This window comes from Ostrea edulis, chromosome 7 (genome assembly GCF_947568905.1).
Source record: "Ostrea edulis chromosome 7, xbOstEdul1.1, whole genome shotgun sequence".
Lineage (NCBI taxonomy): Eukaryota > Metazoa > Mollusca > Bivalvia > Ostreida > Ostreidae > Ostrea > Ostrea edulis.
This window is the reverse complement of record NC_079170.1, coordinates 71,266,495-71,318,994: the sequence shown is the minus strand read 5'-3', so window position 1 is coordinate 71,318,994 and position 52,500 is coordinate 71,266,495. Positions and strand designations below refer to the sequence as shown.

Here is a 52,500-nt window from a genome sequence, read left to right as displayed (position 1 = left end):
CCGATAGGAGCTTGTCTATAAAATTTGGGAAAGAAATACGTATCGCGGCACATTTTTGCAGAGTTTTATGAATGAAATATGTACCACGGTACATTTAGGAGAGTTTTACGAAAGAAGGGGGCATTGCATGGATTTGAAAGGAAATTACATAGCTCAATGGTGGCATCAATGGTCACATATTATAAAACTATTAGATATAATTATAAAACCGCAAAAACCACCATGCATGTATTCCATGCGTATTCAAACACACCATATCTGTAGATAACACAAGAGAAACATGTGTATTGTGTAATATATAATGACGTGTATCACGCACGGTTACTATACGTTGTACTAAGAGCACATTGTTTGTATGTGACACATGCACGGTACACATAAGGGTGTTGTGTATAATACTATTTGCACTAGATTATTCTAGAGAGTCTTGTTTACACCTGTGACCGAGATTGTTGTAGACTTACGCTATTTTCAGTAGAAAGATTAGGTAATGGTTGCATCATTGTCTTTCATGATTGTACTAGAATATTCATTCCTATTATATACACACTGAACTTCTTTTGATACACAAATCTCTGTTTAAACATTTTCTATGCATTTTGATTTTTATAGTGGGAACTACGATTTTGGAATTATTGTTTGTGTGTTTGTGTGTAGATTCTGTTTCGATTTATTGTTCAACTACTGAAGTTAGTATTTTGTATTGTTACAATTTTCTATTAATTATTAAGTGTAAATAAATATCATCAATTGATTAATTGTCTCTTGTTAGTAAATTCTGCTGCGCTATATTCTTGGTACACTGATTTTGACTACGGATAACTCCGTTTACCTGATCAGGATACAGGGCTCACAACGGGTGTGACCGGTCGACAGGGGATGCTTACTCCTCCTAGACACCTGATCCCACCTCTGTTGTGTCCAGGGGTCGTGTTTGCCCAACTATCTATTTTGTATTGCTTATAGGAGTTATGAGATTGATCACGTTTCGTTATCTTCACCTTTCATTAAGGGTTTGTTTTGACCCATAACAGGTGTAACATAGCTATATCATATGTTATCTGAAGGAAAATAAACATAGTATGCCGTGCATATCAATCATCAATCATCTTATGATAATGCATGTCATTTCAATTTTTGCTGATGGATGTTTCTACAAATATCAAAACATAATTTAACCAAAGGTGAGGAGAACGCCTTAAAAGCATTAACAACGATTGAACCTAGTATCATCAACGAAACAGAAAAAGACGGAACCATTGTGAATATGAACAAAGATTACTATGATGAAAATATAATGAATATGCTATCAAGCAGTGAATATTATTCGAAATTGACATAAAATCATAATAAAAAGATCATGCAAGCCGTGAATGATCTGTTAGTTAAATACTCCTAGGTTTTAACTACGAAAGAGGAAGATTATGAGATAAGGTTTGACTATTTAGAAAGTTGTGTTTATAAGTTACCTAAAATTCACAAATCTAACATAATCAAGGAAGCAATACAAAAGCTGAATTCTGAATATATCGTTTCTGAAAACCCCGCCAGATCTTACGCTTCGATTCTTGTAGGAGGGTCAGCAGCACTAAAACAACGTCTATGCAATATACTGGACATCATACCTAAATCTCTCTGCCAAAATGTTAAAAATTTCGTCCGCGACGACTTGAATTTTAGACTCAAACACTAAACTAGTCACCTTAGATATCGCAAACGTATATACAAATATAATAAAAAATCTAGGAAGCGATGCATTAGATTTTTTTTCTTGCAAATTGCAGAAATAAAATAGCATAAAGCTTTATTGAGGTTGCTTTGGTTGTATGTTGTTTAACGTCACTCTTGGGAATTTTTTCACTCATGTGGAGACGTCACCATTGCCGATAAATGGCTGCAAAATTTAAGCCTATGCGCGGCACTCACTCCTCTTAGGTACTTAATCCCACCTCTGGTATACTCAGGGGTTCGTGTTTGCCAAACTCTTAATTTTGTATTCTTTATAGGAGTTATGAGATTTATCACTGTTCGTTATCTTCACCTTTTTATGACGAAACGTCTCGAGTTCTTTCCAAATTAAAATTCATGAACCAAACATCATCCAAAGAACCTACATCCAATTTCAGAAAATCTAAAACATACGCAAGAAAATTTAAAGACCCGAGAAACATGTCCGTCTTTACATCAAGGGCTCTTTAATTTCAGCAGTAAGAGTAGAGATGGCTTATTATCTTGACATTGGTATAATGAATGATTACTGAAAAGGTTTTCATTAATGTGTTAAACTTCTAATGACATAGAAGGAAATGAGAAAACTGGATAAGACAATAATTATTCATGGGCAAAATCATACTGCATTCAAGCTTTAATGATTACTAGTACATAGTCGTGTGTCCAGGCGTGCGTATTTGTTATAGTCTTAAATGTGAGATTGATCGATATTCGTTATTTCCACGTTTTTATTCAGTTGCATCTTCTATCGTTTTGGTTTATGCACTGTGCATTGAGTGAAAGTGACACATAATACGTGTTATGCACACTACAAACAGGGGGCGTGGCTTTTCTTTCTCGCCCTTTTTTTCTGTATTGTTTTTATTTGTTTCTATTCTGTAAACCAAATGAATGTACATACATTTCTAATAAGTATCGGTCCGTGGGGATTAGGGTTAGAATAGGTCCTCAGTACCCCTTGCTTGTCGTAGAAGGCGACTAAATGGGGCGGTCCTTCGGATGAGACCGCAAAACCGAGGTCCCGTGTCACAGTAGGTGTGGCACGATAAAGATCGTTCCCAGCTCAAAGGTCATAAGAGCCGAGCATAGGCCGAAATTTTGCAGCCCTTCACAGGCAGGGGTGTTGCTAAAACGCGGAACAGAAGATGGAACGGAATTTAAGAATTAGAATGATTAATATAGATAAGATAACGCCAAAAATCGGTGGGATATTATTCATTTTGATTAAAATCAACAAATTTGGATATTGATTACAAGCGATAAAACAACTCTTAAAATTTTGCATCATAAATTAATTAAGCGAAACGTTTGTATAAAAATGTACAAAGGGTTTTATAAGAATTTTTAAATTTCGGCATTAACAGAGGTGTTAGCGAGCAGTGACACCTGTGGGTAGAGAATGAAAAGAACACACGTGGTTTATATGCCCCCCCCCCACCACCACCCCCACTCCCCCACCCCCACCACCACCCCCATCCCTCCGTGGCAAAACGTCATTAACGTAAATTTACATGTCTTCACACATAATACCGTGTATGTGTCTGTACAGAATGTGTGATATGCATAAAACAAAGAGATAATTCATGATCTTATTAAGTCAACAAGTTAAACATCTTGTGTTTGATTTATTATTTGTTGACTACCAGACAATGATTAATAATGAGATGACTTTTAATTCCATCCAAGCATAAATTCTGTGTTAGCTGTTTAGCTATTTCATATATTATGAAATAAATCTGTTAATATTCCTCTTACTATGGGTCGTAAACTTCACCCTAGTTTACATTGGGTCTGTTTAAATCTGTCTTTTTTGCTGTACATGTATCTCTTCAGTTTCAACACTTTCCCGCAGGATATCGGTAACTGTGCGAACTTTCACATACAATCATCCCAAATGAGGCAAACCTTTTTTCCACACCGGACTCGTTCGCTTTCAAATTTGATGTGATACATAAATGTATATTGTACCAGGTGTAGAACTAACTTCAAGTTCAGTTATCTTAAACATATGTAGTTCGATTAAAAGCATGTTTGATTTATAGAGACGATGTTTGGGAATTGTTCAAAACATTATTTTATCTTTTACAATGTTGTTTTCGGGGGTGGGGGTAACTTTTATTCATTGGATAGGCTCATAAAATCAGCCAGAATAAAGTAATAGACTTTTAAAGGGGTTCAATTAAAATTCAAGTCTTTTCAGTATGTTTATCTTATTTTTCTTTTTCATTTGTGAAACAACATACTGTCACAATCTGGGGGGGGGGGGGTATGTCAAAGTCAGGAAAAAGGATGGTAAAACAGGCGATTGCTTTATATTTTTATTAAAACTTACTGTGCAAAATATTAAGCAAACACCTGTTGGTACATTCATCCACAAAATACACCGTTTTGAAATACATAATAATGCATTAGTATGAGGTACATGTATTAATATGAAATGGTGGATTCTGAGGATGACTTCCTGTTCTCTCTGTAATTTCTGCTTCCCTTATTCATAATAAGCCTTTTGATTTTACAAAATGCTGACCTCCTCATAACATTATTGCATAAAATATTTTCCGTTTTCCGTTCCGTTCCGTTTTCCGTTCCGCGTTTTAGCGACACCCCACAGTCAGTGGTGACGTCTCCATATTCTCAAGAGGGACATTAAACAATGATCAATCAATCAATTTAATAAGTATCGCGCGCTCTATCAAAAGAGTTGTTACACACATTAATGAGGGGTGTTGCATAAACTATTAGATTGTTGAGTGTTTTACAATTTTGTTTTAATAGAAACATCAATTATAGTATAATTAAATCTAATCAATAACAGCAATTGGACTGAAAATAGTCATGAATAATTTGGTAGACGACAAAGTCATTGTGCTTCCATGATTCAAAAGTAATGCATTTTTCAGTGTTACGTGATGCATTAGATAAAGGCTGTCCTTATTGTCCCTGAACCACCTTTTCAATTTTCTAAAACTAGAAAAAAGACAAGCATTATCACAACTCTTACTACTCATAGACCTCTGCATCTCCGCAAACGAACTCTATCGGAAGTTTGTATCACGACCGATTAAAGTATATCTATCCTCGACCTACGGCACACTGAAATGCACGCTTTCGTTTTCCGAAATGTGATATTCTAACGAAATCGGTTTGATGTTTACATGGTGAAATGAATATCCGATATCTATTCTTATCAGGTGCGGTCAAACTGAACATAAGAAATCATAATACCATAGGGCTTCAAATGAAAATAATCTAATTTTACTTGTACAACGCAATTTGATTGGCTGAGCACACTGAAAAGAATCCATTTATAATGTATAATGTAACTTGGTGTGTGGACACGCCCCTTTGACAACCCAAACAACACTACTTTTCTAAATCTTATATCGTAGCACGTTAAGTTGTAAGCCTTCTATGAAATGGAAAATCAACGGAACAAAACGTGCACAATAAAATACCTTTCTTTGACTTTTTCTCGATGTTAAACAAGGCATATTTGTTTTTTAATAAGTATTGTAAGTACATAAAACATTATCGTTAAAAACGAACTTAAGCAAATCTTAACTTAAGTCTAAGTCTAGAATCTTAAATTGCTATAGCAACAAGGAACTCTTTTGCGTTGAGATAACAAAAAGATATAAAAAATGAATGACTTAAACAACATAGTCAGTGTCTAAAACGTCTAGTTTTTATCACTAATGCTGACGCAGGCACATACATGTACCACCCACCCCCCACCCCCCACTCCAACCCCCTTTATTAAAAAGAAACTTATTTTCATTTTTACATACATGTGCATACAAATTTTGATGTATTGACACTGTCGCCTCCCTCTTTCTAAAAGTAGTAATGAATGAAAGTGGAAATGTAAGAGCGATTGAAGCGATAATTTTATTAAATTCAATGCCTTTATTTATTCTGTCGACTGTGTGAGTACATGTAGCAAAGAAGCATAACTCTAATTAATTTCAAATTCGGGCTCGGACTGCACATTATTCGTGTGCAAATGCAGACTGTAAGTAATGATTGTTTTCTTCTTCCACATTGTCAACAAACTCAGTCAGGTATATACATGTACTTTTGCAGTCGTAACATTTTAGTGAAACGGTCGTATGTGTACGTGCTACTTTCACATTTACATCTACTTTACAAACTACGATCAGCCAGTGAAACGAACAATCGGGCGATCAATCCTGCGATATTTTGATCACATAAGAAGTAATATTTATGCTTATACATTTGAAAACGCCCGCTCTCAATTTTTCTGGGCTAGTGGTGTTACTTTTCGATTACATGGATTTGACTTCTTTTCCTGTAATGGCAATAATCTGCTTAAAGAAAAACATTTTTTTTTTTCATTATATGATTTTCAACGTCAAGATCCTGTTTTCGATCTACCGACAGTCTATTGTTTCTTAAATAAATGATTTGTCCGCTTCATGGTAGGGACAGATATCTTCAACGACAGACATCACGTTAATTTTCTCTTACTCGCCTCAAAAATGCAACCAGCGCGGCCATTTTGAACGAACTTAGCGATAATCTTAGAAAGTTAAGACAGCTCCAAGGCAGTCTTAAAATTTAAGACAAAATACCAATCTTAAGCCTAAGTGATTTTTTTGTGATCCACTTTAAGACCAGTCTTAAGATTTAAGTGCAACTTTATTGATTTAAGACAATCTTAAAGTTTAAGACAATTTCATGATCCCGGAGCCTGGTGACGTATTTTGTGTGATGTCAGGTGACGTATTTTGTGTGATGTCAAGTGACGTATTTTGTGTGATGTTAGATGACGTATTTTGTGTAATGTCAGGTGACGTATTTTGTGTGATGTCAGGTGACGTATTTTGTGTGATGTCAAGTGACGTATTTTGTGTGATGTCAGGTGAAGTGTTTTGTGTGATGTCAAGTGACGTATTTTGTGTGATGTTAGATGACGAATTTTGTGTAATGTCAGGTGACGTATTTTGTGTGATGTCAGGTGACGTATTTTGTGTGATGTCAAGTGACGTATTTTGTGTGATGTCAGGTGACGTGTTTTGTGTGATGTCAAGTGACGTATTTTGTATGATGTCAAGTGACGTATTTTGTATGATGTCAGGTGACGTGTTTTGTGTGATGTCAAGTGACGTATTTTGTGTGATGTTAGATGACGTATTTTTTGTTATGTCAAGTGACGTATTTGGTGTGATGTCAGGTGACGAATTTTGTGTGATGTCAGGTGACGAATTTTGTGTGATGTCGGGTAACATATTTTGTGTGATGTCAGGTTTAGATTTACAAAACATAAGCAACTTCCCGGTACTTTCTGTCGGAGCGACTCAAAAGTCGATTTTGCGCTGTGCAGTAAACATCAGACCTGCATGTGTAGTCTACACATATCGTCTGTTATCAAGATTCGCTGTGTCGTCTACACATATCGTCTGTTATCAAGATTCGCTGTGTAGTCTACACATATCGTCTATTATCAAGATTCGCTGTGTAGTCTACACATATCGTCTGTTATCAAGATTCGCTGTAAACTCCACTCTGCGTTTTTAAATCTGATTAAAAGTACATGTTCCAGTTATGCAAAGAACCTAGCAGGTTGTAAAACGTAAATAAACTGCACCAAATTACATTATATCGTATAACATAGGTTAAAATTAAGCTTCATTCCTTAACTAATAACAATCTGTATCATGTCTATGTTATTGGTAAACCTATGAAAGCGTTGTTGCAGATATCTTGAATGGGTTGTTTGGTTTTTTTTGGAAATCTTAACCTTTTCCTTCGGCGTATATAACACTCCATGGTGTTGCGATAGCTTGAAATTTGGGAGGGCGTTACGTTTTGTGTAGTAAGTCTATTTTGACCACAAGGAAGCGGCAAGAATTGATTTGTTTTGGACAGTTGCTGATTATCAAGGAAGGGGTTCTCTCATCAAACATTTTATGTTGAGTTTCTATATGCCACACAGACATTAGACTAATGAGAAATTACCCCCAGCTGGCTATTTACCTACGCTAACATGAAAGTTACCTAACATATACCACGTGTCATGTTCACGTCACAGGAAACCCAGACCGGCCGTTCTCATGCCCCTTCATTGTTCACGTCACAGGAAACCCAGACCGGCCGTTCTCATGCACCTACATCGATCACGTCACAGGAAAGACAGACCACGTCACAGGAAACACAGACCACGTCACAGGAAACACAGACCGACCGTTCCCATGCACCTACATCGTTCGAAATCAGGCAGTAATGTTTCACATATAGTTGGTATGATTCGTTTTGAAATTATAGTACAAGTGCATATACACTGTACTTCAGAAATGTCCATTAGTCCATTTAAGATATTTTGTTTCTCTCTAGAATATGACATATTTTGGGGAAATGCCATTATTGGACGTGAAAAAAAGATCACCAATAGTATATAAATGTATATATGAATTATTTAAAACATTTTAGTGCAAAAAGAAAATAATTCACCCATTTACGAGGTCCCAATATTCTGGACTTGGATGATCGGATATTAAAGCAAAAAACAAATTCTGATGATGTTGAACATCAGAGCAAATTTAGTAAAATCATAATTTTGATTTTGAAAATGTTTTTCCTGAAACAGGGATTAAAATCCAATCGTAGCAGTGATAATTTTACATAAGATTTCAACAGGCAGAACTCTTCGTTTGTGTTATTCAATCTACATTTTAAAATCTAAAAGTTTACATTTTCAAAGCGAAATATGATACGTTATTAAGATAATTATATCAGCTTATTTTATATAAAATATGAAAATGACACTTCTGGTGTATACTGAACTGTAAAACTCTACTTATAATAGACAAGGGTTGTTTTTACCTTAGCGCAATCACATAGTAAGTTAACGTATATACGAAGACTGTGTTTTGCATTTTCCTTGTTTATTTTTTAATGATAAACACACCACAATTAAGAAATATATGATTCAATAGCTTATGATGTAAATTCACCAACTGTTCTATGGACACTGATTTTGACTACGGATAACTCCGTTTAATGATCAAGATATAGGACTTACGACGAGTGTGACCGGTCGACAGGGGATGCTTACTCCTTTTAGGCATTTATTTGATGACTGGCTTTTTTTTTTAAGGTCGAGACCGGCTACTAGAGCATGTTGAATTTACAAAATGATACCCGATCAGCCATTTTTATATTGGGTTCGATGTTACAGGAATCCATTCAATGTTACCGAAATCCAACGTTCCTCTCTTCACGATTATGTTGCAAGAAAGACGAGCGTGAGTAGAGGTGATCAAAACTTACAATTAGTCCTGCCGTCAATCCTATGTTACAAAAATTAGTCCAAATCACAATCGTTTAGTGTGATGTTATTGTGTAGACAATAGGATTGAATTGATAATTCACATTCGATAAATCCTCCCAATGGTTATAGGTATCTGAAGTTTAAATTTTTGTTTCACATGTATAATAAAGGCAATTTTGAAAATAAGCGTGTTATCTGTAGGGTGTAATTACCCAAGCTGTGACATATTACAAACTCATTGCGATTTTTGTAGCTTTTATTAATATTCAATCCAACTTTTAAGAAAATTAACTAAAACATTGGATCCCAGGCTTGAAACAACATAAATATTCATGTACTGAAAAGATAAACAGATAAAATCCCTCACACCGTCAAATCATAAGGACAACTGATGAATCTAAGAAGGTGTATTGTATTATATCTTATATTTACTCACTCATAGTACACTGATTATGTGTACTCATAAAATAAAACTGGAGTGGACAATCAAACACTTGTATCTATAAATAGCAAACAACGAATGCTAAAGTAATGAAATACTCACTTTACTTATCACGTAGTAATCTCACTTTAACATACTACTCTCAATTACACACTAATCATTACAACAATTAAGTCCTGTAATGTGTTAATTGAAATAGGTTTTCTGCTCTGATCATTCTAATCACACTTTACTACTTTATTTTCTATCTTTGTAAAAAGAACGTCACAAAGCAAGCGCTGAATTGGGATGTTCTGCACATTTATATCCTAACATCTTGTAGAAATTTGCAAAAACCAAAACAATCACTTCTTTCGGCTAGCATTAAAATACACACATTCACAGCAACGGTTAAAATAACTCTTTCCTGCATATATAAAAACTTATTATATCTTGCAGTCCTATATATTTAGATAAACACAAACAAATGGAATGATATGTCTGGAGTAAGTAATTCAAATATGAAGTTTTTGCAATAAAAGGAATTAACTCAATACTACGTAAAAACGAAAGGTTTACTACCAACACAAATCAAATCATCACTCACTTTGTACCACGTGATTCCCATGCAATATCTTCCATGATACATTCTTGCCAAGAATTTTTAAGTTAACTACCTATGCAGGGATATATTGGTTTTCAAAGTTTTTACATGACACACACATTACACAAAACACTTATCTATAGCCCTTATCATGAACTATTACACTTCACGAAAATGTCTGGGTTTACCAACACAGTGTATTGAAATCTTTCTCTGTCGGTATGATGATAAAGCAAAGCAAAGTCTAAGTACCACGTAGATGAATGGCGATCAACGGAATGCAATTGTGCATTTCCCAGGCGTGGAAGACTCTTTGGTACACCAGTTTTCCCTTACTTGTCCTCGGCCAATTCTTCTTCTGTCAACTCGTAATGTTCGCCTGCAATGTTACCCAAATCAAGAATATATGAATTAGCAAGATACTGTCACGAAATATCATGCTAGAATTTGTACAAATATTTTCTAAAGTTATAATCTGATCTTTAAATATTTGTCGATTTGACCTGATTTTGCAAGAAACTGGAATAGAAAGATTCAACTTCTATATATATATATATATAAAAAAAAAAAAAAAAAAAAAACATTGACAGGATTCCTAACATAATACACGCCTGAAAAGTACGACAACTTAAATATCACAACATACAAAACTAAACAAGACAAATTCCTCTTATGAGTTACAATACAAAGCTGATTTTAGAGAGCTATTTCTGCAACAAAGTATTGTCTACCATCATCTAGTACAAGTAATTTGAATAACTACTTTCTTACTTCTGATAAATTATCAATTTAGTGAATTCAGTTTTACATTCATTGTTCTCAATAGGTCAATATAAATTTGAATATCATATTGAATCACCTGTCATCGATTATGTCTGATTAATTCTGCATACACAATCACATCGCCTTATAACAGTGGAAAATTATAGCCTAACATGCTTTACAAATCTCTTTTCAAGCATCAGATGGCTGTAGACCCGGTTATACAGACGACAAAACATGCCAAACACTTACATTACTGTTTACAAATCTCTTTATCTTACTTAAATACAAAATATATTCAACGCACTTTTTGGGCGCCTGTGTTGAGTACTAAATATGCACAAGTCCAGCACACAAAACGTTCTCCACCTACATTTTTCTTGCAAATGAAATACAGAGTCCCCGAACGGTAAGCGAATATATTACCAGCTTCACACCCACGTCAAAGTTATAGAGGTTCATCCCATGCATTCCACAATTCTAGCGATGTATGCTTTGAAACTATACAATTCGTCACAGCATGTATCCCTTTTCAGATTTTATACATTCTTGATGTTGATTTTGTTTGAAAATTGGCATAAAAAGTTTTTTTATGTCCTATTTTCTTCACACACCATGAATTCAAAGATCAACAAGAATTCTTATACGAACTACAGTGTATTACAGTATTTGAAAATGAACACGACTGATCAAAATAATAGTTTATAAACAAAATAAGAAAAAAGAAAGAAATTGACAAGCATACGATTTACATTCAAATATGGAATGAGTCTTCCTGCATAGAAATGGCACACAAACTGACACACATGCTCTGTCAGATATAAGGCATTTTCAGGCTTAAGGAGGTATGCTACACCAGAGATATTTGATGTGGATGAAAAGTGGAGGATATGTACAACAATATTTTGAAGTTGAAAATTTTCAAATTTACTTCATTTTGTCAAAAAATACAGTTTTAATAGAGGGTAATCTGGAAAAAAATTAAAACCCCTGCTGGACTCGAACCTGCGACCTACAGTTCAGCAGTCGGCATTCTAACCTACTGAGCTACTCAGCTAGGTACTTGAATGGAAAAGGAAAAGTCAAATATCGTTGTTATCGATTTTTTTCATCCATATTCATCCATATTCAATTGCTGTGACAAAATTTAGAAATTCATTTCAAAATTAAGGATTATGACGATGTAGAGTACTACCTTAAGACAAAATGTTACACATGTGACAACATTGTTGGTGGTGAAATGAAACTGCAAAACTAATGATCGCTAGAATCAAAATGCTACCACTTAAGCAGTTGCATCGCAAACATTTCCAACCGTAAAAAAACCGTTATGTTGTGATACAATCATATTGATTCTTATTTTACTTATTTTCAACATAATTTCATTTAATGGGAAACATGCCAAAGAGAATACCAATGAACTCCGTCAATCGCCTGAACCACCTTGCACACACAACATTATGCTGCAACACTAATAGTTCGTAAACAATAAGCTAAGACAAGCTTTCGAATCATTAGATATAGGTTGTTTGCATATTATATCATACGTCTTTCTAATTGAGAGATTCTAAAACATTCCCATATACAATATGCAGAGTTATGTATAGAGCATTATGATTAAGTTTGAGAAAATTCTTTTCATTATATTTTTTCTTTTACATTATGACCCCTGGGTCGAGGCCTCTGCTGGTGGACTGTTAGTCCCCGAGGGTCTCTACAGCCCAGTAGCTAAGTACTTCGCTACTACCTTGAAAATACGAATGTATATTTAATTGCTGTGACAAAATTTAGAAATTCATTTCAAAATTAAGGATTATCTCCCCCATGCATAGCTCTTATCCTTAGACGAATTTGACTCCACTTTTTGGCACTCTGATTTCCCTTAAAATAGCTCTAGGAAGTTTATTGTTATTTCGGATTTCACACATTTCGGTTGAGCATCACTGAAGAGACATTATTTGTCGAAATGCGCATCTGGTGTATCAAAATTGGTACCGTATAAGTTTTACAGTATGGCCCCTGGGTCGAGGCCGCTGCTGGTGGACTGTTATTCCCCGAGGGTCTCTACAGCCCAGTAGCTAACCTTGAAAATACTATTTAATTGCAGTGATAAGATTTAGAAATTCATTTCAAAATTAAGGATTATCTCCCTCGTGCATAGCTCCTATCCTTAGACGAATTTGACTCCACTTTTTGGCACTCTGTTTTCCCCAAAAATAGCTCTAGCAAGTTTATTGGTATTTCGGATTTCAAGCATTTCGATTGAGTATCACTGAAGAGACATTATTTGTCGAAATGCGCATCTTGTGCATCAAAATTGGTACCGTATAAGTTTTACATAAATGAACATAAAAAAATGTAAATCTACAGTAAATGTACAAAACCCCTAATTTGGACCTAATGTGGCCCATGGATCATAGCTTGAAAAATAAATGCAAACTAAAACTCTACGCTATATGAAGATAGTTGAATATTCGTTTGACTGTGTCACTATAAATTCCTCCTTTTTCCTCTTTATATATGAAAAATATCAAACTCCCCTTCTGGTTTTCCCCCAGGACCCAATTCCCATGGTTTGAACGAACTTTAATATACACTAGTATTTGAAGTTGAAAAATTGCACTATCATTTTCCTGAGAATTATATTCAAAATTCGTATCTCATTGCTTAAGTCTTTAAACAGTTTTGTTTTGTGAAAACGTGAAGATAATGAAATATTGATCATTCTCATAATTACCATAACGAATACAAAATTCAGAGTTGGGCAAACACGGACCCCTGGAAACACCAGATGTGGGATCATGTGCCTTGGAAGGGTAAGCACCACCTGTTAGCTGGTCACACCCGCCGTGAGCTGTATGTCTTGGTCAGGTAAACGGAGTAATCCTTAGTCAAAATCAATGTATAAAGAACGGCCTTACAATTGGTATGAAAATGTCAGATAACATTCGACATAATGACACATTGTTTATGCCTTGCCGCACCAGGCAACAAGTTTATGGCTTGAAAAGAGCCCAGGAGGGCAAATTCAATTAACTTAACATGAATAAGCCTGGTAAATTGTTCCCTTATGATTACTCTGAAGATTTTACAAATTTTTCTATGTAAAATAATAAATTCCTGTTAAAACCCCGCTATGATCTCGGGTGTATCATGGTCAGAAGAAATTCTAATCTTCAATATATAGAGAAGCTTTTGTGAAAATTGGTTCCTGGGAAGAAGAATACTTCAATACGTCATCCCTTTTTGACTTTATTCTGAATCTCCTCTCTTTGGAATGAAACAAGACTTTTCATTTGAATCAACTTGAGACATCCTTTATCCGAGGATGACTTGTAGTAAGGGTGATTGAAAATAACAATGTGGTTCTAGGGAAAACACTGAAAATGTGAAACATTTACGACTCCAACCATGTTGACGGCAACAAGGACAGGTAACAGACTACTTTTTATCAAATAATTCACTTGAGCCCTATTGCACTCCGTTTAGCTAAACCAAACGACACAGCGAAAACCTTCAACATAGCGAATAAGCAATGCAGCAACGTAAAATGTATATTTACCATAAATGCCCTTTAAACTATTTTCTGAATACAATAAGAGTGATATGCATTAATAACTACGAATGTGTTAAGAGAAATGTACATAAAAGGAATGCTTTACCCATGCAGGAATTCATGTACACTAAATGTATTGCTTATAGCAGTAGCTTGAAATACTTTACATGATGAATAACAAATACTATGCTTTCAGATTTTGTTTTCTAAATTACGACTTTTGACACTATAGTGATCATTCAAATGAAGTGACACGAGATAGGACTACACGGGGAGGTTGACAGAAATGCCAGAAACTTTTGATTTTTTATCCGGAGTCAAATAAATGAAATAGGAAACAGCATTTACCAGTAACTTCAACTTGTCTTCCATCGTGATACCAACTGATTTTGGCGCCATGTGCTGCACGGACTTTAACAGTGAGTTCAATCTCACTATGGAGGTTGACAAATTGGTTCTCAGGAGGAACAATGATTTCCGGAGGGTGGTGAACATGTGGATGGTGGATTGACACAGCAGCTTGTTCCTCCACAGACAGTTGTTTCGACACGCGCCTGGCACTTACTTCCAAGACCTGTGTTCGTCCGCTAGGTGTCTTCTGTTCCACAATTGCTTCTCTAAGAGAAGGACATGTAATCATGGTGTAAATGAACTATAGGTGGGCCTAATGCATAGAGAGATTTAATTTTTTCATCATCAGATAGAAAATTCCATTCTTTTATCACATAATTCGGGAATATATTGATAAACATCCTAAATCATCTTCGTACCTTGTTTCATTCATTTTCAGGGTATCCACATCTAGAATTTCCTTTACATCATCCATTGACATCAGTCTGTCCACTGTAAATCCAGCATATGATACATGTACGATTAATGCATATCATATAAAAAAGAGAATAAATATGGCCTTAAGAGGGTAGATGCAGTTTACAAAGTAAAATATTAAATCATAATTGCATTCCCATCCTGGTGACCTGAAGCACAATACTAAAATACGTGAATCTGCTGATACAGCACATAAGGATGCACACATATTATTTGACGAATTGCAGTCACCAGAAGAATGACTTCTTCCTATGAAATACACCTAAAGGTCACAGCGTGCATTAATTAATTCAATACGCAAGAGCTTGTTCTGTGTATCAGTTTTTAAAACGAGGCAGGCTACTGACAGACAAGTTAAAGGACACATCTCATGTTTTCAAAGTATACAAAATTATATGCATTTTGTCTTCTTTATGATTATAATTAATTCTAATAGTTCGTTGGCCGAAATTTTGCGATAATTAACCACAATACAGATTTAAATACATGTATAAGCCCCGATTTTATTTTTTTTTAAAAGTCTAGTTGATTATGTAGGTAGTCATGTGGTACAGTGACGTCACATGCGCCCTTCGAATTGTGAAAGTACTGCGAGATATTATTAAAAACTCAGCTTTTAGGGGCCTAATTTATTCACCATGGGCAACATTTGAATCGATGTTGACAAATTTCCCGAGATGTTTTCGCCACCAGTGCATACAAATAGCGATATCAATACCTAAATATAGCGAGGATTGATTGATTGATTATTGATTGTTTGATTCATTGATTGATTATTGATTGTTTGTTTGATTCATTGATGTTTTCCGCCACACTCAACAATTTTTCAGTTATCTGGTGGCGCCCTGATTTTATTAGTTTTTTATTGGTGGAAGAGAGAACCCAGATACAATGTACCTGGGAAGAGACCACCGACCTTCCGAAAGTAAATTGGGAAACTTTCTCACTTGCCGGCGCGAGCAGGATTCGAACAGAGGTGAGAGGCCGTGTGATTTTGAGAGCGATGCTTTAACCACTCGGCCACGGAGGCACTCAATATAGCGAGGAAAGCGAGAATGAAATCGGCAATATTGCGAGTAAATAATGTTTATATGGGTCGCTGTCTATAAACTGTTTGATAATATTATTCCTTTATAAATCTGTAATTGGCACTGTTTTTCTAAAATAAGCAGTGCAATCATTATTTTTGGATTAGACAAATTATAATACGTTACATTGTTGACAACTAGGCCCTAAGCCAAGCTACATGTACTGTCACGGGTGCATACCGGAAAGAAAGAAAAAGAAAAAACACACAAATCGATAAAAATTATCAAATTTAAAGTGAAAATCACATTATTTTATTTTGATAAAGCAATCATTATTTTTTTTAATTGTGATCAGCACGTAGTTAGGAAGTGGGAGCGCGGCGTTATACTGACGCACTCTTGAAAGATTCTACGAGTTCAATGAAGAAATGATTTTATAATTCAATTTAAAGTTAGGAAATACAACATTCTATTACTTAAATAATTAAACGTTCAATTATTTTGTATCATTAATTGTTTTGGTAAATCTACCAGTTGGTAGAAACTGAGAGCACGGATTACGTTACATATATGCTGTTACAAGGTGAAGGTCAGTCGATCCGAGTGTATATTGAATTTGAAGACCAAAACAGAATGTATGATGTAGGCCTACCAGTGCCTATAGCTTCGATATATTCATTTTCTCGCAGTTTATCAGGGTCTCTGTCCAAGCGGTTTTTGAAAAGGTGACTGTGTGTTTGTTTTTAAGGTAAAGTTCTTGTTCCAACAAAAAATTATCCACGTCTTTCTTCTCGTACCTTCCCTCGAAAAATTGAAAAATACTAAGTCATAATCCTTACTACCGACAACTAGTGCACCCGAGCACGGCACAAAACATCTTAATATAATATTATTTACAAGCCGTTAACGTGATGATTGGGGTTTTCTTTTGTCGATTAAATCTAATTTGTTTATGAAATCGCTAATAGATGTTTCAAACCCGAGGGTGTATATGACGTCACACATAATGGCGCGTAAAATAGCGAAAGTAAATATGCGTATCGCAAGATTTGAATTTCATCGCTTTCAAACTAAAAAAAAACTGCGCAAAATATTTCATTTAAAACACATTTAAAGTACTTTTCGGCATGAAAAGAATTAATTTTGCTGAAAAAATGAAAAGGTTTATAAACATGTGTTGTGTCCTTTAATAGTTTCAACAGTCTCGTTTAAAGTCAGCATTTCCAATACAACCTATTATTGGGTCAAATGCTGTATGTGGCACTGGGAGCCAAGTTTCTTCCGGGTTCTATCACTCTTTGTCTGAATGATTATGATCTCAAACGACACCCTATCTATTTTCTCTATTTCTGGATTATCATGTTGGGAGGTGATATATGTCTTTGTTCTAATATGAGATTGATAACTGTTCGCTATATTCACCTTTCACTGAAAAACCTTTTTCAGATTATATTTGCACCACTTCGGTTTAATCCGGGGTAGTGGGTTTTGCAAGAAAGCTGATATAGTGAAAAGTGGGCACATACTAAGATGAAGGACTGACTTCCGTCGGAAAGCCCAGTTGCGTTTTCATTTCATATTCACTGTTTGTTATCTTCACCTTGCATTTACTAACATTTAAAAACCCGCTCAATTAGCATTGGTGTATTCTTCACAGCATGAATATATTCAGTTGTAAGCATTGTTATCAAGAAAATAATTATAGTCTGCTGCACCATCTTTTACATGTTTTGTCTTGTTGATGTTTCGGGGCATTACACAATTGTTGATTTACTTGATGCCTGATCCTTTTACATGGGAGTGTACCTTCGTTCACCTCATTCATAACAAATGTCAATTTTATCCCAGAAAATGCTTAGTTTTATCATCATCTACGTCAAGAGAAGTTTGCGAGCCATTTTGTGAAATAAATAATTATTTTGCGAATTCTTATGAAATATTACGTTATAGATTTTTTTCAAATATCGAGTTAACATGACATCCGAAAAGACATGGGTATAGACCTGGACGATATAACAACGTGGGTCGATGAAAAGAACTGTGGTGGATGAAAGAGAAAGTGTTGAACATCTGTTCATCGAAAATCGAATACTGCTAAATTACATATTCATATCTAATTTGTGTGGATATTTCTTACGTGTTCTGCTTTCTAGTTTAGTTGTAGATGCAGAATTATCAGCCTTCACCGCTGTCGTGGACTCCGAAGCACTCTCTTTTCTTTCTACTTTTATTTCCTTTAGTGACTTTTCTTCAATGTTTTCAGACATATCTGTGGCATGACTCTCCACCGTTGTCGATTTGGTTCTAGATGTTGTGACCTTAGACGTTGAAACTGAAATAGTTTTGCTGTCAACTGCATCAGAACCTGACACTTCTACAACTTCTTCAAAAGAAACACTCTTAGTTTTCGCTGAAGATACAGTTTTGTTCTTGTTCTGGCTGGATGATTCTGCATCAGTGACAGTTCTTACGATCGTTGTCTCGGACTCCACCTCTGTGTTTTTGACAGCTGTTTCTTCTTCTAAGTCCTTCACACTGGAGGTGTCTTCCATTTCCAAGCTTTGTGAGCGACGTTTTGATTTCGAGAGCTTACGTTTTTTATTTTTGTTGATTTTTTCCATTTCACTTGCTGCCTCAACAACCGATTCTTCAAGGACGGATTTCGCCAAAACCTCTTCGAAAGATAAATCTTGCTCTTCAGTTTTCATTGAAACAGTTTCCCCTAAGATTGTCTCGGCTTGCTGAACTAAGTGATCAATATCGAATTCGCCATCATCAGTTGTTTTTGACATAGTCTCTGAACTTCGGATTGTTTCAACTGTTCTTTGAGCAGTCCCTTCATTTGTTTCAATGGAAAAGGATTCAGTTTTCGTCTGTTTTTCAGTTTTTTTATCTGAAACTTCTGTCTCTTTCAATACTGTTTCTTTTACGTCTAAAATTGTTTCTTTAATAGATTCCGTTTTTTCTCCATCTGTTTCATTAACCAATGTAGATTTCTTTTGAAGACTTTGATCATCAAGGGTTACCTTCTCCTTCATAATAACGGAGACATTCTCCACTTTGGCAAAATCAACATTTTCTGTTAAGGAAGCTTCTTCCTCAGATTGTACAGATTTTAGAGCAGACATCATTTTCTCCTCGGGTACCTGGACTGGAGATTCATCTACTACATCTGGTTGCTTTTGAATAGATACATCATCGGCTTTAATCTGTTTCTCTTGCACCGATACTTCCTCTATCTTTGCTTGTTTTTCGTGTCCAGGTGTCTCGGAAATCAACTCTGGTGTCTCCTGAACTTGTGTGTCGTTAACTACCGTTGATGTCTCCTGAGTAATCCTTTCTTCGCCTGACGTTGCTTTCTCCTGAACTACTGCTGGTTTTTCTTCTACTGAGGCCTTTTCAGTTGCTGCGTGATTTCCTTGCTCTATTGTCATTTCATTCACAATGTTTTCAACTGCTTCAGATTTCTCTTCCTGTGCAACAACTGGTTTCTCCTGAACTGCTATCTGTTCCTTTGCTTGTTCCTCTTCTGCTTGCTTGGTTTTTTCCTCTGTACTGGCAGGACTCTCCTCTTTCACTCCAGCTGTTTCTTCCTTGCTTTCCCCTACTGGTTCTAGCGATGTTTCGGTACTAGGTGCCTCTTGCACTACATCGGTTGAATCACTTTTGGTCGGGGTTTGTTCCTCTGGTTTGTCAATTTCCCCAGACAAGCTTAGACGTCTGGTTTCACTACAATCCTCTGTAAGACATATAACAAATGTTACTTTTATAATCAGTTATTGATATATTCATTGATAAAATTATCAATCTTATCTAAAACAAATTAAGAGTTTAAGAGTATTAATAAAACTGTAAAAAATAATGAAAGTTTCAAAATCTTTTCAAAGCTGTGAAGCTACAAGAGACTCTTCAAACTATAGAAAATTACACACCACTGACAATGAGTTTAGCCGTTTGCTTGATTCTTCCTAGATTGTTCTTGGCGATACAAACGTACATTCCACCATCACGTCGAGTGACATCACTGATAGTCAGAGTAGTCTCTCCGGGATTGTTGTCAATCGTTATTCTTCGAGATTGGTAAATATCTAGCATATCTTTCTGCCTGTAATATTCAATGCGTATACTATTGAGAGAGAGAAAGAGAGATACTAAAACCAGCACACTGTCTCTTATTAATTTACCTGTTTAAATGAAAATGAAAGAGTTCACTCTACTTGCCATTTGAATTTAGGGACAGGGTATCCAGAAGCGGAACACTTAAAAATGACAACCCCGCCAAGAGGGGTCATGGTTCCCTCCATTTTACTTGTGAATTCTGGAAGTGAGTTTTCTAGTTTGGAAGTCTCAACCACCTCCTCTACAGCTACAACGAAAAATATCAGAGATGATATAACGGCCATGTTCAATTCACATGCGATAAACTGACTATTTAACGTCAAAATTTCATTATTTTCAATGTCTTTATCGATTTTAGAAAATGCTCAAAAGGTAATTACCATGTCATTGTATCTCTTATTAATTTTTCATTGTGCTTTTGAATTACAAGTACCCCCGAAAAAAAGAGGGTGGTACATGTAGCTTTCATCTTTATTGTGCACTTCATCGCTATCAGTCCGTGACGTAGAAAAATTCCAGTCAATTTAGTAACTTGATCACTGAGCAATAAATCCTACTGTATGATATCAAAAGTACATTTAAAACTGTGTGCTGCTATTTGGCAAAAATGTGTATTCTCATATTAATATAAAGTTGCTAATGATTGCTTTAATGATAATTATTTTAACTTCCCTTGTTGTCTAAATGGTAAGAACGCAACTGTCTACGAATAGTGAAATATGCTTATCAATCACTTGCTGGGCATCAATTTGAAGTTATCACCAGTTGTACTTTTATTCACCCTATGCCTTTCATCAGTCTGATATCTCAATTTTAGATACCTTCCATTATAAGGTAAGCACTGGATGAGCAGGTCCCTGATTCATTGGAGGCCTCTAGTGAATAACATCCCTCGTCTGTCTTTTTAAAGTCCTTAATCGTTAAACTGTATTGCTGGTTCATATTCTGTATAGAGTGATTAAAGATGCATGTTAGGGAAATGTGACTTTTAGCCTTACATGATGTTAAGCAGAGACGAATATGAGAGAAAACACAGACATAATACGTGGAAAATACTGAATCTATGATTCTTAGTCAGTGTAACCTGGTACAAATACAGGGTTACATGTACATACCATGAATAAACACATTCATGTCAACTCAAAATAGAAACTTTAATTATGAAACAAATGGCCGTAAAATAATCTTACCGTAAGAATATATTTTCCATGCCTGGATACAATTTCTTTTCCATGTCTTATCCATTTTATTTCCGGTTGCGGGACACCCTTTATGATGCAGTCCAATGTCGTGCTTTTTCCTTGGTAAACTTTTTTGTCCTTGAGAGCCAGGAAAACCTTTGGTGGTTCATTTTCGGGGGGGTCATCCCGATCAATGGTCTCCACCTTTTGCATCTCCAGAGCTATAACAGAAAAATGGCACGACATAAGTAATGTGGCAATGATTACATCACAAGTTATATGACGTTACAGTAAATGACGTTTGAAGTACATCATCATCACAATGCTTTACATGACAGAATGGGTAACAGATAATATCCATGTATTACTCGTTTGAGCAGCATTAAATTCGTAAAAAAGTTTAGTGCTCACTAGCGCACAGACACAGTGAAATAGAATCTAACATTTTTTTCATCAGTCGACGTCAAATTCTTCATATATATATATCCTACCTTTAACGTGAAGGGTCGTCTTCGTACTGTAGCTCCCATTTTCTCCATACACTATACATTCATACTCTCCGGTATCCAGGATGTGTAGTCTTTTCAAGAGAACACTGGCGATCCTGGTATCTGGATCCCATTCTAAACGGACTCGACTAGATTGCTCCAGTTTAACACCATCCTTAAACCTGCAAAATGGGAGAAATGTTCGGGGTACGGGCAAACATCAGCATTGATATCAGGATCACAAAACGACTAATAATGACACCAGGTCTTTCTACGAGACAGTAATATTGTACTGACCACACTATTTCAGGACAAGGTTCTCCTGCTACCACACACTGAATTCTGACATTTTCATCTCTCTCCAAAGGATACAACTCTTCATCCAAGGGCTGGGCGAAGTGGGGACTGGTCTTTGATAAGGGAAGTTCCTCTCCTGTATAGTAATGAATGACGTATAAATAAATTATTCAACATTTTGTATGCCTGCGTGGTTATTACTGCACATTCAATCCTTTTAGAAGATATTGTAAAGAAGCACACACGTGAATAGGATACAGCACGCACATATATCTAAGTTTCGGAAGTATGTATATCGCAATGGGGGGAAACACTTCACGAAATAAATGTTGCTAAACTCAATCCAATAAAGGGTCAACTTTTGGAAGTGGCAAAATAAGGAAACACACAGATACATCAATATTTTAGAGGATAGGAAAGGTAAACTGTTTAACATTTATATGATAAAAATGCATATGGAAACCTTTACAAAAATACATTGCACATATACACATGTATATATATTTTTAACAAGTTGACAACAAAAGAACTATTGCAAAACATTCTTGGATAGCAAATCCAAACTATTACTACCGTCAAGGTGAAGGGAGATCTTATATTAGGAGGGGAAAGGAGAGTACGATTCAATACCTTTCTCGGCCTTGTCCAGGGGGCTGGAATGGCCTGTTTAAAGTGCAACATATTAATGATGGACAGTTGCTTTAAAACACCCCAACGTTTGTTTGCATGATTTCTTTAGAGATATTTTTGCATTAAGGCATGCAATCTGGGTTTTTCTATTCTGCTTTCATATTCTTTTTTTTTAATTTGAATACAAAAAAAAAAGCTTTCTTAATTACTTACAGTGTACCCCTGTAGGAGAAACCATTGGAATGTGCATTTCACTGGCATCTAGCTGAGCCTCTTCACAAACTTCAGGGAGATCAACACTACACATAACAAGATAAATTTCAAATATGTACATAAAGACAATGATAGAGTACGAAAGAAAAACAATGAAAAGCTTAGATTGCGTCTTCTCGCTATTTCATTTTCAGTTCACAATTTTAATGAAACTTAAAATTTATTCGCTATAGTATAATTCAGAGATATAGATACCTATCGCACGATATTGATGAATAAAACCATATGACAAACTTTTTGAAAACATCTTTACATGGTCAGCCAAACAATTAAAGTTTCTATGTGTTTCGTTGCTGGTACTTATGATATCTAGGATATCATTTGTAAATTTGACATTGTTTTTATGTTTCCCTTCAGTAAAACATTTCTTTCGATAGTATTTTTTATTTCGTATTTTTACAGACTCGTATTTAAAGAGAAAACGGCTTTTGATACGTTTTATCATCTTCCTCATTGATTATTTATTATTATTTTATTCATTTATAAAGCGCAAAATTACATATAGTTTCTATGCGCTGTCCCACTTAAGCATACAAAGTGCTGAATGCACATCCTCCACAGAAGAGCTCTCATCTCAAAACTGGTGAATTCCATCAAGTCCATTGATCAACACAAAGACCGTAATTTTTTCTTATTCGATTTCGTCCTAGTAATTGGCAGGGTACTCTAGTGCTTAGTGTGCTTTTTCCGCGACCAAGAGGTCACGGGTTTCTTGTGTACATGTATAATACTATTTGCACTCAATTGACCTGGGTGGTTCTGGAAAGTTGTGTTTACTTGTCATTGACACCTGTGACCGAGATTATTCTAGATACATGGTAATTTAGTAGAAAGATTACGTAATGGTGGCATCATTGTCTTTCAAGATTGTACTATAGAAAATTCATTCCTATTATATCTATACACTGAAATTCTTATGATTAAAAAAGCTCTGGTTAGACACTTTACATGATTTGGAACTACGAGTTTTGGAAGTTAATATTTTGTATCTTTGGGATTTATTGTTCAACAACTGTAAGTTAGTATTTTGCTATTGTTACCATTTTCCATTAATTATTAACTGTAAATAAATATTATTGTTTAATTGCCTTTTGTTAGTAAATTCTGCTGCGCTATATTAAGGGTTTGTTTTGATCCATAACAGGTTCGATTCTATACTATTGTGTTGCGTCAAACATATGACGTGAAACATAAGTAATGATTGTTCCTTTGCCAAACGCCCAGCAGCAAAGTCATGGGTGTTTCGTGAAAGGTGAAGATAACGAACAGTGATCAATCTCATAACTCCTATAAGCAATACAAAATAGATAGTTGGGCAAACATGGACCCCTGGACACACCAGAGGTGAGATCAGGTGCAAGCATCCCCTGTCGACCGGTCACACCTGCAGTGAGCCCTATATCTGTATACGGCCTTATAACGAAGGTTTCGTGCAAACAGTTGTTTTGTTTTAAGTCCCGTAGAGACTATTTCAGTCATATTGAGAAGTCACCAGTTGTAGATTAAGTACCACAAATTCCGCTTAGCGCTCGGAGCCATAGCAGTGAGTGTATTCAAGTTATTTGGCAAAGCCTGCCGCGACTCAGGACCCCTGTTTAGGTTATATCCGAAAGACCAGTAATCTTCACTCCAAAATACTGAGCGTTTGACGAAGGAACAATCACTGCCTACGTTTATGTTTTAGGTTTGACGCGGTCATGGTGCGAGAGTAATGGTTAGCGTTAGAATGATAACCCTCACATTGCCAGCCTTGATAACAATGCATAGTTAAAAATTTCACTTCACCTATAGCTGATGATGCCTCTATATGATTTAATTATCAAAATTAATAGGAGATAAAACAACAATCAAAATTAACAATTAGTGTGATTGTTTTCAAAAAGAAAAACTTAATGTCTGTTGCTATATACACAATTCGTTCTCAATTCGTAATTAAGGTATATAAAACAGTGCTTGGACTTTATAAGTAAATCAAGACGTGTGTACTTCCCAAAACAATCTTTCTTGAAATTGAATCAGGCACTTCTACATTCCCTGTATACTATATATGTCTCCTTTTTTGTCTGGACAAGACAATAATCACTAAATTATAGAAAGACTCTCTTACTTTAAGTTACTTATCAATAACAGTTCATGATAAATCATATCGGTCCTTAACATTAAATACGATCCTACATTCTTACCTGGCCGGTATCTGTAGCTTAAGTTCATCCTGCTCAGTAGAAATTTGTCTTTCCACTAGAGGAAGGATGTCCTTTTCTTTAATGCCTTCCTCGACAACTTCAATACTCTTCTCTACAGGCGCAGTGTTCAAGATAAACACTTTACAAGTAGAGACTACCTGCTCCTGATCTGCTGTACTGGCTCCTCCCACCAGTTTAGCAGTGTATACACCGGAGTTAAATTTGTGATCAACTTTTTTCATTTCTAATGAATGAACGTCGTGAGAATCTTTTATGACGATATCTTTGCTGGCCTCCAGTGTTTTATTTTCATGCATCCAAATAACTTGAAAGAAAATGTGTTAAGCAATAATATTAAAGATCTAAATGGATAGTATGGAAATATGTGGATTCTACATATGGTGAGCTTTGTTTTTCCCAGGTACATAATCTTACCCTCTGGTTTGGGCAGTCCATCAGTGATGCATTGCAAGAGCAGGTCCTCTCCATCTTTTAAATCTATTTTTTCTGGGAGTTTCTTCACAAATGTTGGAGGCTGTGGTTCTCTTTCCTCTTCCTTCGGCACGGATTCTTGTGTTTCTACCTGTTCAGTAGCTGTGTCATCTGCTGTTGGTTTTGAAGTTTCCTTCTGTTCCTCTTGCGTTTTTATCTCTTCTGGAACTGGGACTTCCTTTGTTCCCGTGTCTTCCTCCACTGTTTCTGCTACTGAAACTTCCTTTTGCTCTTCTTGCCCTTTTATCTCTTTTAGTACTGGGACTTTCTCTGCATCCATTTTTTCTTTTTTCACATCATCCTGAGCTGTATCTTTTCCGATTGAGGATTTCTCTACCTTTTCCTCTTTTTCCTTTCCTTCTGTAGATGAGATGTCTGCGAAAACAGCTTTCTTTCCGTCGGTTACATCGACGCTAGGTTCTTCAGCGATAGCTTTCTCAACACCTGATGTTACTTCTGGACTTCCAGGTTTTTCAATTGCTTCTTCAGTTGCTTTTACTTTCTTTTCTATCGGTGAAGAAACTCGTTGTGCTATATTGATATGTTAAAGATATAAATGTATGTCAATTTAACATTTTATATTGAAGAATTACTTCTAAATAATTTATTTGGTCGACTTACCAGAAACTAACAAATCATTGCCCTCTTCATCTCTAGACAACATTACACTACCTGACGACTCATGTTTTCCGCTTGTTTTAAACAGTTCTGTTTCTCCCATGATTTTTAAATTTTCTTGCACTTGTTGAGAAGTGAAAATGTGTTCATCTACATTGACAGTGCTCTTTTCCAAATGCACTGACGTGTCTTGTGCTATAGTATGTTGAGATAGTGCATGGGGGTCACTATTACATGCTACAGAAAGATCGACGGAGGCATCCAGAGAAGTAGTTGGTGTAGTGGTAGTAGAAGTCGGGATTTCAGATTTCGGGGACAAAGGTACAAATGGAATTACATGTTCATCGTTATATTGTTTATTTTCTTGTTCATCCTGTGGAACTTCCATGTGTACTTGCTCTTTCGCATCCGTTGCATGTGGTCCTGGTGATGTACAAGGCATTTCCGATGCAGTTGGTATTTGCTGAAGATCAAACATAGCATCAGGTAATGCCGGTACTTTTTCTCCATCAATTGATTCTTTTGAAACTTGCTTTTCGTTAACGTCTATCTGTTGGTTTGTATTAATGACATCCGTAACTCTTTTTTCATCTAAGTTGCATATTCCAGCTTCGACCACTGCAAGAGGTGACGTAGAGGACATTTCAGATGCAGTGGGTAATTGCTGCAGGTCCAAAGTGGCATCAGTTAATGTCGGTACTTTTTCTCCATCAATTGATTCTTTAGAAACTTGCTTTTTGTTGATTTCCATCTGTTGGTTTGTATTAATGACATCCGTAACTCTTTTTTCATCTAAGTTGTATATTCCAGTTTCGACCACTGCAAGAGGTGACGTAGAGGACATTTCAGATGCAGTGGGTAATTGCTGCAGGTCCAAAGTGGCATCAGTTAATGTCGGTACTTTTTCTCCATCAATTGATTCTTTAGAAACTTGCTTTTTGTTGATTTCCATCTGTTGGTTTATATTAATGACATCCGTAACTCTTTTTTCATCTAAGTTGTATATTCCAGTTTCGACCACTGCAAGAGGTGACGTAGAGGACATTTCAGATGCAGTGGGTAATTGCTGCAGGTCCAAAGTGGCATCAGTTAATGTCTGTACTTTTTCTCCATCAATTGATTCTTTTGAAACTTGCTTTTTGTTAATTTCCATCTGTTGGTTTGTATTAATGACATCCGTAACTCTTTTTTCATCTAAGTTGCATATTCCAGCTTCGACCACTGCAAGAGGTGACGTAGAGGACATTTCAGATGCAGTGGGTAATTGCTGCAGGTCCAAAGTGGCATCAGTTAATGTCGGTACTTTTTCTCCATCAATTGATTCTTTTGAAACTTGCTTTTTGTTAATTTCCATCTGTTGGTTTGTATTAATGACATCCGTAACTCTTTTTTCATCTAAGTTGCATATTCCAGCTTCGACCACTGCAAGAGGTGACGTAGAGGACATTTCAGATGCAGTGGGTAATTGCTGCAGGTCCAAAGTGGCATCAGTTAATGTCTGTACTTTTTCTCCATCAATTGATTCTTTTGAAACTTGCTTTTTGTTAATTTCCATCTGTTGGTTTGTATTAATGACATCCGTAACTCTTTTTTCATCTAAGTTGCATATTCCAGTTTCGACCACTGCAAGAGGTGACGTAGAGGACATTTCAGATGCAGTGGGTAATTGCTGCAGGTCCAAAGTGGCATCAGTTAATGTCGGTACTTTTTCTCCGCCAATTGATTCTTTAGAAATTTGCTTTTCGTTAATGTCCATCTGCAGGTTTGGATTAATGAAATCCATATCTCTTTTCTCCTCTAATTTGCATATTCCAGTTTCGACTACTGCAAGGGTTGTCTCTTGTGATCTGTCTGTGTTCTTTTCGTTCATTATTTCTGTTTTGGATAACTGTTCTTTGCTAGAACCAATATCTTCCATCACCTCGTCAATTTCATTTGCAAACGTTTCCGAAAGTGTGTCAGTTTCTGACAACAATCTATTTTCGATAGCTTCAGTTTTAAGTGAACCCTGTATTAATGGTAATTTTGAATCAATGTTTGAGGATTTGTTTTCTTCTGTTTCTGAAACCCTTTCTTCTGACGTTTCAATCGTCTCGGCAACAGCTGATACTGCTTCACTTTTCCAAGAGCCGGATTGTGACCAAGATGGTTGTGAATCAAGCTCAGTTTTACCGGATGGCATATCACGTGAGATCGTTTGAATATTTTCGAACTCTCGTTGGTCTTCGCCTATTTTCACAAGATGTTGATCATAAAGAGGTTTCTCAGTCACACCATGTTCTTGGTCAGTGTGGTCAACCATCATAATTTCCTTTACATCTTTCTGCTTTTCTTTTTCAACGTCTGTCACATTTGATGTTAGTGTATGTTTGTGCATCAAAGGATCTAATTGAACTGGTGTATCCAAATGGCTAGAAGTGGCAATTAAAGTAGACATTTCAGTGTTTGATACAGTATGGGAAATAAGGGATGATTCGGGTTCTCCCTCTAATAGTGCTGAAGAAGGTGGTAATGACTGGTTATGAGAGAGTGGAATTGTTAATGCAAGTTCAGAAGTTTCGGATTTAGTATGTGACTCAGCAGGGGTGGTGAGACTGACTTCAAGATCAGTCGTTTGAGGTACTTTACCAGCTTTTAAAGTCTCATCAAGGACTGTCAAAATTTCTGATGCCTTTGGAGGTGCCTCATTTGTTTCATCTGTCTGCTGTGTGGGTACATTCTCTTGCTTCTGTGCTTGTGGTTCCTCCAGCTCTAGTCCAGCTCTCCAGGCTTTAGGTTTCTGCTTTGGTGTTTCACTTACTATACCCTTTTCATTCTTGGTCTTGCTGATAATTCTTTCGACTTCCATGTTGCATGATATATCGTCAAAAGCATCTGCCATTGATTCTAAAAAGCCATAAAACTTTCAGTTTACTGAGACTTCAACAGTGTATAAATCGAAATTAGATTTTTATTATCAATACCAGCGCAAATTAGTACACTACTTAAAGCATATGATCCACAAGAACCTCAAATAACAAAATTAAGTCAAAATTTTGTTCATGTGGTGTATTACGCATGGAAATCACAAATCCATTTCATCTACCTAGAACGTTCTACAGGAATGAATGGAAAAGGTTTCAAATGAGAAAACCAACAATTTTGAAAATATTACCCAGCGATAAAAAAAAATTACTTCATGAAATCTTAATCGTTATTTTTTATTATGATTGATACATATGTTCTTTATTTGATTTATGAGATTAATCACTGTTCGTTATCTTCACTTCACATAATACACTTTTAATCATGAGGAATTATTCAATTCTATTGGAATTAACACAAAATTCATTGAGCAATATTCAGTCAGACGATTATCAATATCGTTCACAAGATGATATACAGTTTCACTAATGATATACTATTTTGGTTCTGATTTGGGTCTAAACCCTTCAATGGAAAAATCAAGACAACCCAATTGTAGCATACCCAGAATCTGGAGCGTTGCAGAACTTCGACAGCGCCCCGCCATGCTCTGTGCCTCACATATGTACAATCCTTTATCCTGTTCCACAGTGTCGTGGATCAAAAGGAATGCTTGTCCTTTTTCTCCTTGATGTATGTCTATTCTGTCAGTTTGCTGTAGTTCAATTCCATCCTTGAACCTGAAGTATCACCGAGTCTCTATTTCCAAGATTCTATGTCACACTGAATTCGCAAACTGACAAATTGTAATTAAATAATCTCTAAAAAAAACATTACTTTCCCCCTTCGAATGCAGGACTTACCATCTGACAAAAGGAGCAGGGTTACCACTGACTCTACATGAAAAGGAGGCAGGCTGTCCCAGCTTGACGTGAACATAATGGATAGGGTCAACGAATTCCGGATGTTTATATTCAACCTTGGGGTCAAAGGTCGCTGCAGTGAAAAAGAATATACTACATCAATGAACTTCAGTCAATGAGTTGATGATTCCCCTAACGAACACATAAGAATACAGGTGATATATACACACGTTCTATTTGGAGGTAGCAACTTGATTTGATCTTCCCCTCTTCATTGCGGACCTCCACCATATAATCACCGGTATCATAAGTAGATGTTACTGGTATCTCCAGGCTAAGAAAACCTCCATTGCTCTAAAAATTGAAAATCAACAGTGATAATAATCGATGTCAACAAAACTTTAACACATATCAAATTCAAAAAGTACTATTTGTTGATTATTTACCTTGCTTTGATTTGAAATATATCATAAAGTATATTGTTGCAATTACATTTTGTAAGTATACATTAATATTTGACTCATAATTCTAACCCTGATGTGAAAGTTTTCCTCCTCGTCTCTCGACAACGCAATTCCCCTTCTGTACCATAGAACACAGAATGGCTCCTTACCGGTAACGAAGCATGATAAGAGGGCGCTGTTCCCCTCAAGGGTAGACTTACTCTTCAGCCGTTCAATGAATGAAAGTGGTTTGTCCTTTACCCAGTTTGTTCCCAGTTTCAAGAGCGCCTGTCTCTCCTTATCGTAGATAGAGTTGAGCAGTTTGTTCTTCGATTCTAGTTCCGGACCCACAGACTGTGCTCTTTGCCTTGTTTGTTGACGGTTGACAGGGAGTTTGGACGTTCGGATGTCGTCAAAGTTGAATAGTTCGACTTTGTTCTTTCTTGCCATGTGTTTGGTGTAATCATATCCAGTGTCGTGCAATTTTTCCTTCCTCCAGGAGGGGACTTCGCTGTCTTCCATGTCATCAAATGACACGTTTGCTCTATTTATGAACTGATGCAGGTTTTTAAGATGCATTTTCCTTTTGAATGCTTCGCTTGATACCTCTTCTTCATCATCACTCTTTAGTTCTTTCCCTTTTGATTTACTGCTATTAAAAGTATATGGCTCATCTTCCGAGTCATCTACTGCAAGAGATATTTCTTTCTTTCTCGACATGGATATATTCAATAGATCTTGATCAACTTTGTATCGATATCCTTGTCTGTTAACAATTTCTCGAGCTTTCATGCTTAATCCAGGATTGATTTCTTTGATTGGTTTGCTTTCATCTGCAAAGTGCTTTGTAAACGTTTCGTATTTTACATCCTTTCGCTGTTGCTTTCTCTTGCATTTTTTCGGTTCCGTGCGTCTGTCGGTCTTTTGTTTATTGTACAGCTCTGATTTGTATGCTTCGATGTCCGCAAAATCTGATCGCCCAGTGCTGCTTTCTCTCAAAGACCGAATGAGCTCCTCTGTGTCACGGGTCAAAGACATGGATCTAGCGCGAAATTCCCTATCCCTACATGTTTCCTCGTCATCTCGGTCCTTTTTCGGCTTGACACTAATATCCCTCGTTAGGGATGCAGATCGAGTTCGGCGTGACGCATTTATATCAATATCATGGGGAAAAGAGACTGGCCTTGGTCGGAGTCGTGAAGTCCGAACAATCTCCTCCCTGTCCGACTCATATCCGGACTTTGTACCAAAATCACGTGATATGCTCATTGACTTTGATCTACTATTGTATAGCGGGACATATCCCGATGCAGCAACGGGTGTCGGTCTGGGGAGGAGGGTGTAGTACCCCTTCTTGGCATCCAGGACTAGTCTAGAGCTTACTCCTCGACCTAGAGATACAGAATTGGATCTCCTAAGTGGTGTACTAGTGTCGAAGGTCTTTCCCCTAGATCGGTCCTTTGTCATGTTACTTAGGCCAGGATTGATCTCATCGCTCAGCTCTCTTCTGGGTATATATCTGGATCTGAAGTTTGAGTAGTCTCCAACACTTGGTTTGACAGATTGTTTTTCAGCAAATGATTTGTATGTCAGGCTGTCGTAAAGTTTCTTTGATGTTAACTTCCGTTGAAGTTCCACATCTTCCATTTTGTCTTTCTTTCCTCCGATTTTGTAATCAGAAGAATATTGATATGTCTTTTTGGGTATGTAATCTTTTTCAAATTCATATTCGCTAACTTTCCCCTTCAATTTGAGGTCATACCCATCGTCTTGGTAGCTTTTTCTGGGTTTGTAGTCGTTTTCCACGTTGTAAACATTCTTCCTGTCTAGCATGTTTTCTGAGTATTCCCATGCTTCAAATTTCTTTTTACGTCTGACGTCTTCGGAATGGTAAATATCAGATTTTCTATAACCTTTGAAGTGAGGGTCTAGGTGATACAACTCGGACTTCTTTAAGTGAGGGGATGCCTCGTAAGTATATTGATCAGACTTCAGTAACATCCGCTCAGCCTCCTGAAATTTTGAGATATGGTGTCCAGTGAAGTTGGCCAATTCCTCGTTTCTTGTCCTGGCGCGGCTTATTGAGAATTGGTCCCTCAAGTCTGCATTCGTAATCTGTTCTGTAGCAGAAAAGAGAAATATTTGATTCAAGAAACCACTGGACCTAAACACACCTGGGACCAAATGAATGTAGGTTTTGTTTTGTTTTGTTTTGTTTTTTCTTTAGGAAATAATCAAATTTTATGCACTTTGATTTTTTAAATTCACAAGTTAAGATCATATGTTTATTCTTATGTTTAAATCTAATGAGAAATAAAACACATGGGGGTTTAATTTCCCCGCCCATCTCTTACTCTGAATTGTCAGATGTGCCTCCGAGAAACAGGATCCTTCGGAATTTCTCGCCACACATTTGTACCTTCCCTTGTCTCTGTCAGCCACCGGCGAAAACAGCTGGAGGAACGCTGTACCATCACCCCGATAGGCCATGTGCACAAAGCTGGACTTTGTTATGGGCTCAAGATCTCTGAACCTGTAAATGTATTATTTCACTTTAAAATCTCTGGGCTTTTCTATTCTCTATTTTGCTGGATGGAGATTCCTATACTCTCTCTGTTGTTATATTGTATGCCCAGACAAATGTAAAATCAATGATATTGATCCCCATCCCAAACATTATGAAACTAGACCGCCGCAGTGGTCTAGAGGTTAGAGAGTTCGCCCCGCATGCGGACGGCCTGGGTTCGAATCCCGACCGCGACAAACCTAAGTCGTTAAAACAAGTATTGACAGTTCCATCGCCAAACACTTGGCATCAGGTGTCAATGTCACGGGTCCTCGGAGATGACCTTAAAAACGGATGTCCCGTGTCACAGTAGGTGTGACACGTTAACGAACCCTCACTACTTAATGGCCGTAAGCACCGAGCAATGGCCTAAATTTGAAGCCCTTCATCGGCCTTGGCCTTTGCGCAGGGAAGGATCTTTATCGTGCCACACCTGCTGTGACAAAGGGCCTCGGTCTTTCGTGGTCTCATTCGAAGGACAGCCCCATTTAGTCGCCTCTTACGACAAGCAAGGGGTACTGAGGACCTATTCTAACCTGGACCCCCACGTGACCGCTCATATCGTAGTTGTTTAATTAACATATGTATGATAAAGTCATTTAATCCACAGACACTTCTATCCATGAGTTGACATCCTGACCCTGAACAAAGAGGATTTATAAATATGTATATAAATGGAAAATGTCATAAGTTCCAGCCAACAATAACATTATGTTTAAATATACTTGTTTATAAATATTAATTATGTAAACGTTGTAAAATAACAAAACAGAACCAAAAATAATGGTTTGGAATTCTACATAAAGATTTGATTGTCGCGATTACTTGTAATGCAAAATTTTTTCAAAAATTACAAATTACTTTCCATGGCTTGAACATTTGTAATTAATAATACTCAAACACAAATTCTAATTATTCCATCTCTCTTATATCTTATCATACATGTATTAAGTTTTCTTTGGAATCCCTCCTGTGGTCCTGCCAATATTCCGGGACTCGTGGTACATGTATAAAGAACATGAATATACACATCAACATTTTGAATATCAGTTTCATTACATGTGATATACGGTTCCCCGAGAGGAAAATTCTCCCAAAGAATCCTATTTGGGAATTTTCCCATATAATTCTATTTCGGGTAGATTGATCGACAGACAGAGAAAGAGAGAGTAGGAGAAGAGAGAAAGATGGATAGATAGATCGACTTTTTACACAACACCCTTCTTGTAGCCCCACCCGGGCCCTTGTACAGTAGTCTACATAAACTTATATCTACATGCACAAGACATGATGATGCTTCCAGGGCCGTAACTGCCGATGAGGCAGACGAGGCAACTGCCTCGTCTGATTTTTTGGCAAAAAAGAAAATAAAATTATATAAATGTTATATTATAGGATATATGTTTAAAATGAAGACAAGCACCTTTGTCTTTGACACCATATTACGATTCTTTACATAGTACAAATGAAACACAAACATGATAAATTGGGATTTAAAAAGTGTCATTTTCAGTCGTAAAGTCAATCGGCGGCCCCCAATCCCCTGCCTCCCCTGATTTAGAACCCTACTTACGGCCCTGGCTTCCATATTAATATGACAAATTGTTTTCTTGTGCAAAGATTATTTTCATATGCCCCCCCCCCTCCCCCCAGTAAAGTTTTTAAACTCAAACTGCGACCCCGCTATAGCCCTGGAGTTCGTGGTTTGAATACATATCCGCACACTGATATGGTGATTTACTGAATAGTTACCACTCGATCTTCGGAGGCGGGGTCCCTGTTACAATACATTGGAATTTGACACAGAATCCCTCCTCCACGTTCTGATCCCGCAGGTGCGTTATAAACTTGGGTCTGCATGGTCGACTTTGAGAGTCTGCAAAAACCGACAAGGAATTAACGTAAAATACAGCAAACATAAAACATCCTAGAAAATAAAAATCAATAGCATGGACGTTTTCAGTATAGCTTCTTCAAGTGCTAATATTTTAGGTACCTGTAAATTACGAGAGTCAGTAGTTGAAATCTACACACTGTTTTAATTATGGTTTCATGTTAATAAGTCATACCATTGCAAAGATGTCACAATAACAGAATGTTGAGATAAATCATAAAAGAGACGAAGGGATATTTTTTATTGTGGGTTTTTGTATTGACTCTTACAATATCAACAGCCAGGCGCGTAGTCAGAAGGAAAATGAAGTGACAAGGGGTCAGGCGGCCCCCAGTGGGTCCAGGGTAAATCCCTGGTCGGCACCAGGGAGAGATTCGGGACTCCCGGGTTTTACCAATGAAATCCCCTATTTTTGTGAATAGAAACTGGGTTTCTGGTCAATTTCTAAGCCCAAAAGAATTCAAAACAGATTTTCTAAAGTGTTTTATCATACCAACTCATTAAGTATACGGTGTCCTTGGACTGACTTTACATTCGTTTCAATGAATTTTTCTCTCGCTGTTTTCGACTGGTATATATAGTAAATGTGACTGAAAACAAAGAATGTCCTAATCCGTCTACTGCATGTAGTGTTTTATGCACAAACACTTCAAAGGAATCTTTCTCTCTCTCTCTCTCTCTCTCTCTCTCTCTCTCTCTCTCTCTCTCACACACACACATGATGTGTACGCAGTTGCGTACTTGTGTTTAGGTAGCTATGCGCCTAACAACTTTTACAAAATTGAATGAAAATTTTAACATCAGTGTGTTTGTGAAATACTACATCGCCGATCATTGCCAATTCCCATTGCATAAAGGTTGACCTTGACCTGCTACATCACATTCATCTTGACATTTCAGTTCACCTAGAAAGGTGTACCTACTTTCGATAATTCAATAGTTATTAACAGGAAGACAAAAGTTACAGACAACAAAATAAAAATACCATTGACATATACCCCAGACTTTAGACAGAGAGTCCCATATAAATCTTCTGGTGTAGACACTCCATGTAAAACACAATGAGTGTAGATTATTCAAACATGCACGGCGTAAAACAGACACGCTAACAAAATTCTTCTCTGATTAATGCAATATAACTAGAAATATAACCATAGGACATGAGTGTTTCACTGAGGTAATTCAGAAATAAGCTTAACGTAGTTCCGTCCTCCTGTGACGTCATAAGATTTCGCAAAGTCAATGATTTAACAAGATGCATGCATGACAGGATCATAAATTTTGTTGGAGTCTTTTCAATAGTTATTGTAAAAAAAAAAAAAAAAAGCCCAAAAAAAAACAAACATTCAAACACGCACGGCGTAAAACAGACACGCTAACAAAATTCTACTCTGATTAATGCAATATGAGTGTTTCACTGAGGTAATTCAGAAATAAGCTTAACGTAGTTCCACCCTCCTGTGATGTCATAAGATTTCGCAAAGTCAATGATTTAACAAGATGCATGCATGACAGGATCATAAATTTTGTTGGAGTCTTTTCAATAGTTATTTTTAAAAAAAAAAACCATGTAAACCATAAAATATTTCAAAAGTCTTAAGTTATATATGAATAATCTATTATATGTTTTAAAATATTGAATTCAAGGGCAATAACTCTGTTTTCGTTAAATTATTTATCAAGTCCACTATGCAATAGATTTCCTTTAATTTTCACAAACATGTTTTAAAGAAACAGTTTCATGAATTTTTTTATGATAACTATCAATTGTCGTTTCAACCAGTTTTTGTGAAATTTTGATGATGCTGTTTAAATGAAATTGCAATTTTCTGACGTTGATACAGGTATATGTGTGCCAATTGATAACAAAAAAATAATACAGCTACATTCTTATTTCATCATCTTTCTTTGTTACTAAGATAATTATATTATTTGAAGAATTAACAATCAAATATAAGATTGAACCTATAATTCTAGAAGGGTGGAATTACCTTAAAAACACAAAATCTAGGAATGTAAGTTTAGGATTTCAATGTAAAAACAATATGTTTGTGAAACATTGATGCCCCCGTATGGCCAACAAGAGTTCAACAATTTTGATACGACAAGTTTTGTCACATGGAATACACATGTGAAAAATGAAAGCACCAACACCAATCATTCAAGTTATGGGCTAGTTTTCAAAACTAGGTCAAACTCCAAGGAAGGTCATGGGGTGAAACTTCTGCTACCTTGTCATAAGGAATACGCATGTGAATATGAGAGCGCAAAGTCATGGTTTTGCAGACATAAACTATCTGCCCCAGAGCCTCAGTCTAGGGGGAGGCTTTGCCTAAACATTGAATCTTTTACCAGAGGTGGATTTCGCCTATGCCACACGAGTAAATAATGAAGGATTATTTTTCTCACATTTTACCTACAGTTTAGCGCTCAAATTCAGGAGCTTTGAGAAAATTATCAAAATCCTCATTTGATCTTTAATGTAAAAACTAATTATAGACAGCCAGAAAGAGCGTACCCAATGCTGTCCACCAGAAAGCTATATCAAAATTAAGTGTACATAAAACAACACAAAATAGTTTACTTCACCTTGTAACCTAATCAGAATAACAAGATGTGTTAGGGAAACACTGATACCCCGCATTACAACATGGTGGAAATGTATGACATACATTTCGGTTGAGCATCACTGAAGAGACATTATTTGTCGAAATGCGCATCTGATGCATCAAAATTGGTACCGTATAAGTTTTACATTATGACCCCTGGGTCGAGGCCTCTGCTGGTGGACTAATAGTCCCCGAGGGTCTCTACAGCCCAGTAGCTAAGTACTTCGTTACTAGCTTGAAAATACGGATGTATATTTAATTGCTGTTATAAAATTTAGAAATTCATTTCAAAATTAAGGATTATCTCCCTCATACATAGCTCTTATCCTTAGACGAATTTGACTCCACTTTTTTTGGCACGCTGTTTTTGGCTATAATAGCTCTAAAACTTCATTGTTATTTCGGATTTCAAACATTTCGGTTGAGCATCACTGAAGAGACATTATTTGTCGAAATGCACATCTGATGCATCAAAATTGGTACCGTATAAGTTTTACATACAGTAGTAGCTTTTTTAACATTTCCAAAACCAAGGTCAAAGGTCAATGTCACAAGGTTAACAAATCTGGTATGGTTGGAAAGGTCTTATCACAAGAAACGCATATACTAAACATAAAGCAGTACCTCTTATGATTTGAAAGATATGGCTTACATTCGAATTTTCTAAAAGTAGTTCACAGGGCAATTTTTAGGTCACCAGGTCAAAGAATTTGGTGTCAATGGAAAGGTAGTGTCACAAGGAATATACATACCAAATGAAGATGTGAACAAGGTTATAGATTTAGAAAATTTCCAAAAATAGGCCAAAGGTCAATGTGACAAGGTCAACAAATCTGGTATCGGTGGAAAGGTCAATGTCACAATGTCAACATATCTGGTAACGTTGGAAAGGTCTTATAAGAAAAGCATGTGCTAAATATAAAAGCAGTATCTCTTACGATTTGAAAGATATGGCTTACATTGGAACCTTATATAAGTAAGTCAAAGGTCAATGTTAAGATCATCAGATCAAAGATATTGGTGTCAATGGAAAGTTCTTGCCACAAAGTATACACATACCAATTATGGAAGGTCTACCTCTTATAGTGTAAAAGACATGACCAAGGTTAAAGATGTTTGCTTGAAAAAAAGACAGGCCAAAACCTATAAATAACACACACACACCAGATTCCGAGGGCATGACAAAGTGAAATTCTTTTTACCTAGCACTTAGCTATAAGTGTGTTTTATACTGTATATCTCTGTTTACAAGAGGCCCACAGGCCTTATCGGTTACCTGAATATTAGTCAAAAAGTATCACTACTCCCACGGGCAATGAAATCTAGAAACAAATTCCTGTTCTGAATATCTAAGGTAAATTCTAATGTTCAGCAACAGCATGAAACAAGATGTGTTCTTAAAACTTCACTGCCCTAAAAAGTGCATACACTGAAGAAAGGCTTTAAATAATAGATGTATTAACATTAAAACACCAATAGATATGACAAATTTGGACCCATCCTAAAGTCATAACCCCTACCCAGGGGATCAATTTTGGTAGAGACTTTCCTGCTCTACAACACTATGCATTTAGTTTTTCTTACACGTGTGTGGTTCTTGAGAAGAAAGATTTTTGAAAATTGGTCAATTTTGGACAGTTGTTGCCCTGACCCTAGGGCCCCAGGAGTGCTGGAGTCCTGAAATTTACAATTTATGTTCCCCGTGTCTCAATGATGATTCATACCAAATTTGAAAAGAAATGGAATGGTAGTTATTAAGAAGTTAAAAATGTTCAATTGTTAACGCACGTCGGACGATGAACGACACACGAAGACGGACGACAACCATGCAATTGCAATAGTAAACTGAGATTACTCGGGTGACCTAATAAAGTTTGTATGAGGCATTTCCTATAATTTATTTAGCTAAACATGAAGATAGGTGGATGGAGAAGACATAGAACCTATGGATGAAATGCAGGCATGATTAACGCTGACAGACACACGATAACACAACGAGGCATAAAACATGACTAGCATGCATATGCAGTATGAAAAACTTTGACTGGACACATTTCTACTGGGTGATAATTGCAGATGATTCAATGCTTGTGTAAATATCATCTGGTTGTCATTACCCTACAGTTTCCCAAACTCCAGTTCCAAAAACAGCCGAGTTGATATGCATTTCTGTAAGAGTGTATTCAGTTATTTTATTCATGTAGTCACCTCTGCCATCAAACAATGCAGCATTCCATGTCAATAACTCGGTATGCCATTGTCATTTGCCAGCATTATTATTGATAACAGATTCAAAACATTGATAGGGGTGTTCATAAAATGTCATATGCAAATCTGTCAACACATTCACCGCCCTCAAAATTCTCATAACAAACCAGTCTCTACATTCACCATCCTCAAAATTGTCATATCAAACCAATCTACATATTCACTGCCCTCAAAATTGTCATATCAAACCAGTCTACATATTCACCGCCCTCAAAATTCTCAAAACAAACCAGTCTACATATTCACTGCCCTCAAAATCTCAAAACAGACCAGTCTCTACATTCACCGTCCTCAAAATTGTCATAACAAAATGGAAAATCTAAGTATTGGTTTTAAGGTAGCTCACTACATAAAAAATTATACCTTTTATGAAACTATGTCATAAGATGCCGATTCAATTGTTTCTGTGAAAATACTTGTATCTATCGATATAGCTTAGTGGCTAAGGTACAGGGTTACTGAAAATTTACAGATCCCAAATCTTAATCTGCCAGTGTCTTTTGTGTTATCTAATGAAATAAATTTTTGAAAATCATGTTTTTCTTCTCTAAAATTGCATATATTTTGCCATTTTGACAAATGTACTTGTTGCATATCAAATCTTTCATGATTAAATCATTTTATGCTGATTTGATAAACTCTTTCTAGGTGTAGCGAGCCACCTATCTATAGAGCACCTATATCATACTGTGGTGAATATTGCATTCCTTTCTACACTTGGTGACTTTCTTTAGTATAATACATGTAGAAAGTCTACAAGTATTTTGTAAACATCTTTCCTGCAGCTCATGTAAACAAAATTAATAGTACATGAACGAGGGAGAATCTAGAAGAAAAAATAACAGAGAAATGGCAGTTTGCTTAGCATTAGATGACAGATAGGCACAATATAATTTTCTTGAAATTTCCACCATCATCTCCCCCCACCCCCTCCTACAAAAATAAGGGGGGGGGGGGTGGTCAACACCCCCTTTAGTTCTATCATCTATTAAATAGTCTTAATCTTGATTTAGGTGAGTAGTGAAATCAAAATCTACATATCAACCATGTTTTACTTCAGTAAGCATGTACAAAGATGCCGACATTTAGATATTTGACCATAGTTTACCATTTTCTGCCAAAATTTGAGTCGGGCAAATGTACAATAATGATAATATCCATAAATACACTAAATATGCTGTTGCGTTTTCAATGTTCAGAAACAAGCCATGCAATGACAACATATCTGGTACTCTAAAGCAAGTGGAATCATGTAAATACATCCATTGTACATTATTGTGTGACCATATAGTACGACAGTCCATGTACTCGATCAAAATTCCTCCACATCTCACTGTCTGTATTTACTTCAATTTAACTCATGCCCCCATTGCTATTCTAAATCTGAGCACCACTTGTATCCTGGACTCATTAGCTCAACTACATGTATTTCTGAGGTTTTACAGGTTTAAAAATTGCTTCAATTATGCAACTTTTTTGCATAATATTTTTAACGTGTTGTTTTAGAAAAGCTCACAATTCCAAATCTTTAAGCATCAGGAACTGTTATTTCACTGAATTCTACTGGGATGATGAAAATTAATATAACAGGTATTTTTCTTTAAATCAGTACTCAATATACAGATCAATGTTAACAAAGACCTCCACAAGTGCAAAAAATCTTCACACCTTGTTAATTCAATCAATGTGCACTGTAATTACCAATTTCTCATTGCATCTTAAATAACAGCGAGCTTTTGCTCGCTCTAATGATTCAAATTTGAGTCACATGATTTGCTCTTCATCAGTTGAAAAATTATCAGTATTACCCACAATGCTTCTGGAAAAATGTCCCTGTAGTATATATGGACAACCCATAGATAATACAAATAAGTAGTCTGGAAAGTACCATCAATGTTTTTAAATTCTAGACAAGCTTTTTCATACCTTTGTACGTTTGTTGTGGATAATTGCTTGGTTTGAAAGAAAAAATAGCAGCTAATAATGACATCACAATGCACCGTTTACGATGACCTTGTTATATATCCCGGGTTAAATGCCTAAAGTTGTTTTGCAACATGTTAGGTGTCTTTGCTCATCTCAAAGGTCACACCATAAAACATATTACTTTGCATATATCAATTTAAGATTTTGAAGTTTTCAATGAGGAGAAAAATATTTCCAATCATCCTTCAAACTATTGCTTAATGAATTTAATGCTGATGTCTAAGGGAAAAGGATATTATTTTTCAATTCTTTTGGGTTTTTTTTAAAAACCTCAGAAAGAAAGCCAAATTACAAAGAATCTCTCTATATGTAAAATTGCACTTTTTTATTTATTGAAATTCACAAAGACAAGTAGTGGTTGTTGCACAAAATTAGATGAATTTAAAGGGGTGTTTTTTTTCAACGGCAGTCAACTCATGAAAAAAAAATATCACTATATGCAGTCATACATAATCAGAGACATTCATCATCACTTGTTGAGCTGGTAATGACTGTTCAGCACACTTATTGTCAGTCACTTGTGTACATACATTCACTTCATGTCTACTTCGGAGTTTTGTACATTCAAACAGTGTCATAAACCCATACAACAGAGGGAAAAAACGATAAACCCATCTTCCCCGTCCTATTAATGCTCGCTACAAAGAGAAACACAATAACCATTTGTCTTCTGTCTGGGTCAAAACACTGCCAATTCTAACGAACTATAACACTCTCTACATGCTGACTCAGTGGAGAGCTGCCCTCTCGGGTTGTGGCAGCGGCTTGGGATCGTAACCAATACGTTCGTGAACAGTTCGATTATCCAAATGAGATATCGGATGAATTCCAGATGTGGTCGGAGTTTGGCATTGATCCGACAACAGTCGTTGCTTCGTTTGTTCGTTTTCCTTCTCTTTTTTCATGTCATGGTATTCCTGCATGTCCTGTAGTTTCAGTTCAATCCGAGTTGGATCTCGTCGAATCATAATGTACACAGAAAATAGTTTGTTACAAATCACGTCGCTGTGAGTGCTCCCTCGCCGATTTTCACAATTCACACCGGAAATACAATTAGACAAGAAAACGGAGGAAAAATCGACTTTTCATGGACGACAAAATTATTTCCGTATTCTTATCGGTTGAAGTATTCATTAATCATTGTTTTATGATCTGATTTTATTTTTAGAGCTCTGATTATATCAGGACATTCAGACTATCTAAATACATGTAGATGCGAGTAACAATTTATAATATGGCATTAAATGTTGGCATTATGGAAAACTAGGCTCCTTATAAGAACAATTATAACCCCACTATGAAATGTACCTCACAATATCGCAATGGCCTTTCTAAAAATATAATCAATTTAAGTTACTCATGCATAGTTTTAAAAAGTAGCGGGTTTTTTGTTGTTGTTTTTTTGTTTTTGTTTTTTTTTTTTTTTTTTTAATTTGTATTTTATTTAGTTGTTGTTCAAAATAAAGTATAGTAAAATTGCCATATTTCTTAAAAGTTTTTTTTTTTTTTAACTTGCATGTGCCATGTAAAGAAGGCTCCAATTGATAAAGTCTGAGAAGAATTAGTTCATGAATATCATTGCAATACTGACCCTGTTCTGATTGTTACTAAAGACTTACCTATTGTAATTCTGATCCTGTACTGTTTGTTACTAGAGACTTGTCCATTGTAATACTGACCCTGTACTGATTGTTACTAGATACTTACCTCTTGTAATACTGACCCTGTACTGATTGTTACTAGAGACTTGTCCATTGTAATACTGATCATATCCTGATTTTTACTAGAGACTTACCCCGGAACGAGGTGCTGGAGGACTGGACAGAGCTGAACTTCTCCACGTCACTCGTGTCTGCTGGTTTAGATTTGGGATCATCTGAAAGTAAAATCAGATAAAATAGATGAATGCCAAATTATTATAGATATTTTTGTATTGATGAAATTCAAGATGTTTTCTTTTCATTTTTTTTAAAAGTCCCTGTATCCGCTAATGAAATTTGCTATGTAAGGATCTGGCGACATCCCCTTCCACGTGACTGTGAGCGCGTAAAAATAATCTTAGTTGGTTGTTCAGAAATCTCAAGCTTTACCTTTATATCGTATATAACTTCCCGAAATGTTACGATAGACTAAATTTTCGGGAAGATATTATGCTTCACAGAGAATTTTGCATGTTATATATTTTGTTTTAGGGGAGTAGGGATTATAGGATCATATTGTGTTGTGACAGCTGCTGATCATAATGTAGCAGAGTGTGGGAGCGGATCCAATATCAATATTTCATCAGATTGTGTTTTATGTCTTTTTCGGATAAATTAAAAAAAACCACTAAATATTTACCGAGTATAGCCAGGTTACAGGATGTGGATGTTGATCCGTATTTATCGGCAACTTCCACCCTCCATTCTCCAGCGTCCTTGACCCCTGTGTCGTGGATCTTGAGTTTATATACATGGACCTCTTCCTCCGAATCTGACGAACCCTCCAGCACCCCTGCTTTCACCACAGACATTTTGCTCTGCAATGAATCCACAGTGAAAAATAATGTAAATCACTAGCTTTGAAGCTAAAAACGAGTTTACTATTGGTTTCAAGATACTTTTTATTAGAAAAAGTTAGATTAGTAGATACTGGAGCTCGTCTCAGATTTATGGCCTTATACAGCCTGTTCTATATTAAATCATTTGAACTCAGCTGTAGCTATATCAGATTTATGGCCTTATACAGCCTGTTCTATATTAAATCATTTGAACTCAGCTGTAGCTAAAGTAAGGCACACTGACCTCAAACTGACCTCAGATTTAGCACAGACTATAAAATAGTAATATAAGTCGATACTGTGCGGCTGCGGGATCGTAGCTCTCTGGGAACAATTGAAGATTTATAGATCTACAATTTACAGCGCACCTGTTTCTGCGCATGATCCGGGGCTTGTATACCACTTTCTTTTCACATCTTCACCTCAAAATTTGAACATGAAAAAATATTTTTTTTCCATAACAGTGGCTGATTTAAGGGGGGGGGGGCACTCCCCCCCCCCCCCCTAAAATTTATGTAAATCACGGTATCCTGTTTAGAAAAATGTACTAAACGATAAAAGAAGCAATAATTTCTTCCACTCCCGGAGAAGTAAATGACAAAATCTTTTGATTTCTTGAATTACTTTATTGGGAGAACTTAATTTTTTCGAAAACCCCTTTAAAATTTGCTTCATTTTATTAATTTCACCTTATAAAAATGATAGAAAATAGTACAAATGGCTAAATAGGAGACATATTTCAAGCCTTATAAAATCTATAAAGTCCAGGAGCTTCCGGGGGCATGGGCCCCCACCTCAAGGCGCCCCCAGATCCCCTGCCTTATAAAGTGCCCCCCCCCCCCCCCCGTAACTGCAATTCCTGGATCCGCCCCTGCATAACACTTGTGTCAATACTTTCAGAAAAAGCTTTCATTTTCAGTAGTTCTGCTTTAACCGCAGACTTAATTACACCTCTCTAGTGCATTGATACGAGTGTTATGGAGAAATAGAAAATGGAAACGGTACCTTCTTATCAGAATGGTATCAATTTTTTCTCTTTAGAGGAGGAGAATTCGCAAATTCTACAGGGTCATAGCTAAATGGTCACACTTTCAAAAGTACTGGGGTCCAAGCGTATATATTTGTTTTTATCACTTTTTGATTATTTTGTTTTTTAAATGTTAAGCTTACTTAAAGACGTTCGAACGCGAGGTTTGGGGTTTATCAAATTTTGTGAAAGTCTATTTTCTAATTTCTGCTTTGAATAATAAAGACAAGAAAAGTAGCGACCATTGTATAGTTCTTGTTATCGAGCTACGGGGCAGTGTGTTAAATTTTATCTTTTGCGCTTAAAATCTACGTATAATATCAAATATTCGCATCAACTTGTTTTATCTCTTAATGTCAAAGACAATAGAAGGAATTCGTGAATTCGTATCAATAATTACATTTTAAAAATCAATGCACACTCAGTAAGAGAGAGAGAGAGAGAGAGAGAGAGAGAGAGAGAGAGAGAGAGAGAGAGAGAGAGAGTCACAGAGACAGAGAGAGAGAGAGAGAGAGTCACAGTCAGAGAGAGAGAGAGAGAGAGAGTCACAGTCAGAGAGAGAAAGAGAGTCACAGTCAGAGAGAGAGAGAGAGAGAGAGAGAGAGACAGATAGACAGACAGACAGAGAGAGAGTCACAGTCAGAGAGAGAGAGAGAGAGAGAGAGAGAGAGAGAGAGAGAGAGAGAGAGAGAGTCACAGTCAGAGAGAGAGAGTCACAGTCAGAGAGAGAGAAAGTCAGTCAGAGAGAGAGAGAGAGAGAGAGAGAGAGAGAGAGAGAGAGAGAGTCACAGTCAGAGAGAGAGAGTCACAGTCAGAGAGAGAGAGAGAAAGTCAGAGAGAGAGAGAGAGAGAGAGAGAGAGAGAGAGAGAGAGAGAGTCACAGAGAGAGAGAGAGAGAGTCACACACACACACACACACACACACACACACACACACAGAGAGAGTCACAGAGAGAGAGATCTACCCACTGAATGATGAAAGTGAAACAGGTTAATATATTTAAAACACAGAAAAAAATCATCAGATTTGGTATGTGCTTTTTATTAAAGTTTTGGGACTATTTTGGGGTGTTTATATGGCAATTTGGATTTAAAATTTTTAATTGATATATAAAAGTTTGAAGTACGAGGGTATGAAAATAAAGCAAGCATAAATGATATCAGGTGTTGGGTTTTAATGGATTGCAGAAACCAGAAGTGCATAAGAAATGTTGTTAACATATATTAGGCACGTAGCATCGCTTTTTCGAGGAGGGAGAGGGAGCAGCCGAAAGAGGAGCTGATTTCACAAAAATTCTAAGATAAACTCTCATACTGTAGATTCCTACGCGAGCACTTATCATCGCGAAATGATTACTGTAGGTCAAATCACGTGACTGTGAATCCGCACGTTGTCTGTTGATCAAGAGTTATTTTATATATTTTACCAACAGAAACATAAAAGCGAGTAATTTTATTTCACGACCGATGCTTCTCGCGAAATTATGCAATGATAAACTCCCCCCGTGTACTTAGGAACCTACAGTACGTCTTCCTTTGGCCGATTCTCAAAATCCTAAATCGGGGGGGGGGGGGGGGGGGGGGGTTGTGTTAAAGGGGACATGGAAAACCTAAATGACAATAAACAAAGTTCGCCAAATTTTCAAATTCTTACATCGTGCGGGGACAGTGTTTGTATATCAATACTTGGGTTGATTTCAAAAGTTTAAGCAATACTTTTTTTTTTTTTAAACAACAACAAAAAACAAGAGATCCACAGGTCTTATCGGTCATCTGAGTATTAGGTATAAGCATCACTAGGCCCAAGGCCTATGAAATCGAGAGAGAAATCAACAAAAGCACATGTAAAACTTTTAAGAACACATCTTTCTTGAATGCCCTCAGAAGTGTCGACAGTGATGGAAGGTTGTACATGATATATGTAACATCAACACGATATGACTAATTTGGACCCATCCTAGAGTCAATACCCTGGGGTTGCGAAATTTAAAAGTTTGGTACATCCTTTTCTGCTTTTCCTAAATATGTGTTTAGATTTTGTACCATGTCAGCAAACTTCAAGAAGTATTTCAAATGATAAAGACAATATAATCATTATGATAATTTTGGCTCAACCCTGGAACCAAACCCTTACCCCCTAGAATCATAAAATTTACAGTTTTGGTAAAGGACTACCTACTCCTTCTAACTATCTATGTAGTTTCAATCTAGTATCAATAAGGTATTACGGATATGTTTTACACATATACATTGTATATATATCAAGTTTGGCCCGCCCTGGGGTCAGAACCTCTACCCTGGGGATCATGAAAATTACAATTTTGGTTAAGGAGCGCCTGTTCTTTTTATATATCCATTTAGTTTTAAACTAGTATCAATAGCACTAATGAAGATGTTTTTAAAATGCTTTACACATAAACGCTATGTACCAAGTTCGGCACCTCCCTGGGGTCAGAACCCCTACCCCGGGGGTCATGAAATTTACAATTTTGGTAGAGGTCCACCTGATCTACATCACTTTGTGTTTAGTTTTTCTTACACATGTGCGGTTATAGAGAAGAAGATTTTTGAAAATTGGTCAATTTTTGACTGTTTTTGCACCGCCCCTCAGATCCCAGGGGGTAGGAGGCCTGAAATTTACAATTCACATCGCCCTTGTCCTAAATATGCTTCATACTAAATTTGAAAAGAATTTGAATGTTAGTTATCAAGAAGTTTAAAATGTTCAATTTTTAACGCACGACGGACGACAACCGATTGCAATAGGTCACCTGAGTTTACTCAAGTAACCTACAAGGGGGGGGGGGGGGGTCACACAATATATCTGCCTTTGCGTATAAAACTTGCTAACTTTGTATGTAAAGCTAACCGGAAATGAACGTTGTCAAAAAGGGGCGCCCTCCCCCTCCCCCGGCCCATATGATTCTACCTGCCTGCATATTAGAAATATAAAATAGAATGTGTTGATACCCGCACTTTCTAACACCACCACGAATAGATCCGCCGCTCGTGTGGCCGATAATTGATATGCACAGACATCGTGGATCTAAATTGATGCAACTACCGTATGAAGCAGTGATACATACAATTTATTGTGATTATACAGATACAGTGTGATAACTCGTGTGTTCGTCTCCGTCAAGGACAGAATGCCTTGCCCTTCCTAGCAGAACTATATTTGACACAGTGCCGATCTGAACTTCAACTCTGCTCAAAATTTCACATTAGGACTTTTCAAAGGTTCAAATTTTGAAGACTAATTAATGATAAAAAAATTATACTTCTATACCGATACACGGTTGGAGTGACTGAGAAATGAATACATATGTACATATAAAACATATGTCAGTAACTTGCACGTAACCAACACACGTGTTCTATTTTTGCCGAACAGTATATTGATGAAGAAAATTTGTGGGCGTTTTATTGTGATACCAGACTGGGTTATGCGCTTAATTACGCAGTTGGAATAACTCTTTTCTATTTGCGATGAAAATATTATCAAACATCCTCGTAACAGCCTTCAGGAAAGTATGTTGATATTTATGAATGGTTGAGCAAACAGTAGGAACATATTTTTTCAAACCGATTGTTTGATCTGTGTACGCCAAGGTTCAAATCCCCGTGAACGACTAATTGGGTATTGAATTTTGCTACTTTAGTGCCCCGCCTTGGTTGGGTTTTTTTTGGGGGGGGGGGGTTCGGTTTTTATTTATTTATTTTTTTTATTTTTTTTTTTTTAAAGAGCAAGTTTCAAGTACATAAAAACAAACAAATAAACAATAACGAATACATAATAAGAACAACTAACCAATAAATCGGTCATAAGTCCCGGCCTTGTATCTTTCTCATCATGCCTAGCAAACTTTACAACAACCAATTTGTATATTAGTTTTTTTAATATAGGTTATACCTACATATATTATATCTCCAATATTTCTGCCTTCGATATCTTTATCATTTATAATGTTAGCCAGTTCCTCATAAATGCGCTGCAGTTGTGAATAATGCTCGTATGAATCTTGATAAATATAATGCGTCTATTTAACGATTGGAAATTCCAACAGAAATGAAAGTAAAATGTTAGAATAAGATATAAATTTCATTTTTGAAAATATCTGACATGTGAGGATATGAAATGCAACATTTCACACCGGCACACTTTTCATGAAGCACGTTAGCGCTCTATGAAGTATGCAGCCATGAAGCGTCACAGTTCATACCCTCATGTATTTTCAAAAATTAAAAAATAAAAATAAAGAGAGAAATTTATTTCTTCAGTAAATATGATATATTAATGGTTAATATTTCATATTTCATTCATGACATTGGAATGGAACGAATTTTAAAGAACTATGCAGGCAATATTCAAGTTATAAAAATGCAAGCTTGCAAAAAATATCTTTGATATGCTCGATCTCAGAAGAGGGGTGGATTGGGTGGGGTGGGGCCACTATTCTAAAACGCCACCTAGGCCGATGAGATGATTTCTTGTAATATGCATTTAAATCATGACTGGAAAGTAATTAAATTCAAATATATGAATAAAATTTTAATTACATGTATTTTGCTATCTGTTTTCAATATTCAAAATTAGAAGACATTTTCGTTATCACTTGGGCATATTAGCAATTAGCACTCGTGATATATTTAGATATTGAAACTGACTAAAATATACATCTGCGATTAATCAATGCATGCAACATATTGTATAAACAGCATGAAAATTATCTTAATTACCGAGTCTTAGCAGCTCACTCACCTAATTTGAATTCACGAAGAGAAGTCAGTTCATGTTTCTGTGTTAATGAAGAAAACAGAAGATTAAAATCCAAAGAAACCAGAATAAAGATTCACACCCCCGAAGTCCGTGGCTTAACGATGGAAGACAGAGCAGAGGGGATATAATTGGCAGAGCAAAATCAGAAAGTGTGTTGTCTAATTATGAACATGTGTCGTAGAGAGATCCCCGTATGTAAGTGCTTCTACCTTTCCCAATCGTAACATTGGTCAAGGTGAGAGAGAAATAGTTTTGCCTCCGTGTGGTGCATCTGAATATCGTTACGTACGTGATTCTGATTAATCGCATTCTAGTAAATGTTTTTCTCTGTCTGTGCTCAGTGCTTATGGGAAATGTCCTTATGACTTGTGATTTATCAACTGACAAGTTTTACAGAAATAAAATGACTTTACAATACTTTTCGAAAAGTGTACAGCGTTCGTATGAACGTTTCCATAAATAATTATTTTATAACTGATAGAAGACAAAAATTATTGTTTTAATAATTACTATCGAATGTAATATATACAAATAAAAAGAACCTTTGCTAATACATTTTCTAACCAACAGGTGGTCATGGTACTCTAAATCTGTTAAGTCGCCGTCGATATCGATGCACGTGCATGTCCTTCCAGCAAGGAGTTGGATGTTCTTGGCGTCGACTTAGGAAGGTATTATCATAATCTCAACACGATCGGCATTTCGTTTTGTTATCAGTTGTTTCTAATTAACGAGTGCTCCAAACAGATTCTCCGACAATCGCAGGGTGATCAAAATATCATAAAGGCATCTTGTAAATCATGGAGCGGTGATTTATCTGGGGTAAAAAAAAAAGTCGATGGTGGCTCACTACACCCAGAAATACATGTAGTTTCTCAAATCAGTCCGAATTGATTTAATTATAAAAGATATGATGATATACAATAAGTATATATGCCAAAGAGGCAAACAATATACAAATTTGGATAAAAACACGATTTTCAACAACAAAAATTATTTCAACAAATATGAATAAAAGACTCTGGGGGATTTGAACTCGAGATCTGCGGTTCACCAGCCCAATGCTTTAACCATAGAGCTACGATGATAGACAAACAAATCGATCGACACAAATAATGTCACAAAACCTTTAAATCGCCTTTTTGTGACGTGGTGTCATTCAGATTATAAGCTTTTGTGTAGTGAGCTACCTTAACAGGCATGGGTTGTCAATAACAGACCTTATACACTTTTCACATATCTGTATGTAAAGTAACTTTTGCCCCCACCCCGGCCCCATCCCCATAAAAAACTTATTATTATGATCACTAGGTACAGGAGTATGACATCACAAAAACTAAAAAAAATTTTTACTTACACTAAGATTGAAAACCGCTCACCAACATGGACACTTGGATATTCAGTGTAGCTGCATGATTTCAATGTGATAATGAGACAGAGAGGGGGGTGCTTACTCTTCAATAAATTCAATATTTTCACCGATTTTTCTCATTAAAGAAAAAAATGATTCCTAAACGTGTGTTCAATTCAGAAGATGTTCGTCAGAGTGATGTAGATATTCTCCAAGCATTGGTCTGAGACATCAATGTCGTCAAAACGCTTTCTTTTAGGCACTTTCCAATTATCATTATATAAGAGCTATTTTCTGTAACCATATAAATGATGTGGGGAAGTATGGAAATTGCCGCATCACATCGTTACATTCATGTATTTGTATTAGATATGAAATTACCGAAGTAAATAAAGAGATTCAATCAGAGTTATCGACCTTGCCCTATTCATACAAGATCCAATGCATTTCTTTTCGATGTCTTCATCTGTAGTAATGATAGCCATTTCCTCATGAATGCGATGCAGATGTGAAACGTGTGCGTATGAATCTTGATAAATATAGCATCTATTATCACAGCCGGGGATTCCTACAGAAATGAAAGCATCTTCTATCTCATGTAAATTTTATTTTTAAGGGTATGAACTATCTAGAACGCCTCACACCGGCACACAATGCCATACTAATGCGCTTCATTAACTGTATGCTGGTGTAAAGATCATGCCCTCGTGTATTTCAAAAAAATGAAATTCATTTTTTAAATCGATATCATCACTATATAAACCAACA

At 36.3% G+C, this 52,500-nt stretch overlaps 1 protein-coding gene across 2 annotated transcripts; it reads right to left on the bottom strand.

The window, feature by feature from the left end:
- Positions 1–9,264: 9,264 nt before the first annotated feature.
- LOC125653761 (muscle M-line assembly protein unc-89-like) lies at positions 9,265–50,673 on the bottom strand. Of its 2 annotated transcripts, XM_048883360.2 has the most exons (25): positions 50,364–50,673; positions 44,376–44,553; positions 43,831–43,911; positions 35,031–35,154; positions 33,067–33,245; positions 30,803–32,832; positions 30,500–30,623; positions 30,270–30,402; positions 29,971–30,146; positions 26,506–29,388; positions 25,828–26,415; positions 25,393–25,717; positions 23,150–23,235; positions 22,937–22,969; positions 22,307–22,442; positions 22,013–22,191; positions 21,531–21,742; positions 21,162–21,285; positions 20,439–20,587; positions 20,154–20,322; positions 18,359–19,960; positions 15,136–15,208; positions 14,714–14,982; positions 14,372–14,395; positions 9,265–10,426 (listed from the first exon to the last, which is right to left on the bottom strand). In XM_048883360.2, exons 2-25 carry the CDS (start codon positions 44,545–44,547, stop codon positions 10,380–10,382), a joined length of 9,918 nt encoding a protein of 3,305 aa, XP_048739317.2. In that variant the 5' UTR covers positions 44,548–44,553; positions 50,364–50,673; the 3' UTR covers positions 9,265–10,379. The 2 variants fall into 2 exon arrangements, with proteins under 2 accessions (XP_048739317.2, XP_048739318.2); XM_048883361.2 differs by lacking the exon at positions 14,372–14,395.
- Between the last annotated feature and the right edge of the window lie 1,827 nt (positions 50,674–52,500).

Excerpts from the sequence above, each read along its gene's own strand:
- LOC125653761 (XM_048883360.2), bottom strand. The coding sequence starts at position 44,547 with ATGTCTGTGGTGAAAGCAGGGGTGCTGGAGGGTTCGTCAGATTCGGAG. Across the intron at positions 35,155-43,830 it reads CTCCAGCACCTCGTTCCGGG|ACTCTCAAAGTCGACCATGC; the intron begins GTAAGTCTCTAG and ends CGGTTTTTGCAG. Across the intron at positions 22,192-22,306 it reads CCTTGTCCTGAAATAGTGTG|GTTTAAGGATGGTGTTAAAC; the intron begins GTCAGTACAATA and ends CCCATTTTGCAG.